Below are 67735 nucleotides of genomic sequence, written 5' to 3'. Positions count from 1 at the left end.
CGAGAGCATGAAACCTTTTTCAAACAAGCAACGACATGTTTAGAATTTTAGAGCAAGCATTCAAAGGCACAGGGAAAAATCCTGAACAGTATAAAATGTCTTATGCAAAAATCATTGTGCTAATGAGTATGTTGTGTACAAAAGAACTACCTTGCTCAGTGGTTGTTTTCCTCTTACGAGTTGCAAAAATAGAGAAGAACCAATTTGTGTTGGCTGTTGATGTCTTCTGAGGATCTCGAACATTTTCATTCTCAGTGGATGATACCCGAAACAATTTAAAACCATTCCCTGTATAATTTAACAAAAGAGTTCATCTTTCAGAGCAGATATGGCCCTTGATAGTATGAATAAGTCAAGAATGGATCCTTATTCATTGATGAGAACATTTTAGAATGATAGCCTCAGTCTGAAAAATTGAAAATCCATCATGAAATGAAGACTACTCAAAATTGGTGGGCATCTCACGCACCAATAAAATGGAAAAAGAAGGGAAAGAACAAACGAAGATAACTACCCTCAAACACTCATCATCATCAGCCAAATGGCAGAGCATGTGACACACTCATCATCAACTTTCCCTTTGATCAGCAAAGAGATATATTCATTAAACAAAACTTAATACCATCGTATTAAAAAGCAATAATAGCATAAGTTTTTTTTTCATGTGGAAACAACAAAGCATTTTCAAAAAATGTTGAATCACTAGCAAAGCAAAGACTGCCTCAACTTGGAATCGAAAAATCTTAGGATCCGAACATGTTTGTGACCTGTTTCATTTTGAAAAAAGTGAAACATAAGTTGCAAGCATTGAACAATAAAGAACAAAAAAAAAAATTGTGTTCATATGATATGTAGTTTAGAATAACAAACTCACCTTTGACAAGATAAAAAAACCATACCTTGAAGAATAAATTAACAGACCAAGCCTTGGTGATGTGTGCACACATCAACTCACTTAATAAGGACTCTTCTATTTCTTATCATGACCATCTAGTGTTTGATAGGTTGCTAATTGATGTTCATTCGAAGCAATAATATCCATATATAGGTATATTAAGACATTTGAAGCAGCACCTCCCAAAAAATCATGAAGCAGGAAGCACACATAGATCAATCATCGTTCTTACAAGCTACCATGCCAAAGATAATAAAAGGATTAACATAATGACATATTCTTCACTGAGTAGGGATCACTACTATACCTGCAGGAATAAAGAAGCTGAAGCATGATAAGCATCTGAATACATCTGGTTCTCTATCGCAATTATGATCTTCGACTGCAGGTGTTGGGCTATCGTTTGAACAAATGTTAGCTATATCATGACCCGGACCACTGGCTGAATCAGCAGAATTGGCATCTGAATAGGTAGAATTGCCATTCGATTCAGAGGGAACAATTGTGTCACCTTTGGCGTGTTTTGGTTTACGACGTGCATTTCGATTCTTCCATCTTCTTCTACGAAGGATAACCCTTCTTGTAATACAGGAATTACAGTTCGGGCAATACAAATCATGTGTATTCTGCTTCTCTAACACCTTCTCAACATCGAATTCTGTCATTTCCTGGTCTATTTCTTCTATCAAGTCCAAATCTCCATCTACTCTAGTTTCACTGTCAGAAGGTTTTGATTCAAAATTGTGTTCTTCGACTGTGTCTTCTAAAGGTGGAAGACCTGAACCAGAAAACCCTTCATTATCCATATTTTCCCCAAATTGAAGGCTGTCATCCTTGACTAGACTTTTCTGAATCTCAGAATTCTTTACAAGGACTTCAGCATATCTGGGACTTGTGTCCAAAACAGAACATGTAACACCACCACAGTTCACGCCAGAAGCTCCATTAATGGAATCAGCACCTGCATTCATGCAGAAGGCGAGCATTTCATTAGCAGAACATGGATCAATAAAATATATGCACAATTACACAAGAAGATATCTGAAGAATAGTGTAGGATCATGCAAAAGTAGCAAATTCACGATAATGAGTGGCAAGTGGAAATATCAGTTATCAGTTCATAATTGTTGGGTCTCAATTTCTTATGACTTCTTGCAATAATCTTGAATTTGATATCCACATATAGGCAGATTTTGGTAACACGAAGCACGAGTAGTCGCTCCATTCATTCCGAATCAACCATTCAATATCTCACAAAAGTAGGCATCCTGCGAGAACATTACTGAATTGGGACCAGGGTGCAAATAGGATGCTGATTGACTAAATCTTATTCTACATTTTCTTGGCATGGAATAGAAAAGGCAGCATGCTGGAATGAATCATAGGAGTGAAGGGCACCGTAAATATTTGCAGTTTCACTAAAAGTAAGTGAAAGTAGCACTCCACTGCGGAGAAATGTTTGGCTTCTACTAACCTTTAGTTCCAAAAACCAAACATGGTTGCTGTTGATTAAAAGTTTTGAGATTTATGAGGCTGTGCGTGTGAGTGTGCGTGTGCGAGCACTCTTTATGATCAAAACAGGGAGTTTCAACGCAGTAGGTCCAATTGCAGTGGTGACATTTCCATATTCCTTCACCGAAACAAAAGGAAATGTAATATACATACACCAGGCACCAAAATAAAACTCCACAAAGAAAAGAAAGGAAAAAAAGAAGAGAGATTTTGAAGATTGCAATTAATCCAACAATTGAAATCAACAGAATAATCTACTTTCGGAGATTAAGAGGAGAAGAAGAGAGTTTAAGCAATAATATCTTAAGTAAAATTAAGTGGAAGGTGGTGGAATGGACAGAGAAGAAGAGAAGAGAAATGTTGATAAGATTGAGGAGTAGCATACCATGGTGTTGGTCAAAGTAAACGCTGTTTAGGTGATGGGCTCTCTCTTCGCTCTCATCCTTGTCCTTATCATCATCCCCACTGTGTTTATGCGGAGATACAGTACAGGGTGATGATACTCCTACTTTCGGAGTCTCTGAGTCCTCGTTAAGACTGTTATTGCTGCTGCTGCTGATAAGGCTACTAATTCTAGTTCCATTTCCATTTTCATTACCATTGGTAGAAAAAATATCAACGAGCAGAGCAGTGTTTGCAGAAGTTTTGTTGTTGTTGCCGCCGCCGCCGCCGTCGCTGCTACTGCAATGCCTTTGAAGAGACAGCACTTCCTCCTCCTCATCGGGCACCAATTCTTGTTTCTGATTTTCCAATGGTATTTGGCTAGGGGGGGAGGGAGTAGGAGATGCCATTCCACTTCGAGAGAGATGGAGGTTGGATTAGTTGAGGCCAAGCTAAACTCTCTGGCTTTCGAGTCAAACGAGTACTTGATAGCCACTCGCTCCTTCTGTAATAAATATATATTAAATACTACTGAGTCCAGGTTTTTCACAGCACAATTAAGAAAATAATTCACAAACTAGCACATGTTAAAACGTGCAGATATCATATGCCGCAGCTTAAATTTTCTTTATCCGGCAAATTAAGTAAACATTCATATTTTATAAAGGATCAATAGCTATAAAATAAATTAAAAAATAATTCAATTAATATAAAAAAAATAACAATGCACAAAAAACAAGGAAAAAAAACAGGACTTATCATATTTCTTCTTTTTTTTCCTCTCATCTTTTTTCTCTTTTTGTGTAATGTTTTTTTTTTATGATCATTGGATTATTTTTGTTTATCTCATAACCATTAATTTTTTTTTAATAAAATACGAATGTAAACTCTTGAGGGGATGAATTAATTTGCATGAGAACAAGAATTTGAAATGCATGTGTTATGTGCGTGTATTAATTACCGATTGGGAATTATTATTTGAACAGTGTTAGTTTGGAAACATATCATTACCACACTGTGCTAAGAACTCTCAAGTACACCCGTGAAGTGTGCTTTTGCTACATTTATCTCTATCTCTGCAGGGGGGGGGGGGGAGCTCTTGTTTTGTCTTGGCTACGATTGCATTGAATCCGATTAACTGGGAAAAGTCAGAAAAAAGGAATCCAGACAGTGGAAAAGTAGGCCAACCATGACCGCACCGAATGTCACATGAGCTGCACGTTGCACTGGCGCTGAGGTGTGAAGATGTGGGAATGGGCCTCCCTTTCTTCCCATTCCCCGCACTGTCAACGTTTACTTTCATTTATGGTTTTTTTATAGCAAAAATCAACTCCGTGGATGCCATTAAATTAAATGATCACTCATTAAAGTACTAATTTATTTACACATAATTAATTTGGGATTGACACGCTGGATCCCCAATCGTTGACCGCACCGTTCTAATACTAGTATTTATTTATTTATTTTTATTATTCCACCTTGATGGTGAGGTGAGCTTGACTGGTGCTCGGCTTGACTTCTACATTTATTGCTACCAAATAAGATATTCATTTCCGGTCCCACCTCTATCAACCTTGCCCACGTGCAACATCGTGGCATTTAACAAATACTGATCGATATCTCTATCCAGACACGGGGAAAAAACGACAGCCACCTATTTGTTTAAGCACATAAATATGCACTGATATCTATAAATGCTATTATTTAATGAATCAATTAACCTGGGGTGACCCCAACGAAGCAACGCACCGATTCTCATATTCAAAAGACAAATGGAATTGTTTATGATATTACCAGAGGCTTCAAGGGCCCAGTGTTAAGAGCTCACTGCTACGAAGAAATGGTCCAAATTGATCCAAGAGGCTGAAAAGAGCGTTAAACCCCCTTGTTTCTCCTCCAACAAGCCCAAAACACACAAACCTTAGAACCTCAGAACCGGAGTCTTAACTGAAATACAAAACGAAAGGCACTCCTACCACAACAACAACCGTTTTGAATGTGTTTGAGAATACAATAATTATTATTTTAAAATATTTTTTATTTTAAAATATATTAAAATAATATTTTTTATATTTTAAAAATTATTTTTATATCAGCACATCAAACTAATATAAAATAAAATAAAAATTAATTTAAAATAAAATAAAAATTATAAAAATATTTTTTTAAAAAAAAAAATACATGTCATTGTGTTTATATCCTACCTGCTTAGCAAGTCCACCTGCCTAGATAGCAGTCCGAGCACAGCAACAATTCCAAAATACAAAATAAAATTGATACATCAATTATTTTTTATATATATTTTCAACCGTCATATCAATTTAAATATTGTAGTTTAGGGTTTAGTAATATATAAAAATATGCAATTACGCTGTTTTTTTTTTTTTTTTTTTTGCTAATGTGTTACTTCATTAATAAACCATGCGTCAGTCTTTTCTTCTCTGCTTTATATATGCCTTTGATCTTATGTCTTTCTTTCCGATCTTTGAATTTTTGTATTATTCATTTATATTGCTTACCAAATATATAGGATAAATTGGATAATTAGCACCTAAAATATAATTAAATGTTGAAATAACACAAAATAAAAAATATTTTGATGAAATAATACAGTTTAAAGATATCGCAGTTTAGAAACACGATATCTCAATAATATCACAGTTCATAAACACAACATTAGATATATGTCGTGTTTCATAACTACAACAACAAATGTTGTGGTTCATAACCACAACATTAATAAAATATAATCTTTTTAAACGGTATTCTCAAGAAAATCGTTTTGAAAAACAATTGTATTTGATAAATAGTTGGATTGTAACCAAAACGGTCAAACCATTTTGGCTACTATGAGGTTTTGGGTTATTTTCGTGTTTTGAGCCTAAAAATAATTTATAAAATCATAGTTTTTTAGTGGTCCTATCCCCTGCCATGACATCATCAAGAATTAGCTTTTTTTCAAAGATTTTAAATCCAATGTGACAAATATTTAATCATCTGAATGTTATGGTGTGAACTTTACTTTCTTCGTCAATATTACGAAGATGAGATGTGGTCTCCCAACCCTCTCGTAGCATGAAGTCAACATAATATTAATAAGAAATTAATCTTAAATTAAAATATAAATACATAAAACTCAACGATTAACATATATTAATCATTAAAAAAAAAACCTTTATTAGCTACGTGATGTTCACTATGTTGGGCATGTTGCTCGTACTGCATATATCTAGGTGGAGGAACTTTCTTGGGATCCAAAGTAATAATCTGTCGTGATATATTTATGTACCCAACCATATACTCGTCGTCAATAATTATATAATGCATTTATGTAAATATCTCATTTTTTTATGCATCCCACTATGATATATAAGTGCTATGATGACTTAACCAATCATAATCATCGTTTTTACCCCTACAAGTAATAGAGTGCAAAGCATCACTTGTATTAATATTAATTAGAATGTGTTGTTTGTAGCTGAACTATCACATTACTCAATCCAAGTGATGTAGCTCAACCATCTCAAAACATACTAGCAGGAACATTGTTATTCATATATCCATCCCGCAGGTGTAGACAATTGAAGCAATGATCAATCTTTCTTTAAAGTAAGATGTCTAATAATCTATTAATTATAAGTTAAATAAATATCAAAACAATAATAATTCAATGCAATTAATTATTTTATTTAATAAATACCTCTTGCTCCAAGAAAATGCAGCAAGGAAAGTTGTGCCAATCCATAGTGCCAATGGTAGTGAATTTCCTTGGGCTCTTTTTTTTCCCGTAATTTGACATAGTGAGGAACAAAAAAAAAACCATAATAAAAGTAAGGATTTGTTTGTTTGTTTAAAAATATGTTTTTTTTTAAGTGATTTTTATGAAAAGTTTATTATTTTATGTTAGGGAATGTCATGAAAAATAAATTGAAAAATATTTTTCAATATTTGACTATGCTATGAAAATTAAACTGAAAAATCACTTTTAATTTTTTTTTAAATTTATCTAACATATATATATATATATATATATGTAACTATTTGATCATTTACTATAAAAGAATGAGATATAAAAAAATGTAACGATGAGGGAAAAAAAAGAATTTGTTATATCATATATTTACATATAGTTTATTTTATAAAATATTATTATACATATAGTATGAATATTTTAAATATAATATTATAGGCATATAACATTGTTAAATATTTTTTTAGTAAAATATATTAATATGTTTAGTGATATAATGAAAAATAAGCTAGAAATTTGTCTCTTGATATATTAAAAAAATTAGTTAGAAAATAATACATTTTGATTTATTATTTTTTATTAAAATATTAAAAAAAATTATTAAATATTTTTTGGTGTATGGAGAATATTACAAATAAATTTATTTTCTATATACATTTGGGAATATTGTATTTAGATGCCACATGGGAGGAATCAGTGTCAGTGCTGTCTACCGTATATTCACAATTTTAGTTAGCAGGAGCCTATTCCGTATACATGCGAAATTCGAATCTGGATTCATAATGCATGGATATTAACTTTATTTTCAGCTATATACCCATAAAAAAACATTTTTTAATTAAATTCGTATCCCTGGGCCCTTGACATGTTTTATGCAGAACATGAACAAGACCTCAGAGATGCCACCCAAGCAGTACGAACTTGTTGAACTTGCTCCCGAGCCCACAGCCAACAATAAAACCATTGCATCAATTTGCCGTGAAGAACAAATTCTCAAGAAAGCCAAGAGAAAATCCAATGAGGAGGAGCATCTATTGAGTGTGGGTTCATTCAGGTCGTCTCCCCTTGTTCATGGAATATTGCTCATGCCGCTGCTCTGCCCACACATTTAGTTGATAAACATCAAGCCACCTTCGAAGATGGCCTAAGATCATACCAGATTTTCTCCCTCGCAGTACCTCCAATCACAGAATTATAGACACTCATCCCCGTTGTCATCTCTCCCATTGGTGTACTGACTCCTGCATTCAAAACCCTTGAAAGAGAGACCGAAATTGAACTAGATGTTCCAAAGAGCCCAGATCTTGAAAAGATCATGGGGATAATTGAATTTCAGAACATCCAATTCAACTACCCACTACGACCAGAAGTGAAAGTTATCCGCAACTTCAGCTTACAAATTGAAGCTGGATTAAAGGCGGCACTTGCAGGGCCAAGTGGATCAGGAAAGTCCTCAGTTTTGGCCCTTTTGTTAAGAATCGATGACCCTGGGGAATGAAAGGTTATAATTGTAAAGAAGGATATAAGAGAATACAGTCTGACAAAGTTGGGGAGACAACGTGGGTGGGAAGGTATCAAGGGAGGCGAAAACTGAGGACTTAATCAGAGACAATATCATCTATGGGAATGAAGGGGCTTCTGAAACCGAAATAGCGAAGGTATCGAGGGAGGCGAATATACACCAGTTTGTTTGTAATTTGCCTGATGGATATGATAGAAGGGCTGCCTGCTTTCGGGTCGACAAAAACAAAGGATAGCCATTACTAGAACCTGTTAAGGTTTCTTAACAAGTAAAGAAGAAATGAGGTGAAGAACAAAAAAATTGTTAGAGAGAATTCGAGATAGAAGAGATGAGACTGAATTGACTGTATTCTCTATTTTTCATACCCATATGATTCTCTTGATCTGTGTTTTATAGTAGTTGCGTGCTGCAGATGTTGTCAACTCTGCACATCTTCTACTCTTCTTCTTTTCATATAACGCACCAATTCTTAGCGACTAGGTACGTAACAGAACCCTCCTAAAAAGGCCTGCAATTTGCTCCTAAATGAAGCAACGAATGCCCTTAAAACTGAGCCTGAACGATCCATATTGAGTGCTTTGGGATCTCTAAACCTGAATGACAACAGGGGCTCGTACACAACCACAAAAATTACAGTTGCACTCAGGCTTTCTACTGTTAAAAACTCATACACTAGCCGTAAAGAATAAAGGTGAGATTGTTGAGATGGGTAGCCACTCAGCTCTAATAGTGGCATCTGACGGAGTACATTCGAGATTATACCAGTTCCAGAACTCGACAGAAAATTGATATTCCTCTTCCATCACACAAGTCACTTCACTGCGTGAACAATATATACTAAATACATTTAAGTCACTTTGCTGCGTGAACAGTATATACTAAATACAAGTCAAAGCATGATGTTGATGCACATGTTTTCATTTTCATCATCAAAGAGAGAAGGATGAGATATAATTACCAATGGACAAGGATAAAAGAGGGGCACAAAACTTCAAAATATTCTTCTAAAATTCAATGAAGACACTGTCTATTTTCTTGAGCTGCTCCATCTCCTCTCCAATTGCTATCCCAGGATCAATGTAGCACAACTGGAAAGAAAAAGGAAGGATAAAAAATCCTAGTTGAAGCTTCCACGAGAAATAACAAGAGAAAAGATAGGTTGACTAGAGGAGTAGAACCTGGTATTGGGGCTTCTTCAATGTGTGAGCTCCTCTTTTTATTAGCTTCTTCCATCCAGCATTTTCTCTAAGTGATCTTTCTAGAGCTACAGTTCTCTATTTTTGCAATACAGAATAAAACCAGATAAATATAGTAGAAATCACAAGAAAATATATGCACCGTTTTGACAATCTCAATTTTCCTGTCTATACAAAACAAAGATTTCCAAACTGAACTTTTTTCATTTGGATCAAACATTTAAAAAACCACAAATTATAGGATTCATGTCCTTCCCACAACAATTAACTTTTTTCCAAAAAACAATGTCCCTCCCACAATTTATGTGACAAGCAGTTTCTTAGCAGAAATGTATCAAGATAGAAATGCTAGAATTTTAGCTTAGCTCAAACCTCAGGATATTTGAGGGATGGTAGAAAGAACATTATTTTTCCTGGGTTCGATGGTAATATTAAGGCCAAAGAGGAAAAAAAGATGGAACCAAAAAATTATTCTAGTAAATGGATGAGATGCAAGGTTCAATGCACATAACAGCCCAAATTCCCATACGAATAATTACAGAAAGACATCAATAGGGAAGCATGTTGAAGCTTTTGAATATTTTAATGTCCTTTATTATATGTTCAATAATCAAGCCAAAAAACGCAGGAGGTTTATTACTAACATGAGCAGGGTCCAAAATTAAGAGGTTGTGCTGTGGCACTCCATTCTGTTGACGTCTGAATTGAATCCCAACAATAGTTCTTGAGTGACCATCATGTTGGAAGTACAAGGGTCTGCTCGTTGATGTTGTAAACAACTTGAATCAATTCCAGAATCACAACTTTCCTATTTGATAAAACCATAAGGCAAAAAATAAGATGCATGGAAAGAATAGCTTACACTCTGTTGGTGATGACAACATGTCGATTTTGGACAGATGTGGTTAAGCTTTCCTCTGAAAAATAATTCCAAACCCAGTCGAGGAGAACCTGATGACCCTCTTTCTTTCTCGGAAATCTATTTGCCATAGACTGATCACTTCCACCAGCCACGTAATTGGTAGAGGACTGAGACTGATCATTCACAATGGAGTCTAGCTGTGAAACATCACTATTTCGTCCCACCAAATATCTATCCATGGGTCCATAAACCTGAAAGGCTTTTCTCTTGTCACTGGCATTGGCTGTCACAACAGGTGGGGTAAGACTGGTACCAGGAACGGAAAGAAAAAAGCTTTGCAATTCCTTAGGGCCAAAATCTACAATCCTAGCACGAAGGCCAAAAGAGCGAAAAATGGCAGCACATTCAGTAGTTCCAATCCAATGTTTAGAACCATAGACAGAATTGTTGAAATGATGAGAGCCAAGGGCATCAAAACCTTTTTCCCAGGCAATCTCAAGCCATCTCTGAAGAAACGGAATGTCAGGGACAAAACCAGAGCCACCGAACAAAAGCTCACTAGCATCATGCCTATGGGAAAGCAAATGGGAGCTAAGCATTTGGATATTACGCCAACCACAACCCCAGCCAGCATCTTCAGAAGCCAAGCTCTGAAAATGGTCAACATATCCAGACAACAAGACAGTGGTGTTGGTATCAGCATCTAATTCGAAACAGTTGGACAACAAGGAGATCAAACCACCAGGGGATTTGACATGGTAAAAGGAGCTCCTATACTGCAAAGCAATCAAACAAGAAATCTTTTCATCCATGGTGTTGTTCTCTTGGAGTGTGAATGTAGAAGAAGGGGGCTGAATAGAAAGTTGTTGGGCCAATTCCAGGTCCCTTGCAAGTTGCTCATCCTTTTCAGCAAGACCATCATCCTCGTCAAAGTGGCTGTTGGCATGCCTGCTATTTGTGCATAATCAAATCAAATGCATTTTAAACAATCTATCAACCAAAAAAAAAAAGGAAAGAAAAGGAAAAGGGAATATTTACCTTTGAAGCTGTGACGAAGGAAGGGTTAGATGACAAAAGGGACAATTTACAGAAGAATCCATCTTTTTTTTCTTCTTTAATTATATTCTCTCCATTCAGCATTGCATGATATGATTATGGTGTACCAGGCAGCAATTACTGTGAAACTTTGAAGCAACCAAATAAGAATAGGATATATCAGCAGCACAGCAGTGCAGAAAGAGAAGACTAACAAGCAAAGCGGTAGAAGAAAACTTCAGTAGAAGACGAGAAAACCCTAGTTAATCCCAGTCCCAATCGGACCATTGCCTGTCTACTGCCCACTGCTCGCCTCCCACTTCACTCCGTGTTGGTGTTTACTAATTTAGTTTCTGTCTTGATTAATAATCCTAATAATGTTTAAAACGATAATGAATAGTGCTTTAATTTATTTATGTATTCTGTTCCCAAAAAATCAAAAAGCGCAAAATATGAAGTAATAAAATTAATTTTTGCGTAGATAAGTGATGAAGTTAATTTATAATTTCATTTATATTGATATCTCTCACTTGTGAGTTATCATAAAAAATTATTTGTAGAGTTCTTAAATATATATTTTTTAACAAAGTATTTAATTGAATTCAATTTAAATTTTTTAATAAAATCTTATATTTAAAACTAATTTAAATGTAAAAAAAATTAATTTAATATTTAAAAATGGTATAAAAATAAATAAGTAGCAGCTCCTCTGATTTATTAATATTAAAACTATTTTTAAAAAAATATTTCATAAAGGTGAGGAACTGAGGATAATATAAAAAATAAAATAAAATTTATCTTTTCAAAATATATAAATTCAATCAATATTAATTCAATTATAATAAAGTTTGTACAGCTACAAAACTTAGATTTAAAATATATATATATATATATATATATATATATATATATATTTAAAGTTTAATCGCAAATTAACTCAACAAATCAATTTATTAATTTTTTTTTAATGAAATATTGTTTTGAAAAAGAAAAATTAAAAGGAATTATAAATCATTGGGGTTTTATAAAGTCCAACTCCTAGACGATTTAAAAGCAAACCTGGTCTAGACTAGCCGATATCATCCCACTAATCCAAACTGGTTATGATGATAACTATAGTTTAACCATTCCCTTTGAACTTGTCTTCTTAGGGTTTCCAAAGCTCTCCCAATTTTTTGACAGTTCACAATGAAGACCTTCCCCGCATTCCCTAAACAATTTATTATGTATGCAGGCGCAAGGTGGTGAAAGGGAGAGTGTACGAGGCAGCATCCACTTAGAGCATGTTTGGTAGTGTGGTAGTGGTTGCTTTTCAAATAGCTTTTTGTGTCGAAATATATGCCAATGATGTTTTTTCATTTTTTAAAAATTATTTTTGATATTAGCACATCAAAACGATCCAAAAAGTACAAACCGAACTCAATTTTAATTAAAAAAAAAAATTCAAAATTTGACTAAACGCACTACCAAACGGTCCCTAAATCCGGTAATTGACTTGATCAACATTACAAATTTCTATCATGAATTGATATGTACATAATATGTCAATCTCTCTCCAGAAAATGATCTGTTATGTTATAAACGTAAGATTAACTGCGTTATGTTGGAGCTTCTGCTGTTTATTATTTTACCTTTCCCTTAACAAATCAAAGTCTCTCTAAGACAATGAACCTCCCAGAACCAGCTGCAATTATGCTTCTTCTTTGCTGACCACCCGAGTTCCACTCTTGGAGAGCAAGAGGTCTTTCATTTCTCTGTAACTCCGGAGCTCTTCCAGCGCATCTGCCGTCTTTCTCGGCAAAAAAAACCCAGAAGCTGTGCTCATCCCTTCCTCTACATTAGTCCTCAAGGAGTGGGATGAGTAACAGCTTGGATCTTGACGCAGCGGAGGTGCTGTCCTCAGCATGTGAACAAGGATACCAACGGCTGCATCTTGAGATTTTTTCCCTATTGATGCAGCGTGGGAACTGGACTCCAAGTTTTTCTTCCCATAAAGGTTCTGACTGTATACTCAAAAGAAAATACAAAAATAAGATTATGGTGGTGATGAAAAAAACATGAGCAGTCTAGAAGCAAAAACATTAAGCCTCGGCCTCAGGATTGAAAAGAGAAGCGTCATAAACAGATGAACTTGAGCAAATGCACAAACAAAATGATGAATCCCCCGTTGAGTTTTATCTCAAACTTCATCAAGAGAAGAAATCATGGAGCTAAGTTGTGCCAAACTGCCAACAAGTTATGCTAGCTTTCTTTGATCCACATATCTGAGGTGGTGGGGCCATCAAGGAAAAGGATCACAAAGCAACCAAGATGATAAAGGAAAGGTAACTACACTACCAAGATCCTCAAACTATTTTTTGATTAAAAATAGGTCTTTCCATTAATTTTACCTACTGATAATAGTTTAGAAACACAACACATGTCAGGGGCCAATTTTTTACCAAAAAATAGCTCATAGCACTCAAATCAAAAAAATTAAATTCATGGGCTCAGTTCAGGGTAATTTCGGGTAATTTAGCCTTTTCTATGAAACTTGCAATCTAGATTCATTGAAAACTATTTTTTTAATGAAATCCACACCTCAGGGACCATTTGCTTGAATTTAAACAATATGTGCTCAAGAAACCTGTAAGCCCTCTTGCGTCACATACAATTGTGATCTAAAACCATGAGAACTTATTGAGCAAGAAAGGGATGATAGATATTTTTCAAGCTTCTTATAATCAATTCAGCCTTAAATAAGAAGAAGAATTGACATTTAAGCAGATGAGAAATTCCATATACTGAGCTAATGGGTGTTTCTCCGGTAGGACAGCAAGTAAAACCGAGGAATCACAATAGTTACACACTTGAAAACTTAAGGCAAGCTTCTCCAACAAGAGGAAAATGACGCAGCACTAAATTTTTCATGTTGGAAAAGCACATAGCGCTAGATGTCAAGGATAAACTGATATCAGATTTAGTTTAATTAATTAGTTATCAAGAATTATTCAGTAACAGAGTGAACCTTGACAAAGGTAGATGCAATTTCAAATTGAGCATTCCGCATCATCATCAAATTAAACAAGGAAACAACAATATAGATGGACTTTATAACAAAACTACTCTGAGAAAACTGCAACAAACTGCAACCATGGAACTATCTTCCAGAAGAAGAATTCCATGCAATCTAGAGACCACTCGCAAGGCTTTGCAGTAGATTACAAACTAAACACGCAGCCAACATAGAAGAGATGATCATACTGAAAATATGCACATGTGAATAAAATATGGAATACAAACCAACCCTATGGATTCGTATAGTTAAGCACTCCATATACAGTTAGGTAAACACTACTTATGCCTGCAATTTCAAAGTACCTGGCATGAGAATCTGATGTATCAACATCATCAACATCAAAAGGACACGAGAAATCATCATCATCATCTAAGTCATCTTGGAAAGATAATCTACTTGAACTTCTGGAAAAACCAACGCGTGGAGAGCCACTAGAAGATAACAATCCTGAGAACCGCCCTGAATCATCTTTGCTATCTTTTAACTAAAAAGAATTGAAATTAGAGACACCAGTCAAAACATAATTTGATGGCTGAAGTTTTCAAGCAGGAAAAAAACCACTTAAAAACAGATTGATGAGAGCAGAGACTACCTTCTGACCAGAATAATGATTTACATTGCCAGAGTTTAACTCTGCAATCCTTATAGCTTCTAATTTCTTGATTGATCGAATTCCAGAAGGAGACTCCTGTGATGATGAATCATGCCTTGTGCTTCTGGGAGATAAAGGTGGAAGAGAATGCCTACTCGAATCAGAAAAGTTAGGAGAAAGGTATCTCGAACTTCTGCCGCCTGATATAGGAAGTGGAATAGTAACGGGTGCAGTTTCTGAAGTATCACGAGCTAGGACAGGACTACCGGTGTAGAAGTGCGTTGGCGTAGAAGGGGACATAGATGATGAGAATGGAGGAGAAAGCTGGTACTCATCGTGATAATTGGCCTTTTGAGGAGTTGATGGTCTATAGTTTTGGACTCTATTACCGTACATATCATTAGAGGGGGATGGAAAATCACATGGCATGCGAGATGTGCGATAAGCTGGCGGAGATCCACCAACAGGTTGGTTCACCATATGAGCTGCTCTATGGAAGCCGCTTGTCCAGCTATGCGGGCGTGGAAAAGGAGAAGAAACATGTGGTTGCATTCCTCTCAATAGAAAGGACGTAGCACCCACGCCCTTCTCTGAAGAGGGTAAAGACCTAAGAGGGTCTGTGGTAGGGCTACCGACATAGTCCATTATAATCTTTGGTGTCATCGTTGTCACGGGCTCAAGCTTGAAATCAGATAGTGTCGAACGATAGGTCACAGATACACAAAGGCGGCCAGGAAGGGCCTCAACGGGGACAAAACTGAGCTCCTTCATTGCTTCCTCATCAGCCCTGGAGAACGGTTCGCAAAATGAAGAAACTTTGTAAATGATATGGAAATTGTAAGTTTGAGAAGATGAGCTTAGCTGGCGAAAGACCCTGTATGCGGGGAGAAGCCTCATATGAGAGTAAAGAGAGCGTAAAAGTATGATGGACTTCTTATATGTCTTCTTGTAAGAGGCAGAATTTTCACCGGTCTGGGGAGGCATAACCCGCAGTGACTCATACTGAACAACCCACCTCTCTATAACTGTCTCCACAGATGTCCCAGCATACAAATTGTCCATGGATGTAGACGGAGTAGACGGTTGGCGAACAAGTAGTACATCAATTATCATGGGATCCGTGAGATTTCTGTGCCAAAAATTCAAGTTATCGAGAGCAGCAGGGCGGTCTCCGAGAACTAAATTGAACCATTTGTCGCTCTTTTTGACACGAGAAGTGGAAGAAAGTTCCCTGCTGCGATCATGGGGATGAAGAGAAGGGATTCTTGAGTCCAAGATGATGTGCAAGCTCTTCAATAGAAACTGGGAAATAATTTGTTCTAGTTTTCCAGAATCAGGGTGAGAATTACCATGCATATCCATGGTGCTAATCCAACTTTGAGATCCCGGTGGTGGTGTATATGACCCTAAATCAAGACGATAAAACCGCAATTCCCTTCCCTTCCCTTCTCTTTTTTTGGGGTTAGAGGTAAACAAGAGGATTAATTTGGATAAAAGAAGGAAAAAAACAAAGAAAAGAAATGTGGGTGTGGAGGAGGAGCAAGAACAAATGATGGTAGGAATAGATTTGTAGCTCTGCTCGTCAAATTAACATACAAAAGAAGCGTGTGAGAATTGAAAAAAAAAATTAAAAAAAAAAAGAGGAGAGAAAAAAATATAAGAAAATGGGGAAGAAAGGATTAATGAGTCATCAGAAGCATGGTAAAGCTAACAGATCACAGCAAGCCGATGGCGATAGATCGATGGATAAATGAAATGTTGATCGAACGTGCCGTGTTAGTATGAAGGACAGATTCAGAACTGGGGAGGGGGATCTTGATGCGATAAGGCAAGCAGAGCAAAAGAGAGCAATCTCCTGTATAATGATTGCCGTATATAAATAAAGAAATAAATAAATGTTTAAAAAGAAGGAAGGAATTGAAAACTTACCCGCAACGTTAAAATAAGACGTGAAAGAGAAGAGTTTAATTTAATTTCCTTTGCCGGAAGAGAGACGTAAAACAATCCAAGTAATAATAATAATAATAATAATAATAATAAAAGGAGAATCCCAGAATTCCTTCCGGCAGTAGTACTGTTGTTAAAGAAAGAAATGGGTATGGAAAATTAGTTCACAATTATTATCAAAACAAATCAAGTAATGATGGAACGCCTCTTCCTCATCACATCTCTTTTCATTTCAAAATCCCCTCCCTCTCTCTCTCTCTCTCTCTCTCTCACGAATTATTGTGTCAGGCTGTCAGCGTTTATTTTCAAAGTTTCTTTACTTTATAAATATAATAAAATAATATTTTTTTTATTTTTAATATTAGTATATTAAAATAATTCAAAAATACCAAATAATTAATTTAAAACAAAAAAAAATTAAGAATCACGATCAGCCGCACAGTATCCCTCGGCGCACTACCCCTTCGACACCATCATTATCCTTTAATTTTTATTAAAATATTATAATATATTCCTCCCCCCTTCCAGTCATCAATTATTAAGATTATCAAGGTGAGGGCAAATCATGTTGTTGTGTCAAGTTTCTATAAATCTTAAATTAATTAAAATAAATCAATCAATAAAGAGTGGTGACGACGCTACTCTATCCAAACAACAAATGAATTCAAAAATGGGCCACGGCCCACGGGAGGGCTAAAAAGTCCAAGTTCCTTACTGGTGCTCTTCGCATTTGGGTTTAGCTTTCTAAGGAATGGGTTGTTCGTAACTGAAACGGGCCTCAGCGACTTCGATGCTCGCTGAAACCGCACTGTAGGTGGACTTGGGATATCTTCCGCCCAGCAAAGCTACTGAACATTTGCCTCATTCTAAGTTGAGGTTTCTGTTAAGGAAATTCAAAATCAAAATTTCTCATCTATTATAGATCTTCACGCACAATTTGGTGCTCCATCTTCTGCTGGATCTTTATAGTAATCTTGTAGAACTATAAATTAAGTTAGCTCCTCATTTGCCTCCTTCTTTTATTACATTATGATATACTGTAACATATAAATACAAATCAATATACAATGTTTTTGGTAAGCAGACCAAAAACATATTACAAACAATCTTCTTATTGTTTTTCTAACTTGGTATTAGAAGCTTCTAACTCCTGTTATCCTTCTTTCCTGAATTCGCTTATGCATATTGTCTTCCTTTTCATCTTCAAATGTTTTCAACATTAACAACTCTCTACACCTCACCATCATCATCTTTCAAACTCGATAGGTTAAATTATCTAAGTTGGCAGTCTTAATTCCTACCATTTCTTAATAGCAATGATCTTCTAGGGTCTGTGGAAGGCTCTGATCTCATCCTTTAAAAAATTAATGCTGATAATTCCCATAATCTTTCTTATATAACCCCGTATGAGAAAGATCAAGCTCTACTTGGTATTATATTATCCTTAATCCATCCAAACATCATTGTATCAGTGAATGATTTAAACACATCCAAACAAGTTTGGATTACTCTTAAAACTAGATTTTTCAACCAGTCATAAACTCGTATTTCACATCTAAAACGTTAATAACAAACTATCACCCAAGGTTCAAGATCATGTTTCATATATTTAAAAGGTTTTTTAAGTATATGAAAAATCAACTTTCTGCAGCTGAAAAATCCATTGATGATCAAGATTTAATTTCATTCATCACTTAAGGTCTTAACTAAGAGTTCAACTATTTTATAACTTCTTTTAATTTTGCTTATAAGGATAAGGACTTTACATTTGAAGATTTTAATGTTGAATCATTTAGAAGTAAAGCACTTCTGGATACTAATGTTAGGTAGTAATGTATAATATACTTTTGATTTTGATGCTAATAAGAACTCATTGCCAACATATAAGAAATCATTAGTTTTTGCTCCTTGTCCAAGCAATTCTTAGCAACAGGGGTGATCATTTTTTGTTTGATTCGGTTTTTACTTAAAAATAACCAAACTAAATTAAAAAAAAAAAAATGAAACCGATTCAAATCGACTGGTTTTGGTTCAGTTCATTTCGGTTATTTTATGACAAAAACTAAAACTTAACCGACTTATTTTTGGTTTGGTTCGATTATTTTAAATAAATAAAAAAAACTATAATGTTTTTTGGGTTTTTTTTTTGTAATTTCTAATGGGTTTGGTTTTTGGCTTGGCTTGATTTTTTCGTTTTGACTCGGTTTTTTTTGTTTGGCTCGGTTTTGTTTGGTTTTTTAACTGAACCGATCAATTTTTTAAATATTCTAATTGGTTTTTTTCATGGTTTTATTTTTTTTTGTTTTCTTGGTTTAATTGATTTTTTAGTTTTTTTACTCACCCCTACTTAGAAAATCCATTCCTTATGCTAATCCATTATACGCCAAAATTCAATCGCTACATGCTCCATATACCAAATCTATGATATAATAGATTATACTGTTATCATAAATTTCATTTTGCATATCAAGGATGTCATCCTCCCTTTAAACTTGCAACAATGGTGATCAAGTCAAATGCTCAACATGAACATCAAATATGATATACAGATAATGAAGCTAATGCTAATATAGCATTTGATGATCAAAATCTCTCTTAAAAACTGTCTTTCAATGGAGAAGAAACTATTAACATAGAAAATGGTACCTGCTTGTTAATTAAAAGCATTGAATCCATATCATTACAAATAAACAACATTAAGTTTTGTTTATCAAAATCCTTTAATGTCCATATACATCCATTGATCTTTTGTCAATAATAAGTTTTGTTTAGAAAATATCTGTTAGTTTATACTTATTGGATCTAACTTTACTATGAAGAAGAATCATACAGGTAAAACTCTATTCCATAGATATAATGAAAATGGATTTTATCCTATTATTGGCAACGCAAGTCTCCCTCATAAAATTCACAGACTAGCAACAATCATTGAAAAGAAAAATTTTATTGAGTAGTAACATTATTGACTTACAGGTCCCTCACATGCAGTTCTTCAATCCATTTTGTATTCCAATAACATTTCTCCATCACTAATTATAAATAAATCATCCTTTTGTTTTGTGTTATAACCCATTTTGGCCCCATTTGCTTTTAGTTTAAGTTTAAAGGGATTAAAATTTGAAATTAAAAGATCATGGATTGATTTTGGTTAAAGGTGTGATTTGTTAATTTGTGAAAAACACTAGGGACTATAATGTATTTTTGTCATTCTCTCCTAATCTTTGATTTAAATAGATCATCAAGATAATGATAGTTATCCATTTTTAAATTTCATTTTAAATTCTAATCAAATTTAAATTTTAAAAAAAGAACGAGTTTGATTGAGACTTTATTTCTCATATGCTATTGGACTCTTGTATTATGAATACAGATCCTAGTGCATACATAAAAATGTGGGTCATTACAAAAAAAAAAAAAAAAAAAAAAAACCTAAATGAACCAACTATGTTGTCATCCCCCTTATCTTCAGAGTCTGGATATATATATTTTTTGCTCTTTAATGCCAAAAAGAACACCCTTTCTTCTCATTCTTCTAACAAACCATACCTGTTATCCAACAAGAATGCCACTAAGGTTGCCCAGTCACTCACTACAGGTGCAACCATCACCAACAGTCGCAGTTTTTTAACCACTGTGAGCATACACCAATCATAACAACAATGTCATCTTCAACTTCAGTAACTATGAGCAAGTTTCAACCATAAGCAACAGAAGGGTTCCTCCATTTCGGCCATAGGTCACACCTCTTTTCCTTTTTACTGAAAGCACTAACTGCCTGCACCAACTACACCCCTGCATTTCTAGCATCAACCTTCTCTTCTCAACAGTAGTTGCAGTCAACCCCCCTTAGTACTACTAGCAACAATGGTGAGTCCCTCTTAGACCTTGACCAAAACCTTCATTCCCTTTCCATGACAATGATGAGCAACAGAAACTAGTAAAGAGAGAGAGGGAGAGGGAGAGGACAAAAATACATAGAGAGCTAGAGATGAAAAGGGAGAGAATAGAAAGAAAAAAAAGACCAGAGAAAAAAAAGAAACACAGAAGAATGCAAGAAAGGTTGAGACGGTTGCCCAATCACCAGTCTCCAGCATCACCCGACCGTCTACCTCAACTTCTCTTCTAGCAACAGCCATGTTAGGTAAGTCTTTCTTTTTTCCTCATTTGCTAATTTAATTACTTTATTACTATTGCATAGCCAACTTGATCACCAGTTTGGGTTAGTGACCTAGTCGAGCCGATTAGATCAAGTTCAACCTATAAAGCTGAGCTAGATTCAGCCCATAAAAAAAGGGAAAACATGAACTGTTGAGCCAAACTGGACCTGTGCCTCGGGCTTAGCCGACCTAATTTTCTTTTGGCTAAAGGTGTGTTTGGTAAAACACACCCTTATGCCCTTTCCCTTTAATCTCACTTTATATATATAGTCAAATAAGCCTTTTTAGATATTAGAAAATTCTAAAAAAAATTAGGTATTTTTATTTATTTATTTATGGGTTTAAGGTTTTTCTGGGTTTATCCCTTACATAATAAATCAAGAGCATTTGCCACTTTTCTTAAATTTAAATCCTATGTTGAAAATTTATTCTTTTGCTCAGTTAAAAAATTTTTGTATTGATAATGGAGAAGAATACTTATCTAAATAATTTACTAAGTTTTTTTTTTTTTTATCAAAGTCAAGAATATATCATAGGTTAACATATTTGCATACCTCTAAGAAAAATAGAATAGCTGAGAGGAAACATCATCACATTTAAAAACTTGGTTTAACATTGTTAGCACAGTCACATCTTAAGTGAAAAATTTGGGTTGATTCTTTTTACACATCAATATACTTAATTAATAGGTTACCTACTAAAATCCTACAACATTGCATCTCTTTTGAAGTTTTAAATGGTAAAGCTCCTAGTTACTCTAAACTAGAGATCTTTGGTGGCTCATGGTATTCTTTATTGAGGTATTATTAACTTCATAAACTTGCATATCACAGTAGATGTTGTGTTTATTTGGGTTATTTTAATAATTTAAAAGGTTATCACTGTATAGATTTGAAGTCTAATAGAGTTTACATATCTAAAAGTATGTTATTTGATGAAACAACATTTCAACTAAAAGATTAAGATTAAGATTCCTTCCATTCAAGCATAACTCTATCACCTGGCAATTTTAGAAATTTGGTAGATGCAATATTATCTAGTAATTTGTTGATTAATGTTTTTAATCTAGACACCAACACAACCTCTACTTCTTTCCAACTTCAAACCCTACAAGTAATGTTTTAGATTTTTTTTATCCAATAAACTTCATGCATCTTCCATGCATATACCATTGACCTCAATAGACCAATCTGCTATTGCCTCTCTCACACATGAAGTTTCTTCCTCAGACATCCAACAAGACATTCAAATATACTAACCACCAAATAATCCAAATCCTCCATCTACATCTCATATAATCATAAGGTCAAGAACTGGTTATTCCAAACCAAAATAGTTCCAAAACTATAAGGTTTTATAATCCACTCTTCATCCATTAAAATTATTCTCTAGTGTTTTTAATGAGTAGGAACTTACTCTTCACAATAAAGCAATTTCAAATCCAAATTAGAGAGCGATAATAAGCAAAGCATTTGATGCATTGATAGCTAATGGACTTAGTCTTTTTGTTCTTGCTAATCTCAATATCATATTGTAAAAAATGAATGGGTTTATAAGATCAAAAGAAAACTTGGTGGCAGAATTGATAGGTACAAGACAAGATTAGTGGCTAAAATCTTTGATTAGTGAAATGGCCTAAGGTTATTGATTTAGAGCCCTTGCTGCAACTGAGTTATATTGGCTCATGATGCAATTTTGTGATCTTGGTATTTCTCTACAATCACCTCCAGTATTATGGTGTGGTAACATTGGAATAATTGCTCTTGTTTCCAACCCAGTGTTTAATGCACGCGCCAACGATCTTTGTGGTGATTTTATACATCTATAAATTAAGTTAACTTGTCACATATCTCATTCTTTTGTTCGATTCTATTGTACTGTACTGTGATCTATAAACACAATCAATACATGTGTGGTGATTTTGATAAGGTGACCAAAAACACATTAAAAACAATCTCCTTGTTGTTTTTCTAGCTTCCTGCTACGTCCTGTGTGAAATTAAAAGGCACGAAAGAATCAACGCATTACGTCACAGTCCAAGGCAGCGGCGGAACCAAGAGGAGGCCAGCAGGGGCCCGGGCCCCTGCAAAACTTTTTTTTTTTAATTTAATAAATAATAGACTTTTTAATATTAAATTATTATTTTATTAGTTATATTTGATTTTAATGTTGTATCTCCGTATGATACGGTGAAAGGCCAACTACGCTTTTTGAATTTTATTCCTTTCCTTTACCGTGTCTCCTTTTTCTTCTCTGCAAGACTGCATCCCTAACCTAATAATATAAAGCACAAAAGTTAAAGCAAAGCTGCCGCCAATTAATTCTTCATCAAGGTAATTAGTAATTTTTTTTTTTTATGTTTGTTAAGAATATATATATATAATTCAGTTATTTTTTTTTTTAAATCTACTAGTTTTACCATTTTTTATTTCTTGTTATAGTGAATATTGTTTTTTCTAATTAATTGGATATATTTTATGGGTTTATTTGTTTCGATTATGCTTGGATTTTTTTATGTTTTGTTTTTAGCAAAGCCACCAAAATTATCAATTTTTTCTCGCATGTGCCTTATTATCATCAGGTCCAATATACAATTAGACACGATCTTTAGCCAAATTGAGTTCTTTGAAGAGCGTCTACCCAACTTTGATTTAGTGTATGTTTTCTTATTTAGGAACCAGTAATCCCATTTTTTTAATGTTAGATATGCTTTTATATATCAATTTCTTTTTTTAATATGTTAATTTTACTTTTATATGTCAATGTTGTTTACATGTAAAAATTTATTTTTGGTTCTGATTATTGCTACAACACATCGTTATTTGTATTTATTTTTTAAATAGGAAACAATAAAAATTTATGATGTTTTGATTGTAGGTTGAACCATGAACAAAATAAGAAGAATTGATTCTTTTTTTGAGAAAAAGAGAAAAAAATATTGATAACTCACAGCCTAGTGAATCAACTCCAATGTATAATGTTGAAGTTATGGTTGAACAACCCCAATGTGCTTCAGTTTATGAAGAACCTGCATTGATTAATGAGCAGCCTCCAACTAGAATTGACACTGCTCATCTGATTAGAGATTCAAGCAATCGTCCTCAAATTTGGAAATACCCGGTTAATCAACAAGATGAAATTAGAATGGCATATATTAATTTGGGGCCATATCAACCTTTGATGTCTGAATATCCGCTAACTGGTAAAAAACATCCTCGTCGATTTCAATCTCATTGGTTCAAAAGTTATCCATAGCTTGAATATTCAGAGAAAAATACTGCATTTTGTTTCCCTTGCTATCTATTTTCAAGTAAGTCATCTGGAAAGCCAGGATCAGACACATTTACTGTTAAAGGATTCAATTATTGGAAGAAAGTTAATGATGGGGAACGATGTGCTTTTTTAACTCATATGGGAAAAAATCCAAATTCAGCTCATAGATTTGCTACCAGGTGCTTGGAAAATTTGAAAAATCAGTCATGTCATATTGAGAAGGTAGTTAAGAGGCAAACTACTCAAGAAATTCTAAATAATCAATTGTGTATTAAAGCTTCAATAGATATTGTTTGTTGGCTCACATTTCAAGCATGTGCTTTTAAAGGACATGATGAACGTCCAGAATAAAAAAACTGAGGTAATTTTCTTGAAATGTTGGAACTTTTAGCATCATACAATGAACAAGTAGGTGCTCTTGTTTTGGATAATGCTCCACAAAATGCTAAATATACCTCGCATCAAATTCAAAAAGAAATTTTGCATGTCTTTGCTAGAAATGTTCAGTCTTCAATTCATCATGAGATTGGTGATGCAAGATTTTATTTAATTATTGATGAAGCTCGAGATGAATCCAAAAGAGAGCAAATGGCCCTTGTTTTAAGGTTTGTTGATAGAAGTAGATTTATACGAGAACGATTTTTGGATATAGTTCATGTTAAAGATACAACTGCTTTAACTCTTAAGAAAGAGATTTCCTTTGTTTTATCTCATCACAATCTTGATGTTCAAAATATTAGGGGCCAAGGGTATGATGGTGCTACTAATATGCGTGGAGAGTGGAATGGATTGCAAGCTTTATTCATTAATGATTGCCCTTATACATATTATGTACATTGCTTAGCTCATCAATTACAATTGGCTCTTATTGCTGCAGCTAGAGAAATATCTGATGTTCACACTTTCTTTCAGAACTTGATTTTTATTATTAACATTGTTAGTGCTTCTTGCAAGCATAATGATGAATTACGGGCTTTTCAAGCAGCTACAATTGAACATTTAGTTGATATTGGTGAGATTGAAACGAGTAAAGGAGTTAATCAAGTAGGTGGTTTGCAACGACCTGGAGACAGCAGATGGAGTTCGCACTTCAAATCAATTTGCAGTTTGATAAAAATGTATGGGGCAGTTTGCTTGGTTCTTGAAAACATCTCTTTAGATGGATCTACTTATTCTCAACTTGGTGATGCGACGCCTTTTCATTTAAGTTGCTAATGTCATTTGATTTTGCATTCATCTTACATATAATGAAAAATGTTATGGGAATTACTGATGTGCTTTGCCAAGCTTTGCAACAGAAATCTCAAGACATTTTAAATGTTATGCATTTGGTGACTACCACAAAGACTTTAATTCAGAAGTTAAGAGATGATGGCTGGGAAACTCTTTTAGAAGAAGTGACATCATTTTGTAAGTATCAAGACATTGAAGTTCCTGATATGGATGCTTGTTTTTCTAGTGTGGGACGATCTCGACGTAAAACAGAATCAATAACAGTTGAGCATCACTATCGAGTTGATATATTTACAGCTATCGTTGATCAACAGTTGCAAGAGCTAAATAATAGATTCAATGAGCAGGCGACCGAGCTTCTTAAGTTGAGCACAACTTTAGATCCTAAAAATAACTATAAATTATTCAGTGTTGAAGATATATGCTTACTTGTTGACAAGTTCTATCCTTAAGACTTTTCTGACCAAGAAAAAACTCATTTGAGATTTCAGTTGCAGCATTATGAGCTTGATGTACCCAATCATCCAAAGTTAAAGAATATGTTATCGATTGCTGAATTATGTCAAGGATTGGTTGAAACAGAAAAATCAACAATTTATCCACTCGTTGACATGTTAATTCAACTTATTTTGACTCTTCCTGTTTCGACAGCAACTACTGAACGAGCTTTTTCAGTGATGAAGATTGTTAAAACAAGATTTCGCAATCGGATGGAGGATGATTTTCTTGCAAATTATTTGATTGTTTATATAGAAAAAGAAATTGCTGAAAGATTCACAAGTGATATGATAATTGATGATTTCTACTTTATGAAAGAACGACGAGCACAATTAAAATAAATATGTAAGAATCATTCTTTATTATTTTTTACTTTATTTTAAAGTTTTATCAAACATATATAATGCATTGCTTTAGCTAATGTTTCTTATATATTTTGTTTGTTTACATTTGATAGGTACAAAGACCAACAAAATTAAAGTGATGAATACATTATGAAGATGAAATTAACTTCATAGCTTTGACTCAATTTGGTATTGTTTTAAACCTCTTATCTTATACAAAGATTGTTATATATTTGTAGTTACTTCTTTGAATCAAACTAAATCATGCAATTTTTTTTTTTTACAATTCATGTACAATAAATTAAAAAAAAAATAGATTTTTATATTATTTTGGCCCCCCTATCAAATAATCCTAGCTCCGCCCCTGATCCAAGGTAACATTAAAATGAATCAAACTCAAAATAATTATTACAATTTCTTTTATCAACCACTTGAGTGGATTATATCAGATGAAGCTCGACCGGTTTGGGCTCAGCACTAATTAGACCAGCTTCAAAAACCTTCCCTGACGAACCAAATAAAGGTTGGATTAGCACTGTATTGACCTGAGCTTGAAGTTAGCTCACCTTTGGTTTGGCGTTAGCTCATCAATAATGATGTTACGTCAACATTGGTGTGAATATAATTAGATTTTTCTGCGTTAGGACGGTGGGAGGTTGCCATCAAATTGATGTGGATACGTCCTGGTTTGGATAGAAAGAAAACTTGGACAAACTGTCGCAATAACATGTATACATGAATTCGGTACCCATCGTCTCCGATTACTTTCTTAAAAGTTTTAAAATCGAGATCAAGTCGCCATCAGGGAAAGGGTCTTTGGTTCTTTCTGCGTCGCTAATAACGTGGATCTCACATTAAAAGTGTTCTTTCTCTTTTCTGTTTTCAAATTTTTTTTTATTATTATTCTCTAGTCTCCATTTCCTATATATATATATATATATATATTATATATAATATATATAAAGACAAATCTTGTCACAGAAAAAAATAAAAAATATATCAAGATCATAATTATTTCTCATAAAAATCAAAACCATAATTTACAATAATCATTTTGATTATATTTTAATCAAAACCATAGAAGTTGCAAAGTGGATACAAGATACCTCGAAGATCCGCATACGGCCCAACAATAACATGACCAAAGATACTAAGATAGCACGGCCACGGGGCTATTTCTCGGATAAAAAATTAATATGGGATGAAAACTTCTTTTTGTTCTTAAAAATAAAATAAAGTGGATCCGGACTCCGGAGCCCGCAGAAGAGAGGAAACGGCCATTGGTTTTTTGAAACGACAGGACAAGCAATTTTATATTTTTTTTCCTCGCAAAAAACCAAACTCGATCCCTATAAAAGAATAAACCATCGTTTAGTCCTTGTATCTTTAGAAAATAATTAGTTAGTCTCTTTGAGTTAAATTAATTCGCATTACATCCCTATATAATTTCATTTATTTTGATGAGTTTTTTTTAGTAATAAATAGTTTTTTGCTCCACTAATTTATTTATTACAATTTCGAGTCAAAATCTTGTCTGAAGTTAAAAAATGTTAAATTTTAATTTATAAATTCTAACGTGTATCATATTCCTTCCTAACAAAAATTGTTTGAAACATGCATTTAAATTAAATTATTTTATTTCAAACATATTTTAAGTTAACTCTTCTTTGTTATAAGTTTTTAAATCGTAATTTAAAATTTAAAATTATTTTTTTATAAGCCATGACAAATGAACTCTCGCTCTATTAAGTGTAAGCTAATAAGATGATGAATTGTCATTCACTTAATCATTTTTTATTTTCAAAATATTTTGTGCATGTTAATTGAAAGAAACCTAGGATATCCTAACCATTTCTCGGGCTACTTAATGAGTGAACAATCATATCCGACAAAGGGACTGAGTTTTTTTATATTTAAATTCTAGGGACTAAATCATTGCATTCATGAAGAGATAAAGTAAAATCGAAGCAAATAGGCAAGCAAGCACACCTTATTAATTAACAAAAACTAAAAGATGCGCTCCTTTAACATTAATTTATTAGATATCAGGTTTATAATTCAATGGGATTTGTTTTTTATATGATTGTTTTAATTTTATTACATGTGTTATGAGTTTAATGAATTAATTTACTTGATTTGATTTTTTAGATAATCAACCCTCAACATGGAGTTAATTAGATATAAAGTTTTATACTTATTTTAGTTTGTTTTTTAAGAGGTTATCTTGGTATCATTATTTGAATATCAAGTTTTGTAAGTTAATTTAAGTTGACTTGTGTTGTTTTACTGTATTTTTTTTATTGAAATGTTTTTTCAATGTCATTATTCAATAATAAACTGACTGAGAATTGAATTTTATAATTTGTTTCGATTTACTTTTTACTAGGTTATGTTAATTTTGTGATTTAGATTACAAGTTTTATAAGTTAAGCCAGGTTGGCTCGAGTTGTTTTTTTATTTGCTTTTCAGAGGGTTATTCTAATTTCATATCTTAGGTCATAAGTTTGGCAAGTTAATCTTTGTTAACTATTTTTTTTTCTCAATCTTATCCTTTAATATTAGGTTGATTAAAAACTAGACTACATATATTTTTTTGATTTATTTTTTATGAGGTTATTTGGTCGCATGACTTGAGTTGTGGGTTTAACAAGTTAATCCGGGTTGACTTAAATTATTATTATTATTATTTTTTAATTATTTTTTTAATTTCATCATTCAACACTGGTTTGATTAAAAATTAGATATTATAACTTATTTTGATGAACTTTATATAAAGTTGTCATGATCTCATTATTTAAGTTGTGGATTTGATAAATTAACTCAAATCAATTTAATATATTGTCATCTTAATATTTATTAAGAAATAATATTATCTTGAAATTTTTTTAATTAAATTATATTTTGACTAATCATTTAAGTTATTTTTAAATCCTTTAAATTAATCTAATCACTTCACATCAACTTCAACAAAATTTATTTATTTTTATTTTAAAAAACATTATCAATGACAGAATATATTTTTTTACCTAAAAAAATCATTTCATACCACGGGCTAATTATACAGTGGAAATGAAATGGTAAACTACGAGGACTAATCTTTTGAAGATGGGAAATAAGATACAGTGAACCTGGACACAACCGATTCAGCCTATAAAAACAGAAAGAGGAGAATGCTACCCATAAAAAAAGGGTGCTAAAATTTGAGTAGCTGTTCTTGTAGCCAGGAAAAAGGAATTCTTGCAGCTACGAAGAGAGAGAATAATCAATAGTAAATAGTGGTAATGGCCCTAATGGGGACGGTCAAGGATGGAGAGGAGATGAAGCTAAAGAAGAGAAATGAGGAGCTGGAGAAAGCCCTCAAAGAAAGCAAGCAGAGGGAGGATAGGATGAAATCAGAGCTACAAAGGGCATGGGAGAGGCTCCGAGTGGCAGAGGAGGCCGAGGAGAGGCTATGCTCCCAGCTGGGTGAGCTGGAGGCTGAGGCTGTCAATCATGCTCGTGACTGCCATGCCCGCATTCTCTCTCTCATGAACGAACTCTCCCAAGCCCACAACCTTCTCCATCTTCATCCAGTCACCAATTAATAACATCTTCATCAACCCTTTTAATTTCCTGTCTTTTTTGGCTCTCTCTGCCAGCATATGTATTTGGGAGCTGGTAGAGATGCTGCTTGCACCTTCGTGGGTGATTGATCTGTTGGTAATTAGGTCTCTCTCTCTTCAGTTATGATGATTCTCTCCCTCTCCCTTTTTTTCTCTAGGAGAGTCAAGAATTCTGTACAATATTTCTATTTTCTTCTTCATTTCATTTCTTTGTTCTACTGGATGTGGATTTTCTCTGCCCCTATTATTATGAATTTTTTTTGGGTGGTTACTCAATGGATCATACATATGCTTTTCTTTGGCATAGTCAATCAATGTAATCTGAGATGTTACCTTTTTAGGAAATATGTAAAAGGATTAACTAACCTGTCTAATGTTTGCGACAAAAACTGACAGATTTCACAAAGACAGAGGACGCTGAACAAGTTAGTTTACTGTCTTCACCTAGGAAGCCAGAGTTTTAACTGTCTGCGTACATTTTACAAGAGGATGTTTATCAGTAAGATCGAGAGGGTAGAACTTCAGCTGCTTCTGACATTTTATTTATTTTTGTTATTTGTTGAGAACGAGGTTTAACAAGAGCATGGTCGTCAGGTGATGAAGATTGAAATTAAATTAGTTGGCCGTTGTTTAACACTCCCGAGGAGATGATATAAAAGGATTAAAAAACCCCATCCGATTTTTTGTTTTTCAAACGAAAAATTGAAAAGAGCCGACGTGCATTTCCAAGAGTTTGAATACGACCTTGGTCATGACAGCTTCCCAAGACTCAAAAAGCAAACCATGGTGCCCTTGCTACCAGACAATTGCTCCAACCATGTATCACACCAGATTAGACACCACTACCGCATTCACTATACAAGCTGTGCGCGATATCATTCAATTCAAGGCTCCGCAGCAATCCAAACCAATCTACCAAAATTTAAAAAGCTTTAGCATGATATCGAAGTTCCTTACAGAATAGAATAGCAATTGACATTGAAGAATAGTTCACAACAGAGACCTTATCTTATTAAAGACTCAAAAACTACTCCTCCTAACCTCTGCTGTATCAAAAACAGGTGATCTCTCATGGCTAAATCTTTTTTTTTAAAAAAAAAAAAAAAACATTATTGATCATGGCTTGCATGTCTTCTCTCTCAGCTCCGGGTCCCTAGACACAACATATTCAGAAATCAGATAAAATTCAATGACCAAAAGTAATAGTGTGTCATGCTTAAAGTACGAACCAGACCTTCGAAGGTGATCAAGAATGAGAAGTCTTGGTCCAGGAGGGATTCTTACATCTCTAAGAGCGCTGGAAAACCAAACACATAATGATCACCAAAGATCCTCTTTAAAGAAATAACGATATATACATTGATAAATATTGATAAAACACAAACGCTAACTAATCATACATAAGGTGAAGGTAAACTAGATCATCTAAAAACTTGCCTGTCGGTCAGCAAAGGCAAAGTGTTATCCGTCAACAACCCTTTCTTGAAATTCTTTTCATAATTCTGGAGACCAAGATTATTTAGCATGGATCTTGTTCTGGCATAGCACAAATCTTCAACCGGTGGTTTAGATAACTTCTCCCCCAACTAAATAACCACATGAAAGTTTATCTCAGCATTGCAAGAATAAGACCAAAGGAACAATATGAGAATGATCTCTTACTAGAAACGAGACCGCAAAACTGGTTGCCTCTGTACATGTATGCAAGGAATGTTTTTGGTAGGTCTAATATGAAATTGCCTCCAAATAGAAAAGCTTTATTGATCCACACTCACCGCTTGCATGGGCAAAAATATAAACCTACTGTAGCATGTGATTCTGTAGGAAAAAAAAAGATATATCTTGCCTTGAAACTTTACCTTGAAAAGACCACCCTGAACTAATGCAAAGAAAAGTCCAGAAGTGATTGCATTAGTGGCAAGATTTGGGCCACCCATGCCACTCACCAATGAAAACATGGCACCGGAACCAAAAGCTGCAACCATGCTGCAATGATAAATTAATAAGATTTAATATGTGCATGGAAACTAAGGCTAAAGTACTCAAAATTAACCTGAACTTTGGGTCAAGCTACACTCCGCTCCTGAACCTTTTTTTTTTTAAGAGCAGTTAATTATTATTTGATAAAATCTCCAGCCATACACGGCATCCTTCCACAAAATTATCCCATTTCTTATGACTGATTTTGAAATTCTACGAATTTGTTTACCATTTAAACCTAATTTTCCTCAGTAAGATCTATACTGACTGTGGAATGGGAGGACGAGTTTAGTATATAACAGATAATGATAGAGCATCAATGGAAAGGTTAAACCAGGCCTTTCTAATTCATCTATACTACTCCTACATCTTTTCTTTTGATACAATGATAGGACTCAAGCCCCAAACTCTTCCCTTTTAAAATAGATTTCATTACAAGCATATGATAAATAGATGAAAATCATTGGCAACTAATATCTGTGACCACTTAGTTCATACATTTGTAGCACTTGGGATTCAATTATCTAAAGAAAGACACCATAATATGCTAAATGAAATTCCAGTAAAACAACATTTTATGAAGTCAATCATCCCATTAAGGGGAACACAAAGGAGTGAACAAAGATTATTGCTTGCAAAGGAAGAACATATGCACAGGAAAAGGGATGTAGCAAAAGTTACCTAGATTGGACATCCTCCTTGCCGCGCAATCTCTTCATGATACAAGCTATGCCAGCATTGGTTCCAGTCATTACAGCAAAATTGCGTGCTTGTATTAAGGGTCCGCCAGCTAAAGCCTGTACATGAAGCATATCGTTTGTTAAACATTAGCAAAATCTCTTAACGGATCCAGCAGCCACAATTAATTCAGGCCGTAGGGTACAGAATCAATCTAGTTCTGTACATTGACTACAAACACAAATCCAATGATAAACCAATTCTGAAGGATTTTTTTTCCTCTCCACTACATTCTCCCTTGGAATACTTAAACGCGTTTCAAGAAAAAGCATGTGAGACATAGAACTCATCTGAATCAAGCAAAGAATCACCCTTTTTCGATATTAGGAGCAAAAACTACTTGGTGGATTAATAAAACATTATAACAAATAGAGGGGGGGGGGGATCCTCTGCCAAAATATAAGAATCATGAAGCAAATATTATAAGCCGCTCTGCAATCACGTTGAGGAGAGCGTTCGGACAATTTAAGTCTGATACAGCTAGGAGTGAAACTCTAATCTATATAACTCATAAACTTTCATAGTAATCTCCTTGTAACTAGATGATGAAACTAGCTAGTTCTATGTTATCTGAGGAAAAAAGATTATCAGTTAGGCAAATCAAAATCTCTTTACGTTATTCATTTCGGGTAATTGATCTTCTCCAATTTCAAAGCAGAGCAATTCAAATGAAAAAAAAAAAAAGTTGAACCCTTTTGCCGTAATACTAACAGAAAGAGATTACTTGGGCTTGCTTGAGAGAGGCCATGGCTTGAGGGTTGAGAGAGGCCTGAGGAGGGGGAGTTGGCATAGAGGAAGAGATGTCAGGGGTGAGTGTACCCATGACGGCTCCGATGGCAGCGCCCTGAGCACCGCCGGTGGCAGTGACAACGGCGGCCTCGACAGGCAAAGATTGCTTGGACAACCAAGACTTGAAGCCATCCTCCAATTCCTTGAACTTGAACTGAACGAACTTAATTGGGTCTTGATTGGGAAACAGTTTGGCCACCATCACTCCTTGTTTACCCTGCTGCTGCTCCATTTCTTTTCTTTTCCGTTACGCTTTCCCCTGTTTGCTGCCGCCTCGCCGTTGCTGCTGCTGCTGCTGCTTCGAGCTACTATGAGGATAGAGATATATAGGAGAGGAGAGATCCTTCCTTTTTCTTCCTTTTGTTTTTATTCCCTTCATTTGAATTCTATTTTGAGGGTTTTATTTTTATTTTTTTCTTTTTTGGTACTACCGCTTAGATATTATCGATTTCCTCTCCTTTTTCTTTTGATAGTAACTTAATAAAATAAATAAGAGAATTAATTGCTTGTTATTTTTTTTTCATTCTAACGTATTTTTATGTTTTAGATATTTCTATGAAAATAAACAAATTTTTTCTAAAAATTTATTTGGCAGTGTGATTATAATTACTTTTTAAATAATTTTTCGTGTCAATAAATTTTTTTGTTTTTAAAAAATTATTTTTGACATCAGCACATCAAAATGATTTGAAAACACTAAAAACATATTAATTTGAAGTAAATAAAAAAATTTTAAATTTTTTTTTGAAAATGCTTTTAGAACACAAAAACAAACAGACTCATAAAAAAATCACAAATTATATTTTAATGAGTCAAACCTTAAACTATTTTTTTTTCAATATCAAAACACCCTAAAATGTCAAATAGTCTACTTAAATTTAAATATCCCAAATCACTCTTCAAAGGCAAGTTTGTGACAGGATTGGAAGTAGAAATGAGGTGTTTTCTTTGTTTAACACCATGGATATACAACCAAGTCTCGTTTGTTAAAGTGTTTTAAAAAAAATTATTGTAAAACTATTTTTTTTCATATCAAAACACCCTAAAATGTCAAATAGTCTGCTTAAATTTAAATATCCCAAATCACTCTTCAAAGGCAAGTTTGTTTGGAGAGACAGGATTGGAAGGAGAAATGAGGTGTTTTTTTTGTTTAGCACCATGGATGTACAACTAAGTCTCGTTTGTAAAGGTGTTTAAAAAAAATTAATTTTTTTACTTCAAATTAATTTTTTTAGGTGTTTTCATATCATCTTAATATACTAATATCAAAAATAATTTTTTAAAATCAAATTAAAATATTATTTTAATAAATTTCTGAGTAATTTTTTTTTTGAAAATCAACGATTACAACACTTTTAAATACTATGTAAAAAGGGAAGTGAAATATCTCTAAGTGTCTTTTCTTGTTTTTTATTCATGATCTTTCCTTATTTATCTCCTTTTCATTGTTTCTTAACTAAATAATTTGATTGTTGGATTAAATCCTCCGATCATGGATGCATAATTTCAATTGAGTTGATGAATAAATGTTGTAGCAATCTCCTCTACTCTTACCATTTAAAATATCTTTTAATTAACTTGTTTTTAATTAAACATTTGATTAAGGATGTAAGCTCCTTGATAAACTAGCATCATAGTTTATTTCGACTTATAAATAGGTGTTTATTGTGGTTACTTCCTATGGTTCCTCATGCTACCATGGTCGAATAATAAGAAAGCTTGATGATCTAGGTATCTCGTTGAAGATTGTTCAAAGCACTTTTCATTAAAGGGACAAATGCCTTGAAGTTGTATTTTAAAGCGAGAAATTGTCTCATTTGTTTTCATTCCTTTTAATCCCATGTGACATTTGCAAATATGACTAGGTGACAAATTTGCCACGGTATATGAAAAATAACACAAAGGTTAGTAGTAATGATGTACAAGAATATATCTTTGAAGTCACTTGCAGAATAAGAATATCTTATACTCAGTTTTCTGATAAGTTCCTTGTTGAACGAGGATGTTTTATCCTTGATCAAGAGGGTAAAAATAACTATAAGAAGAGAGTTATCTTGGTGTTGGAATCCCTTCTTAGCGAGCTTTAAAAGGCTATTTATATGCTCCAGATAATGTGAAATGTGTTCTTAAGCCTGTATCATATGATTTTAGAAGGAGCTTTTCGATGACCAGTGGTAATATAAGAGAGGTAGATGGGCTATCTCATGCCTGCAAATCTTTGAATTTGTAACGATTCTTTTGTTATGGTTGTAATATGTAAGTTTGTTTTTTTTTTTTTTAAATAATGGTATAACCTAACACTAAATGAATGATTAAAATTGGATATGGTTCATACTTTAAGTAAGGTGATTTAGTCTATCAAGGTATCATGGACCCTGAATGAACTCTTCTTTTTAAGAGATGGATAACCTTTGTTATTTTAAAGGCGAATGGCTTCTGGGATGACTGATGGATGATGGCCTTTGAATTGATTGATTGATAGATGGTCTTTTAGGCTAACTGAAAGTTTGGTCATGATCTAACTTGGGTGTTCTCCACTCTCAAGTATAGAAGAAAGGCCAAACCTCTTTGTAATTGCTCTTTGTTTGTGTCTAGCTTATAGGTTTGATTAAATATAGATGATATCTAAGATCAATAATTAATAGCAAGCCAAATATTTTTTTTCAGAAAAAAAAATTAAACATATAGGCTTTTTTGACATGTTTTTTTTACAAAAAAAATATTAAGTGTAAATCAAAAAACTTATACATGCATATATATATATATATATATATATATATATATATATATATTGAAATAAAAAAGAGAAACTAAAACCTAAAATGGGATATGCCCATCATATCAGTCTGGAGCAAATTCTCTATCTCAGAAAGTGGACTCTTTCAAATATGAAAACGCTTATCTCCCTTAGTAGCCAGTTTAGCTAAGTAATTTGTATATGAGTTATCTTCCTTTAAAGTATGTTGGATACTTGTCTCTTAAAATCTTGATAAAAAGCCTTTGATCTCTGTAATGATATCACCAAATTTATGGAAGCCTATGGAATCCTCCTATATGAGTCTAAGAGAGTCCATAGAATCCAAATCACAAATGACTTTAGTTAGACCCCTATTCCAAGCAAGCTACAATCCAAAGTTAGACCCTTATTCCAAGGATTAGATCTCACACCAACATAACCAAATAAACCAACTAGCCGAGAACCATTATTATTTCTAATCAGGGCACTAGGTTGCTAGAAGTGCTCTTATTAACATTAAGTTTGATGAAGCCCTCATTAGGTTGCTACCGAGATACCATTCTTAGAGCTCTAGGACCCTTGTCAATATATAAAAAAAAAAAAACTTATTACAATCCACTTAAGATCACATATCTTTCTTATAAGTCAAACTTCTCCCAAGTAATGATCATTATAAGTTACACTGTTATAATGACCCCATAGCCACCGGATAATAGCTAAAAATAACAAGGATCTCCTAGTTGTGGCAAAGAAAATGTAATAGCCCGGCCCAACACGCCATATATTATCCGCTTTGGGCCTTACCGCCCTCATGGTTTTTAACTTGGTGATGCGAGTCCACTTCTGAGCCTGACGCTCCAAAATACGTACGACATATCAGCAACCAACACTACTAATAAGACCATGGCTCTGGACACTCGCTTTTGATGTGGGATATCATAAAAAGTCAACCAATGTTTTGCATCACTAACCCAAAAACCATTTGCAAGATTAAAACTAAGTTTAATCCAGACCCCCTAGTAACTAAATAATCATAAGGGCAATGTAGTATGTCCTTCACATCATGATTGCAGCAGTATCATTCTGTAGTATTAAAAACTTTACCATGAAATATAAAAATATTAATAGGGAGAGAATAATCAAGAATGAGCCAAATATAAAATTTTACTTTCTCAGGAAAGGTAGCTTCTACACCCATTGTCAACCCTGACCATTTACGAACCCCTTGAGATGTTGAAGCAACCATAAATAGGCTAATTTAAAACTATAACATCTTGTGGGACTAGTATCCCATGTTACATAGTCATCAAAAGAAGAAATAATATAGAAGGAACAATTATAATCATAGATTTTAAAACATCAGAAATCATAATAGCCATTCTAGAAAAATTCTAGTCACCATTTATCCACAAGTCTGTAACCTGTAAGTCCACATTAATAATATTAATAACATCCATAAGAGAGTATAAAAGCCCCTTCACCAGCTAAAGGTCAAACTATAAAGACAAGTCTCATTTCCCAAGTCTAAATATGAACCCTTTATTCAATTGAAGAAAAAGTTTTAATGATGGCACACCAAATTGGTGAAGCTGACATTAGAGCCCTAGTCACACTAAACAGATCTTTATTAAAAGATATTTGTGCTTTAAGAGACCAACCTAAAACTTATTTAGACTGTTAAACATGTCATATCTATTTACCCAAAAGAGCTACGTTAGAGGATCTCATCTCTCAAACCCCAAACCTCTTAGGGAAAGTAATAAAGTCTCATTTTACCGGGTGAAAGCCATGATTAAGACTTTTATTCTGCTAGATTAGGCTTTTTAACAATCTGCCAACATTTGATCAAATAGATTTTGGAAGCCAGAAACATTGTATGAGATAAATAAGTATAACAAACATCATTAAGTTGGCTAGAGTTAATCTCCCCACCTTGTTCAAGAGCCTGCCCTTCTAAGAAGAAAAACTCTTGCTAATTTTCTCCCAAACAAAATTAAAATGGTCATTTTTAACTCTTTTTTTAATTAAAAGAAAACCCGTGTACTGACTCAAATCACTCATAAAACAAATAATAGATAATTGACTAAATATGTTCTTCCTTGTTCTGTATATAGATTTAGAATATATAATTTTAGACTTCTCAAAGTTCACCTTAAGTCCAGATGCTTTGCAAAAATTAGATAAGATATTAGATATGAGTCTAATATGAGAATTCTTTGCCTTTATGAAAAACAAATTATTGTTAGCATAGAAAATATACAAGATACCTGGGCTACTATAAAATAGTTGCACTAGTTTATATGTTTTATCTGCAACTTTATGAAAAGTTAAACTGGAAAGCTTCTTCATGTACAAAACAAAAAGATAAAGAGAGAGAAGGCCTTTTTGTCATAGGTCCCTGTTAGGTATAAAAAGGAGGAATATATATAAAACAATATGAGTTAGATAGTTTTGTCAGGGAAGCTAAAATTTTTCAAAATAACCTATAAGAAATCTTAACTGACTGTATCATAAGCCTTCTCAAGGTCTATTTTAGTTACTAAAAACCCCTATTTACTCTTAGACTTGTGCATATGTTACATAGCTTCCTGGGCCACTATAACATTGTTTGTGTCACATCTATTTGGGACAAATTGCTTTGAAGAGGACTGATTAACTCATCCAGAAAAGGGCACAATCTATTAATCAAAGTCTTTGTAATGAATTGTACACTAAATTGTAGAGACTTGTAGGGCATAATTGTTTTTAAATATAAAGGTCTATCTTCCTTCATAATCAAAATTAGAAGAGTCTCTGCTTATCTTTGGTTAAAATAGCAGTTTGTGTAGGCATTGCTAAAAAGGTTGCAAACATCATCTCTAATAATAGCTCAATTCTTTTGAAGAAGAAATGTTAGAAGCCATCCACACCTGGCGATTTAAAAGAATTCATGGCAATTAATGCTATAAACACCTTATCCTTTGTGACACGTTTTAATAAGCCAGTCACACCTGTTTGAGACACCCTATAAATGTTTTGAAGAATAAGTGATTTAGGTTCTATTTATTCAATCGAGTAAAATAGAGACTTATAAAAAATAAGGGCCTTTTCCTAAAGCACCTTATCATCAATACACCAATTATCACTAGATATAAATAATTCATTAATGGAGTTGTGCCTCCTTCTGATCATAGTTTGAGTGTGGAAGAAACTGATATTGTGGTTTCTGACTTTTACCCATCTCTGGAACTAGAAAAGCTTTTTTAGACAAAGAATGTCATTTTATTCCCTTTTTAGAATAACTAGGGAGTGTGAAACACCCAATTCAAGTCTTTGCTAAACACCATCTAACCTAACTTCAATACATCTTTTCTTTCTAAATTATTTATAAAACGTATTCTTGTCAAACCTAAGAGCATCCTTCTAAATATATTGTAAGCCCTCTCCACATTGTGATCACCATCTTTTCATACCTAGATACAACTGTGTGGAAATCTGGATGCTTAACCCATATAGCTTAGAAAGACCCCCACGCCACAAAAGGATATAATTATAGTTTGAGTACAGCCTACGCAAATTCTCAACAAATACTTTCTTGAAAACTAAATGCTAGGTAGGAGTTACTAGTGCTCTGTCTAGTCTTTTGTCTAAGCATTCAATTTTATTTATTTAGAACCCTAAAATTACCACTTAGAGATAAAACCCATATCCCCCCTGAATGTCTGTAAGTTTTAAATATAGCTACAAGCGAATAACCAAGACGTGTCCAGGACTTGACCGGTTTAGAAAATTAGAAATGGGTTTTTAGGAGTACAAACAAGATTGGTCAAAATTTTTGGACAAATTCTTTGCAATAGCATCTACCCATAATATTGGTAGCACCCTCACATTCTAGAATAAAATTGGCATATCTTAAATAAAAAATCATTAAAATAATTAATGATTTGAAAGGTTATTAGGGTCTCATGACTTAGGTTGAAGATTTGACATATTAACTTGAGTTGATTTGAATAAATCTAAGTAGATCCAATATGTTATCATCTTAACATTTTAAAAAATATCATTTTGAATTTTTTAGTCATATTATATTTTTATTGGTCATTCGAGTTTTCTTTAAATCTAAAAAGTTAACCATGTCATATCAAATTAACCTCCACATAATTTAATTTTTTTTGGCTAGAAAACATGCTAATGGATAATTTTTTACATTCAATAAAAATTCTATCTGACTCCTAGATAATATAATACATATTTTTTTAATATGGAGCTGGGCCTTAGTAGCGGTTGGATGGGCTGGTTAAGTAGTGTCTCAGGGCTTTTAGGCCTTCTCTTGTCATTGCATTGCAAAGTGCAAACAAACCTTGGCTCACCCGCCCACGAAGACATGCTTGTGATTTCTGAGTAGCCCACGTCTTGACTCTTGAATACTGTAGCGTGCACATTCGCAGAGAGAGCGAGGGGAGAAAGAGGGAGAGCTCCGCTTTTGGTGCTTGAACCTGGACGCCATTGAATATTTTGCTTTTTACAGCTCTGGTAAGTATTCTCTCGCCATGTCTATATGCACTGGCCAGGCATTTTCTTTTAAGATTCACGCACCAATTTCCACTTTCCGATTTTAGGGCTTGTTCTTCTTTTATCAAATGATTTATAAATTCGAAGGAGAGAGAATTCATCCCTTAACTGCATAATAGAAGTTTCCATTTCTGCATTTCTATCAAATCTAACTAATACTAAGCAAAGAGGAATGGATTTTGTTTTACAGATTATTAATAATATTGCATGTATGTTGAAATTTGATTGCTGTTAATTCAACCAAAATGAGCAATAGCTCTCGGGAGGATTCTCCAGACTGGCTCCGTTCTTTCCAGGTCTGTTATTTCCCTTATTTCTTTTATTTTAATGTTTCGTATCCTGGGTACTGGCTAATTAAAGCATTGCTTGGCAGGCCCCAGCTCTGACATTGTCCTCTGACTCAGCCTCATCGCTCAAGGCTAGTCCTTATAGGGATGATACGGTTCATTCTCAATCGTCAAAGGAAGGCAACGATCTTGTTGGTCCAACTACTGCTGATGCTCCATCCAATAAGAGTTCCAAACCAAAAGGGGGAGCTAAGAAGAAGAAAAGAAAAGGTGAAACAAGATTTTTTTTCTTTGCTATTTGTACTGGTCAAATGGTATTGGCTTGTGCTTGTATCGTAGCTACATTACAACTATTTGCAAGCCTCGTCTATGGTGGTTTTTTACCTTTTTTTTTTTGAAAAAAATAAGATTCATTTAGTCTTGGTTTTCAATACTTTGTTTTTCTGAAAATGATTCAGGGGATGGGGATGATGGAGAAGATGTTAAGGATGGCACATTTGTGAATCACACAAAAGAACCTCATGTAAGAGCATTTATACCAACACTTCTTTTGTGTTCAGATGAGTTTAGTGCCAATAGTTCATGATTGATTGGTACAGTAAGGTATGAAGTATAAACCATAGTCTGTTTTGGGAGTTGATGGAGTCTGTGGGAGAATTTTGTCCAAGGCTGAATATCAAAATAGACATGTTGCTTCTGCTGGTTATACATGGCTCCTATAGTGAAGGAATACTATTGTTTAATAGGTTATATGCTAATGAAGACTTTTGTGTATTGTCAAAAGTTGATGTTTGATAATGCTGTGGCTGATTTCAAAGAGCAAACCGAGGGAAGTTTATCTTTAATCCTCTGCTAAAATCTTTAAGTGTTTCTAAGAGTGACATCCTTCTTGGTATCATAGGTGAAGGAATCTGATTGTTGGCATGCCACCTCCCCTGCACTTAATTGTCCCCTTCTGTGCACATTCTGGTGTAGCGAACTTAGATGTTAATATCTAATTTCTAACCATTCATTGCTCTAACAAGATATTGTATACTGTCAACTAGTTTTAGATTTTCTTTCTTCAACTATTGGCGTGGAATGTTTCTTTACCAGGAAGGTCTAGCATGGTTACTGGTTTTGAATGTTTAGTTCTGAGATGTATAGCTTGCTATTTATATGGTTGACGTTGATGACAATTACAATGATGCTAACAGGCATCAAACCATTCAGTTTGGGCATTATCATCAGACTCTGAGTCTTGTCCTGATAATAGCCCTGCAAGGGATCCCAGAAAAAATAAAATTGAAGAGAGCAGAAACAATGAGGATCTAATTCTTATGCACAGCAGAGAAGTGTCTCCTGTAAAGAAGGCCTCAAAAAGTAAATCTCCGAAGAAACTTTCAAAAGGAGAGGGTCACGCTCCAAAGAATGGGAAGAATGGAAATGATAACTTGCAAAGTAAAGGTACAAGGAGAAGATGGAAATTGTGGTGAATATTATATCTTTCCAAATTTCACACAAAGAACTCTCTCATATTCTTAAAATGCTCTTAATTGAAGTCACAGGAAACCATGGGGATGCAGAAATTACTGAGGAAGACACATCTGAGAAGCATATAAATGCTCATGTAAGAATTATGTGCAGCAACTATTCTTTTTTCCACTTTCCCATGCTTCAACCAATTCACGTAGCAAGATAAGCATGCAGGTGTCTACATCAAGGTTACCATTGGTACTCTCTGAGAAAGTCCAGCGCTCCAAGGTAGGAATCCTATTGGTCTTAAAAAAACCTCTTGTTTCCTCTGCTTTAACTATAAATATCATTTAACTTTCCAACTCCATGGTGCTGTCTTGGATGCTATTAATAGACATAGTTCTCTTATATTGTTAGGTTTTTTTTCTCAATATTTTATAGAAGTTCAAATAATAATTGTGCGGGGAAGAGAGAAGGCCAGTTCTGGGAAGAAGCAAACTGACCATTGCTGGCTGCTTATGTTTGTATTGCTTAGTTGTTTGGTCCCTTGATGATTTCTTTAGAGATTGTTTTCTGCACTATGTACCCCCCTGCTTGATAATGGGTTTGCTTCTGATTTGATGGTTCTTTGGTTCTTGCCACATAATATATAAATCCATGTTTATAAAGAAATGATGGATAACTTTATGCATGCATCCACATGCACATCAGTTATTAACTAAAAGCTTTATGATGCAGGCGCTTGTTGAGTGTGAAGGTGAATCCATAGATCTAAGCGGTGATATGGGGGCTGTTGGGCGGGTAGTGATTCCGGATACCCCATCTGGAAATTCTGAAATGTACCTAGACTTAAAAGGTATCTTTTGTTTTGTTATGATAATTTATGTGGTTACTACGTTCTTCATTTGGTATAATTTCAAATACTCCCCATCTAATATAGCCAGAAGAAAGCTCAACCATTTCTTGTAGCAGATAAAAATTTATGCATTAATTTTTCAGTAATGAAAGGTCCTTTTTCCTTCAGAATCATCATGGATGATTTTACAGATTTTGTGCATACACACAATTCACAGCAATCATGTTAATGTTACTATAGCTAAACTTTATTAGAAATTAGCTCGAGCAATCTGTGGAAAGTGTCCCAACAAAAAGTTTGCTTTTTTACTTCCCCAACATTTTACTTTACCATGCTCTAGTGCCTTATGTGTTTTTCTCTTCAATGGTGGCTCACTTTTGATATCCACCCCGAAAACCTTGCCCTTATCTGTTTTGTTATGCATGCCTCTGTAGAGTGCTTGCTTCTGATTTACTTGACCTTGTTGTTTCAGGCACAATATACAGAACAACAATAGTTCCTTCCAGAACCTTTTGCGTTGTATGTCATGGATCTCTGCTTGAAATTTTTTATTCACATTTAACACCCCCTGTAGTTTCCCTTTCTCACCCCAACTGTCAGTCTCATGATTTCCATGGGTTCTGCTGTACATTTTTACTTTTGAGAGAGGCATGATAATGTTTCTCTTTTGGTTCAGGTTAGCTTTGGCCAATCAGAGGCAAAGGTGTGCCCAATTCCCTCTTCCTATTACTCATTCTATGCAGCTCAGATAATGTTTTACTATTTTTGATCTTGTGCTTGATCAGATAGAGGCTATTATGAATGACTTCATTCAGCTAAAAACTCAGTCTAATGTTTACGAAGCTGAAACTATGGTTGAAGGTTAGGGTTTTTTTTTCAATGGTTTCTTTATTGTAAATACTTTATCGAGAAATATCCCTTTGAATAAAAGAACTCGCCTTTGTAGTTCGCTAAAAATGACCTGTATGAGTAGGAACGCTTGAGGGTTTTTCTTTCAATTCTGAAGATGAGACTGACAAGATAACAAAGGCTACTGCACATCAAACTGATCAGAATGAGGGTGTTGAAGAACCAGCCAATGGAAAAACTAAGAGAAAACCTGTGAAATCATCTGTATGTTTTAAATCTTCAAGTACTTCAAAGTCTTTACTCCTTCGTGAACTGCTAGAAACCATGCTTTTGCTAGCTTTACAATATATTCCATTTATGCTTATTTATGCAAGTTTGGATGCAGGGAGTGGCTCGAAAGAAAGGTAAAACTGCAGTAGGAAAGCCGCAGCCAGTAAAGAAAGTAAGAAAGAAGACCCAAGTATCGAAGAAAGCCAAGACTAAAAAATAATAGACTTGCGTGCAATATTTTTATCATATATATTGCATAAACCATGAACAATGACCATATATAACCTAGCTGATTAAGGCTGGTATAGAAATCACGATTAGATTAGGGTTTTTTTACTTGCTGGAATTTAATCAATGTAGCTTGTGAATCTTATTTTAGAAGAAGGTTATTTTACATTTGTTTATGTTTTTCATACCAAGACATGGTCAATAAACTAATTCAACTTCATTCTGGCAAAAGGATTCATTTCCAGGAGAATTGAAATAGCACTTGGTGCTCTTCTACAATAGTCCAACTCTTCGTGCAGGATTTGTGAGGTTCTTCACCATTCCCAACGATGCAGGGTGTTCTGTGGAATTGCTTTATTCTAGCAAGGCAGATAAGATTCCATCTATGTTCATTAGGTTAAATAGAGGATGAAGAGAAGGAAGAGCAATGGAAGAGGTCGGAGAACGTTTGAGGAGGAAACCAGCTTCATTGTCTCCCCATTACCAGGCTTGGGAATCACAGAAGCTGTGTCTGCCCCATCAGGCGTCTCGATCCTGTGCCAGAGATTCGTTCTTTATTTTAATACTACTAACTCTTATCTGAAGCGAAATAGAAAAAAACAGGCCTTTTTTTTTTTTTTTTAATCCAAGCAGAATAAATCAATAACGAGGGAAAGGAAGCATACCGGTTGGCAGTGGGGCAGAAGATGATGGCGTAATCAGAAGCCTTGCATGTGAAAGTGCTGGTGCCATCATCAAAAGCGTAGCTATAAGCCCTTGGACATGCTCGTTTGAAAATGGTTGAATAAAAGGATGGTCGGCATGTGGTTGGGTTGGCAAACTCCCCGCCGCAACAGTACTGGTCCAGTCCAAAGGCCTCACAAGCACTTTTACAAGCAACCACACCTCCTCCTCCACCACCATCGCCTACCACCTGAAGTTCCTTTGGGCAACCTATTTGAAACGAAAAGTTGAAGCGATTAGGTCATTGCCTCACCGAAGAGCCCAAAATGTAAAACGAAAATTAGTTGGAAGGTGGAAAACCTTACCCATGTTGACATCTGAAACGCAGCCAGTGACATTACATGCACCGTGGATCCCAACGGGTGCGGCAACAAGAGGCAAATTGTAGCCGTCTACGAGGCTGACGTCATAGTAATCTTTGACATTGCCTGTGCCAAGGGTGATCTCAAAGAGCGACGCTGGTGGAGTAGCACCATTGCCTACGCATTCCAGCCTTCCCCCGCAATCGCCAGTTTGACAGGAGCCATTTCCAGAGCCGTCAAATGTGCATCCTGTCCTTGCCCATATCCGACCCGACCACCCTGGGACACTTGAAATGCTCACACTTTGACCAGAATCCAAGCGGAATCCAGTACTTGCAAGTTGTGGGTTGCCTGCACCTGCTAGGGTACCGGGCCATATGGTATAGGGGCAGTCGTTTGTTATTGTAAAAGTGCACGAGTAGGAGAGAGGGATTAGGAAAGAGGTGAGAATTAGACGTAAAAGTGGTAACGTAAAGGGCATCATGAGAAGTCTGGTGGATGCTTCTTGTAGCTTTGTAAAATGTAGCCTCAGGAGAGACGGATAGCAGTGGGTAGGGCAGCATTTTGCTTGCTAGGGCCATCTCCTAGATAATGTAAGGGAAGAATCTAGGTTGGAGATGATTGCGCGCTATGGAAAATCCAAACCTGAAAGGTTACGTTGCTTTGCTGAACACTGAGCCGCAATATCACTTTTCTGGGTTTAGTATTGCTTTCATCCTAATGGCCACATGTTGAAGCGATTCCTTCCTTTTGCATTTGCACAGCATTTATATATTACAGACAGACGATGCAAAGTCATGCTCCTGTCCCCCCTCTTTCTCCCCTCAAAGAAAGAAAAGGTTCCGAGCTGCTTCTCTCCAAATGAAAGAAACATTAAAAAAATTAACAGGTTGAAATGACATCAATATCATAAAAGTGAGGGATTTGCCTTCAAATCATCGCCACCACAGTCTACGCCCACAGGTTTTGAGGGCATGTGATTTCGTTAAGCGCATTTCATTGTGCAATCAATGCGGATTACCCTTGTCCTTTTCTCCTATTTTCCCTGTTTTATTGGATCAATCCTTTTGAAGTTTAATACTAAAACCATCTTGTTCATCACTGAAAAAGATTTTCATCCTGTGAAACATAGCATACCAGATGGTGATAAGAAAACGCAGCACCATCATCTTGTTTATACTTGATCAAAGGACGAATGTACACCACAAATTACAGCCAAGAAGCCGAGAAACGTTTAAACTGTAAACGACGAGGGAGAAGCATTATTTCTTATTTTTTCTTAGAATATTACGAGGATACAAGTGCTAATGCATATATCCAAAATAAACCCCAACAAACTAAATCTACTCCCACATTAAATCCACAGGGATCAAATTTTCGCTGGTTGGAGAAATGTTGGAGAACAGGGAAGTTTTAGACCAGAAAGGGGAGGCTATCAACCAGAATTTATATCAGCGTACTTACTCAGGAGCTTCAGAGCAGGTCAGATACAAAACTTATCTCCCTCTTACACCAATAGCAACCAAGATAGGCGTAATGCTGTGTGGACTCTATTGATTCCAAAGCTGAAGACGAGCTTTGCTTGGCCTTAACAGATTCCAGAGGTTGAAGCCAGCAATTCTAACAGCTTAGATGCAGCTGCTCTGCTCTTCAGGGGGTCAAGCTCGCCATAAAAATAAGGAACTTCCTTTTGCCTCTGCAATTCACGATCCAATAGTAACTCCAACAAATCAGGTTCCATCTGCCACATTCATACACAAAGCAGGTATGTAAGGTAAGGCAATCAACTGAAACAGACAATAAGGTAGGCTCTAAAAAAAACATCAATACGACAGCCCAACATCATTTGATAAGCAGGAAATTAGATCTTGAAATACGTGTATCATAAAGCAGAGACAATGATAAGTTAAAAAATAAACCAGCAGTCAAGATTAGTCTGGGATTCAGACCTTCAACGACAAGAAGTGAACTGCAGGTAAATGCACTATCTTCTCAATCCATCAGCAGCAGTTCCATGCCACATCGATCACCACACCTGTACAAGATAAAATAAACTCTTTGAGCTTTACATTATCAACAAAATTCTCAAAAACAATAATTCATTACTGATAACAGAGAAGTATATTTAAGGTCTCCTGAATTGTATACACTCCAATCCCTGCAAAATTAAAAGTTACTTCAGGAAACCATACAACAAATCTAATTATGAAAGCAAGATTGAGTAAACAACAACAAATAAAAGCAAGGAATCAACGCAATATTGGTCTTCAACCTGCAATAAACCAGACAAAATAAAGCATAGCAGCAGGTAAGTTTGAGCACAGAACACTGCAGAAAAGCCCTGATAAAAACTATGCTGCATAACCAGCAGCACCCAAATACAACCACCACCCAAAATCATGAAGTGCAAAAAATAGCAGATAAATCTGTTTCATAAACTTACGCAAACACAGATTTATGAAGGTTAGTACACTCAACACAAACGTAATGAAGTCAGCTAGTATTAAACGTATCTCAACGAATTTGTGTTTCCAAAACTTAAAATGCACACAATAAGCACATCCACAAAAAGCAGATCAAAACACGGTAGACACAAAATAATTGCATAAAGAAGTAAATCAAAACGCTAAAAGTTGATACTACCCTATAGATATAAAGTCTTGCAAAAGACCTGAAAGCACCAGAAGTTAGTTTGAATTCAAAAGGAATAGGAGAGCTTGAATGAAAATGAATTAAACTCTAGCTTCATACGTGAGTGAATGGAGCAAGTTCAAGATCTCCTATCGAAAGTCAAGCTATGCTATTGGAACCGCTACATTGCATTACATATGAAAAATAAATATTAAGTTCCTCCATAGAGGAGGACACTGATGGTCCACCATTGTAGTACCCACATTAAGTTCAAAGACATCCGTATCCGTTCCGTGAAACATGAAAAGGAGAAACTTCAAATAAACATCACGAATTAAAAGAGAAAGGGTTATTTCAGCTATACGATAGATTATATCTAGCTCATATCCATGCCATCTCCGACTTGGCTGCAGATTGGACTGGCAGCAGAGAAAGATCTCTCGAAAGGAGAAGGATGAAACTGTGCATTGCGCCTGCGCTTGAAAGAACAGCTATCCGTGGGAGCATTACTATTGTCATCATCGAGCTTCCTGCGAACTCCTCTGACAGCCTGGTCCTCGGCTGGGGAAAGGGGGAAAATCCGGCCGCTTGCGCGACAAAGGGAGGAATGGTTGTCATACAAAATTCTCTGGTTACAGTTCTTGTCACAGATGTGAGTGAGACCAGTGAGGCTGCAGCGGTACATGTTGGCAAGGACATGTTCATTCTGACACTTGCAGTCACATTTGTGGACAGGAATTGGGCCATCGAGGCCAAGAATAGTGGAGAGATAAACAACATTGGCAGGAGCAGACAGGATGGATTTACCAAAGACATCCATTGGCAGCTTCAAAGAAATCTGCAAAGCCACCAGAAGAATGGGGTCAAGCTCATCCGAGACGGAACTCAAGTATTGCTCGAAAGAAGAGGTTCTCCCTTTTGTTTTCTTGTCCAAATTCCCACCTTTTTATTCAGTAATGTACTGTAAAGGAAAGAAAATCTACTGTGTCTTTGATGAAACGAAAAGAAGGGAAAAGGAAAGACGATTCCGACAAGAATTCAAATTCCAACAATCATATCCATAGTTATAACAGACACTGAATATGGTGTCTGTCATGAGTCCAAGGCTATTATAATATTATATAATGAGTGATTCATGCTCCAAAGATTCTAAAAAGAAATTCTTCTAAGAAGAGAGAAAAAGAACAGATCTGAGCTCCAAAACTAAGATTAAAAGAAAGAAAGAAAAATGACGTAATTAAAAGGGGCAGTGATTGAGAATCAATATTCAGTAGAAAGAAAGGAAAGGGCAAATGACCTGACCTGATCTGAACTGATCTGGTGATGTGAAGAAGAGGAGGAGGAGGAGGAGGAGGAGCCACAGGTAATGAGAAATGATAATGATCGACCGACCGACCGACGATGCCACTACCCCTCACCTGCCAAACAAACCTAACCTGTACCCAACACACACACACACTCTCTCTCACCACACAGACAGACTTAAGGAATTCTTCTCGTCTCTCCCCGTTAATAAGAAAATATAGTAAGGGTGAAGAGCACAGAAGTGGGAGACGAGGATTATTTATAGAATTTTATGCATAACAAGAGATGCTCCCCCCCTCTCCATAATTCCATTCCTGTTGAGTGTTGACTTGACCCTCCATCTCCTCTCCACATACATGCATGCATACAAATATAAATTTATCATTACTTTACATAACATCCAACGGAGACTTATTAGTTCATTAATTTAAACTTGACTTTGAAGATCCGGAGTTGGATTTCCTAATCCTACGCTTACAATTAATAATATACCATAAAAGCGCCGTACCAATAATTATAAATAGTTTTAAATTCTTTCTATGTTATTTTTTTTTATTTTTTTATTGCTTTAAATTAATATATTTTTAATGTTTTTATTATTTTAATGTGGATTTCGTCATAACATAATGGCTTTTAATAATTGGATATATATCCTCATTTAATATATTAAGAAATCTCAGATATGGTAATTAAAATAATAATAGAGTGTGTAACTAAGTCAGTATAATTTTGTCTCTTAGTTAATTAACTTGTCACGTGTCTATCTGCTTTACCTGTCTCTATTCCCTCACTTTATGTCTCCCCCCTGCTTCTCTTTCAAGTCTCAACATAACATAGCATCTCAATCTTCCCACCTCATGTGATGTGTATTGAAAAAAGAAAAAAGAAAAAAGAAAAAGAAGGGTATAATATTGGCTTTCATTTAATTTATCCGCCCTGAACACGTATTTTTATCTCCGTATATACTGGTGTCCATGTACAATAAGGAGGCCCAAGCCCAGCCCATTTATCTCATCTTTTTTATCAGTAACCAGTTGGACTCGGCCCTCTTGTTTTATTTTTCACGTGTTTTTATTTAGTTTTATTTTCTACTCATTTGAGCACAAGCTTAACTTTATTCGGTGATGTATGTCAGCTCAGCTGTGTGATTAGATGCAGGTGATTAATGCTTGTCATATGCAGATCAAATGAACCGACCTGCCCTTATATTACCTTTATTTTGATGAGATTTATAGCTTTGTTAACTAATTGATAATGTATCATTACATGATCTATTGACAAGTCTATGGAGGTTTATTCCCATGCATTTCTGGCTATTGATTTAGTGGTTTCAGATGTCTCAAAAAATCCAAGTTATATATTATTCAATCTTTTATTTTAGTAATTTAATTTATTTTTCCTGCCAACATAATTAATAGGTGTTGATTGATATTTGTAAAAAGATTTTTTTTTTTTTTTATGATTTTCAGGGACTCTTCAATATTTAAATAAATATTTTTCTAAAAAAATACAATAATATTTTTAAAAAACTCTAAAAATAAATATGACATGGAGAATGAATATTGAAAACTCTTTTTTTTTTTTTAGAATTTTATAGGTCTTTATAGCCATCCTCTTTGCCCTTTAATTTCCATGTGAGGACAGAAAGATCTCTTTTTTTATTTATATGATAGAATTCAAATATCTTATATGTAAAAAAAAAAAAAAAACCATCTCTAACTCATTAGAGGAGAAATATATATTACTTATTAAAAAAAATTATTTTTATATGCATGTGAGTTTAGAACTTGTTTAAACTTAAAGATGTTGGATTGACAGTTCATCAACACATATATTTAGACTTAATACTTAACTAATCCTAAAAATACTAGTTCTGATAATTTACCAAATCCATATTACTTGAGCTCAGTATTTAATCTATTACCTATCCCGTTGTTTTAAATAAGAATCTAAACAAAAAAAAAAGATGTTAATGCACTACGGGTTTATAAGTCTTGACATTGCATATATGATAGCAATTGTTATGTTAAAAGTGTTCAGACTTTAAAGTGGCAATTGATTTTTAGATTGGCTTTTGTACATGATTTATTTAGAAAATCAAATATCTGATTGATTGAATATCTTAGATTTCATTCTTTTTAAAATGGCCCAAGATTACAAGATTCTTTCTTTTTATATTAAAAATGAGCTTGCCTTATAGTGATTTTATATACTTAGATTTTTTTTTTTTTATATATATATATAGTTCTTTTCTTGTAATGTATTTTTATCCCGATCCTTCTGTTATAGATGAGCAACATTGTATTTTTCATTTGATTTTTGAAATAATTACAAAAAAAAACCTCTTTTCACTTTCCTGCTATAATTTAAAAAATTACATTTTATTTCTTGAACTTCATATAAACATTAACACTTACCATTCTAAGAAACAATTCAATAAAAATATATAATTATTTATAAATTTATTATTATATTCATTTTAATAACTAAAAAGCTCTTAAAATCTTAAAATAACAAAATTATCATTATAATTTAAGATAAAAGCTATTCACAAGCGCAAAACAAAAAACAAATTAAGATCATGATCCTCAATCACTAATAACAACCCTCAATATCACTGATACAAATCATGATCCCTAGGATTAGTGAAAACAAATTTAAATATAGTTTAATTAAACTTTAATATATTTTTAAATTTGTTTTATATATAATTATAAATTAATCTAAATAAAGATCGATTCAATACATTATTATTTTAATATTTAAAAAAATAGATATCACCTTAATTTTTATGAATTTAGTTGTTTTTAATGTTTTTTAAAAATTAGCCAGCAAATGCTTCCCACATTATCATACTTCAAAGAAGCATATTCTCTGTTTCTGGCAAACTCCATGCCTTAGCGTTTCTAGCAGAAGCCCAGATGCATCGAATTTTGTAAAAACAAGAAAAACCGCATATCATAAGAGAGCATACAAAGTGTTAAAATTTGTATTGCCATTAGTAATATTCACATGGTTTGTCATTTAACTTAACTGTTACCGACCAAACAGAGAAACGATACAACATCAACTCTCCCATGTTTCAGTATCTTCAACTATTATTAATGGATTGAGTTTTCCTCAGCATGCAGGTGGGCCGTTCCAAGAATATTGATTACAGTCAGTGACGTCAAGGGCTCTTCATTTCTTGAAATTTTGAATCTCTGTTTCCAGTTAATCCCCGTCCCTTTTATACTCTACCAGTATCCCCCCCCTGACTGTGCCTGAAGATGATGTTGGTATCTTGCTCGATAAAATCCCTCCTTCCAAAGGGCAGAACAAGCATGTTTTCCATGATAGGAACATGAACTGCTGGTCATTTATATGATGCCTCTGTACCTCTGGATATAAAGATAAAATGCATTAATTCATAGTATTTGACAAGGTAGAAATATTGAATTGCATATGCACATGCATACAAACTGTGATGCGCGCGCGCGAGGGTGCATAACTGCGTGTCTGCATATGCATGTAACCAATGGCATATAATAAGATAATCCACTGTTTCTGAAAAATGACGTAATGGTAATTTTGACTACAAAGAGGGAACAATTGGTGAATTGCGCAGAAATGTTTTCTCACCCATTTTGCACATGCAAGTGTGCCTTTTTCTTACTATTTAACTCTTATTTCAGCGAGTTTCAACTTCAGCTTCATGTTGCCAGCTTGAACCAGTATTTCCTCCTTAGATCGATCCACTCTCAAAACTGTTGCTTTCCTTCCTAGCGAAGAAACTTGCACCATATCACCAACCTCAGGAAGCTCAGTCATTGCTGCTGTGAACATACTAAATTTTAGACTTTTTGCTTAACATAAACCAAGTAAGAACAAGCTAGCACCAACAAGTAACAACTTCTGCATAAAGAAACTGTCTTCCAAACAAGTTTCAATAGAAACTTGTACTTCCATTCAAAAAATACCTGATGGTTGTTTATTGATTTCAACTACTGAAGTACTCATACTCTCTGTAGGCCGTCCATTCTTAGCCTCTGCAGTAAACCGGCTATCACTTGTCGACATTTGTTTTTGATCTGCTGTAGGCTGAAAAGTTTGTGTTGCATGTGCACGAAGCTGCCGCACTTTCTTGTGAAGGATAGAACGAGCCATTGATGCAGCCTCAGATATTTGCTGCATCTTACGGTATCTCTGTTCAGTACCATGCTCCTTTATCTTCCTTCTGGCAAGCTTTAGTTTTTCATGAAGATTTTTTGAGAGCCTAAAAATGAAAAAAGATAGTAGATAGAGCACCCACAAGTTTACAATCGCTGCTGTTTATTGACAGTGAGAACCGAACCAAGTGTTGAGCAACATAAGAAAAGGTAAACAAAATCCATCTTTCTATTGAAGAAATAAAAGTGATGTAAGAGAGTAAATGGTCAGGACATAATGATCTTTACTGTAAAACTGTATTCCTTTTAGCTAAAAGATATGCAAGGAAAAAAGATAAATAAAAGGAATAAAACAGGTCAAAAGCACCTTGAAAAGAACACTATGCCTGTCGAAAAATAACCCCTGAGCCTTTCTGAATTGGAAGGCATGCATGGTTCTTGCGTGCATCCAATAACAAGGATAGGGCATTGAGTCATTGCTCTAACTGCAAAATATATTTAGCAGGTGCAGATATGGACTAGGGATAACTTTTTTCATTTATTGTCCAAAAGATACCGATAACATGTGAGGATAAATAATTATTAGTGAATCACACACACAAATGGGGCAACAACTTCCTCCATTTATGATAGAAGAATTTATCTGACATAAATTGGTTATAGAGATACCCCAGTTTAAAACAAACAAACTGTATTAGCATGTTGATGGCCAGAGTTTCAGATCTTGCCTGTTATTATTTGGATGATTTATATTGCAGATGTTACATAATGCACATCCCGATTGAAATCATGAAGAACAATTTTCTATGTAGTCTTTAAGCTATAGATTCTCACATCAGATGATGCCGTGCCTCATGCAAAAGCTCTTGACTATCTTGCTTGAACCTTTCCATATCAATTATGACCTGCAAGATATTCTAAAGATTACAGTACTTGACAGCTTGAAAATTACAATGAAGAAACAAATTTTAATCTTCCAGTAATTTGCTTGCATGTTGGAGAATGGAGATGACAAAAAGTCTCAATCGAGATATTCAGAAATACATGTTTAAAACAGTAAACTTTCCATTAAATTCGTTACTTTTTTTTTTCAAGTACGAAGCAGATAATGCATAAGTTTTTCTTTGGATTTTATCACAGGCGAGTGAAAAAACAATGGTAATTGTTACCAAGAGCGGTCGAAAATCTTACAGATGACAAGATGTTCATGATTTCAAAGTATAACCAAGAATAAACCTTGCATGGGATAAGTCCATGCTACCTCATTAATCTCTGCACTAGCAGCACCATGAAGTTCTCGGGCATTAGATACAACTACACTGGGGAGTCCCAATTTTTCAGATATATTAATTGCATTTGAACGACCTATAGGAAAAAACGCAGCTGTTATGTTATGAAGTATAGTTACTGATACAAAGAACAATCATGACAGGCAGAAAAGAGCATCCTAACCCACTTTTAAGCACAAGGGAAGTGCATGTTTAAACCAAAAAGCTTTGGAAACCAAGCAAATTTTTAAAAGCCCCTACTTCTCAAATGTATAAATTTCTTATTAGGTCTAAAATTCACAACCACAACTCATATCAAATGAAAGCTCCATAGTCTAGCACTGAATAAGAGAGATGTTTTTGAAATGGAGAAAGGGTGTTACCCTGTGCCATTCTCCTAGTTTGAGATGAAAAGTCACTTCCCTATTTGTTAAAAACCTTTGCTTAGGAAAGTGGCAAAAAAGTTACAAAATTTTGATTTCCCTATCTGATACTTTTTTTTAAATACCATGTCCTTGATATCCAAAAGCGACAGAATAAATAACAAAGGGAGAGATAAGGTTTTCAAACACTATAAATCAAATTACAAGCAATCCTCACATCCAATACAAATTTAATCAGTTATGCACCCAAGAGGAAAACCTGGTACTCCCCAGAGAATCTTGTAAGTCGGCTTTAAGTTCACTTCATCAAACTCCATACAAGCATTTTCAAAGGCATCATTACTGGCAAAGAAGAAACATTAACACATGAAACTGAGAACATGGAGCTGGCAACAGAGTGCTTGTGACAGTACACCATGCAATGCAAGAGCCAGTTAACAATGCAAGACATGGGTTCAACTAAACATGAACCAGAATGGTTATTGATTAATTATGATGAATTTCTCATTGATAAGGAAATATGATCTGCAGATATGCAGCATTCTTCATGCAATCATCGCATCTTTACTTGATTTGCTAAATACCTGTACTTCAGGGACTTAAGTTCACCATGATGTGTTGTAGCTATTGTCAGTAAGGCACCACTATCAGCAAAAGATTCCAGCAATGACATCCCCAATGCAGCTCCTTCAAGAGGATTTGTACCTGCACCAACCTATATATGCAATAGATATGCATTATATGTTACCTGGTATAGATTTATTTGACAAGTCTCAGTAACTACTAGTTAAATATCAATTAAGTAAAAACAATCATAGACTCACTTCATCTAGTAGCACCAGTGACTGACTCGTGGATTGAGATCGAATGTCCTGCATGGTGAATCTGTTAAATTCCATGGAAATTCTCTTATCTGGAAGATGGAAAATGATTTGAAAAGAAGATATTGGGCATGGTCTAAAAATATATAGCAGAGATCTCATTAACAACTCATAATCCTTGAATTGGAAGAGCTGCTACTCTCATCGGTAAAGAGAAGATATCAAATTGAAGAGTTTCTGTTAGTAGAAACTCCAAGGTTTATCATTCAACGCACAATCTCATTAACAATATGCAACCAATTTGAAAAGCCTCTGGATGACTGATAATATGCAAGATGCTGGAAATTGAATTAAGAAAGAGGTGTCTATTCAAAGTTAGAAACATTGTAAGCAATTTATAGTGCTCTAGCCTGCATATCCATGATTAAAAAAAAAAAAAAAATCAACAGAAACAAACAAAAAAGAAATCTGGAAAGCATATCATCCTTACACTTATCTGTTTCAAGTGGCCAGAGAAGGTAGATAGAGATTGAGACAAGGACTGTTCATCACCAATATCAGCAAAAACAGAATCAAACCAAGGAATTTCTACAGATTCAGATGACAAAACATGAAGACCTGCAGTTTCAAACAAGAAGGTTATGTAAGAGAAATAAATGGTCATGAGTAAAACATCTGATGCAATGTCAAATTCTTCCAAGACCTTTTGTTTTTTTTTGTTTTTTTTTAATTTCAGCATGAGCCATGGTCATAGAATGCATGAAATTTCCACTCTGATTATTAGCATACATCCAGAAACTGGTATGTGGCTAAAATTTTCATCGAGTGACTCTTCTACTTCCCATATATTATGCCCCGAGGGATTACTCATGCTCTTCATCCTTATGCATGATACATTTTGAATTGTATAAAGCGAGATCTTTAAGAAGCTAAATTGAATATTGAAATAAATAAGAAGTTTGGAGTATACAAATCACATTGGAGGAAAGGATTCAATGTCAGATGAACAGTCACATGAAAAAAAAAAAGATGATGTACAGTCAACCTGATTTTGCCATCATAGCAGCCAATCCAACTGTCTTTAGGCAAATGGTTTTGCCCCCTGTATTAGGACCAGTTATAGTCAGGACTCTTGTTTTATGGGAGATAAAAAAATCAACTGGAACTGGGTGAGCTTGTTCCAATGCAGAAACCTGACAATCAATAGTAAATTTACCTTAAAAACAGAAACTGTAACTGTTCATTAAGAAATACATTTAAACACTTTTGAGTTTCATTAGAAAATGAAAGTACAGCCAACTGATGATTTTAACAATCAATCAATGAAATTATGCGGTTACATCCATTCTAAAGATCGAAGATCTAAATATGGCTCTACTTTGCACACCCATCCATTATCTCCTTGCAGTTTTTTCTTGAAACAGAAAAAATGCAAGCCTTTAGAATGGTTCAAATATTAACCCTATATATATATATTCATGTACTTATGTGGCAGATGTCCATTCCAGGAGGAAAAAGAGAGATTGAATATTCTCAACTAAAAGAAAATGAATGTTGCTCATTAGCCCAGTATAACTTACATCAGGAGCATTACTGCCTTCCTTTTTTGCTTTCTGCACATTTTGTCTATGTTGCTGGAGCATCAAAGGATGATAGGCTTTAGGCATGTACAATAACCACTCTCTCTCTTTGGGAAATGATGCCATCAAGGTTTCATTTTCTGATAAATAAGTTTCAGTGGAAAAAGACCCATCCAGTTTTTCTGAAAGATACAAACTGGGAGATGCTCCTCTGAAAAAAAGACTATAAGTTGCCCGGGCATTGATCTACATGTTAAGAACCACATCAGATATAAATGTATAATATAAAGTGTTTCAGTATAATAATTTACCAACAATAAGTGTTTAATTTAACATGTAAAAGGGAATTGAAATTTGAAAACCACAAATAAAATTGCAGTATCAATATATTTAAAGGCCAGGACAGCTTTCAGACTTGCATGCGCAACTATGTTCTTCCAGCACTTGTTCTCCAAAGGTAACAGAAGTTAGAATTCTTGCTTATAATCCTCATTTTATACTATTTGCAACCATAATTGTGACCATAATACAATTCATAGAGAATATTCCTGCTCAATTCCTTAGCACCTCCAAGCTCTAAGTGATATTAAAGCAATCAAATCATAGAAACTATACAACGTTGCAACTACACAAACTCAGCTTTCTGATTATTATCACCAACTCTATCTCTTACTACTAAGGTTCCATAATGAATGCATCATTTGGAAGAGAGGGACAAGTAAATACGCAGAAGTGAATCTACTAAAAAACATTAATGGACTGTGTGTGTGTCTCTGAGAGAGAGAGATAAGATAGAGACATATTGGTTGGGCACCCACCACGTCCAGTTGAATTACACTGTCTGATACTTTTTCAATGTCATCAAGATCCTTTTTCATCTGCATAGGTTGCAAATTAAAACACGATGATTGAAGGAATGATATGGATAATGGATAAAAACATCACCAGATAAAACACCTTTTCTGTTAACATCAAAAGCACATCTGCCTCTGCCTTTGCAACTGATGCTCTTGCTTGTTGCAGCTCATCATTTAAAGGAACTGCTGAGAGTGGCTCTATAATTCTTCCAGTTCCTGAATCACTACAGCAGTAAATTACCCTTCAGGAATAACATATAAAGAGCTAAGCTCTTGTAAATGAAAATCTTATTGATACAAAGGAATATTTTGGGAACAATATTTCAGCAACAGGGTTTTGAAGCTAGCATTTACCAAATTTATTTTGTTATGTATATTTTATTGAGCAGAAGTTGTTCTATAGATTCTCTAGGAACTTAACAGATATATCACTGTAGATTAGTCATCTAAATTTTTTATGCCACCAAATAACTGATCAAGAATCAACATGCAAAGTTTCCACAACCAATGGGCTCAGACTTGCATGATACGATTTTTTCAATGTAAAAAGTGAGAAAAGGAGTTCCTGATGATTGTTTTCTGCATGATTGATGGCTTATATTAGCATTGAGAGCAGAAAGGTTAGCTCTTCATAGTTGTGTTAAGTTTTATTAGACAGGATTTTGATCCACCGTGTTGTGACTAGATAACAATGCAACTTCAATCATGGTACTATCATGGTGATGAATGAGTTAAATTTTCTGTGGGGAGTAAGAATTGTTTTCCTTTGTGTGTGCAGAGTGCATGTGTGTGTGAGAAAGAGAGACAGAGAGAATACATGAATTTGTTCAGCATTAAGCAACATGTACTTTATATGTAAATTGAAAACCAAATGCCAAGAAACTAATCACACTCACCTGGACAGCAAAAGGCCATTAAAACTTGTCAGCTGACCAGTCCCTGAGTTTATACACCATCTGCCATCAATGTTACTCACTTCCTAAACAAAGAACAGTTACCACAACTAGAATAGAAAAAAAAAGAGACAGTCAACACAAAACTATCACTCATCTTACCAGAAAAGATGTCTCTTTCATTTCATTCCTAATCAGGCTGTCCATTAACTGAGACAACTGAAAAAGAAAGCGATAGAAGGGTTCAAAATGAAGCACCAAGGATGAAAATCATTAAAATGAGTTTTGAATAGGAGTGCATACGAGGAAATTATATATAGCTACTACTATGACACTCCAAGATCCATCGAGAGGGGATACTTAACTACCCAAGTTATTTAGTAGTGCACATTTATCAGATTAAATGTAATCAACCGTTATTCAAATAATAATAATAATAAAAAAGCTTCGGTAGCATGCAGAAGAGAGTTTGCACCATCATATAGTAAATGGCATCCAGAAATCAACACCCTAACCAAAGGTCACCCAACCCTGTACTAGATTTGTTTTTCCCAGGAAAAGGTTGATATGCTCAATAAAAGGAGAACATCCCTATCCTCCAGTAAATTTCACAGGCGAAACAAAGGAAGCCCGTTTGAAGGCCTGACTTTTAACTTAAAAGGGAGGGTATTGTTAGTAACTAAACATAGCTTCATCCACTATTTCATGTTACATAACATAACTACACCCCATCTTCGCTTCTTACAAGAAATCCAAAAGAAATGTAACAATAGCAGCAAAAAGTATTTACTAAGCAAGATGGGCTTCGCTAGTTATTCTTAAATCACAGATAGGAGGCGTAACTAGAAATTTCTACTAAATGAATTCAATTATGAGAAAAGAAAAGGCATAGGCATAGTTTTTTTTTCCCCACCTTTTTTTCAAGCAGCTGAACCTGATCACGCGCTCGTTTTAAAGCAGAACTCTGAGACAAAACGGAAAGCCAAAATTAAAATCAGATATAAAACAAGAAGAGAAAGTGAAAGTAAACCATATAAGTAAATGAAGGAATAAACATACAGCAGAGTCTTTGACAGAGCCATCTTCATCTATAACTTGTTTTATCACCCTGACTAATGATACATTGATAACCATTTCCATTATCTACGAGAGAATAAAAAGAAAACAGAATAATATCTCCATGCAATTAGACAAAGAAAATTTAGAGCTTTTTTCGAATGAATTAATGTGTATACTAAGTACCAACCAGTTGTGAAAGAGGCATAAAGCGATTGTACCAATCAGCATCTTCCTTTATTGCAGCTTTGAGATTGAGCTGCAAGAAATATGCAGACTCCAGGATAGCAGCAACAGCCATTGCTTCATTAGCATTGATGGGTAACCCCCCCCGTCTAGCATTTCGAAGACCAGATTTTACCTGTATATTTTCCAGACAAAGAAACAAAAACAATCAAACACTTGGTGAGCAATTCAAGATTCAAAAACACGAAAAGAAGTAGAAGAGGAGAGTAACTAAGAGAGGATTAATGGAGGAGAAGTCTAAGCGGCAAGCGCCATGGTTGTGCATTTGGACAGCGGCGTTGGTTTCTTTCAAGAGGATCAAGCTGTGTTGGTAGGTGTGATTGAGGGACCATAATCGCTCCTTGCAGGCTTCACGGCCTAAGGAAGTAGTGGCGAAGGACGAAACCAAGTCGCAGAGCTTATCCCATTCCAATATTCTTAGACTTGAATATCGAGCGTCATTAACAGATTTCTTCTGATTGCCGTCGTCTGGTTCTGTTAAAATTGACGGGAACGGGGAGGAGGTGGAAGGGAAGGAGCAAGAATTTTTGCGCAATCTATGACGAGGTCTACGAGTGATATTGATAGTTAGTGGGAAATCAGAAGCAGCAGCAGCGCTATGACAAAAATATAATAATCTAGTAGGAGTGGTAAGTAATGTTATCCAATTGCTTCCAAATACCACGCCAGCGGTGGCAGTGGCGGAGGGCATTCTCTTGACGAACGCGCTACTCTGTGAGTGTCACGAGTAAGAATTCAAGATACAATTTCTTCACTCTCTGCATTGCTGCGATATTCTCCAATCTCCACCACTGGTCCTTCTGTGATTGACAACTTAGATGGTAGTAGTGATAGAGCTAGCGAACCAGAAAGAATTAAAAAATAATAATATTTTTATTATAAATATATTAAAATAATTTATTTATTTTTAAAATTGTTTTTTAATATGAATGTATTGCAACAATAAAAAGTAAATAATTTAATTTTTTATAAAATGCACCCAACAGTATCTTATGTTTTTAAAAAAGACCACAATTTATTTTTTATGAATGAGAGCGGAGGGATGGAGCAGCCAATAATTCTTCAAGGACGACATGGGGGCTTATCTAAATCATTTGGCTAAAAAAGCAGCAGACTAATCAAAGATGACGTTGCTAATCGATCAATCCGATTCATACGAGGTCTAGAGTTTTCCATTTAGATGTAATAAAATAATATTTTTTTGATATTATTGTATTAAAATTATTATAAAAAACATAAAAAGATATTAATTTAAAATTTTTAAAGTAAAAAACAACTTAAAAATCAAACCTCAAAAGGTTTTTCAATTATTATATATATTGTTAAAAGGCACTAAACCTTCTATTCTCTCTCTTTTTTCTCAGTCTCAATTTAAGTATCCATTTAAATATAATTATTATATATTTTCACTCACTTTGCTCCCTTAACCTTTATTTTTAAAATTTTTTATGAAAGCATGGTAGGCACAAAGGAATGGTTTTAGCATTTTCGAACATTGATTATATAATAACTCTTTTTTATCCCTAATTTTAAAACATTTCTCAAAAAAAAAAAACAACAATTCTCAAAGATATAAATTTTTTCTGTAAGATTTATCCTTTTTTAAAAAGAATTTAGCAATTTACGAAGCTTATTATATTTTTAAGATCTTTACATATTTTGATCTCGACTTCAGACTAAAACTAACTCAAACAGTTGAGATTTATAAAGATTTAGAGTTTATTTCATGATTACCAAGTTAATTTTAATGAAATACCAACAGAAAAAGAGAGCAGAGAATGACGATGTCATCTGGCGTGAACCTTGCAACTCTTCCTCTTGGCATCAAATGGGATAGCGAATAATTCCGAAGGAGTCGCCGGCCCCGCCGGCTGACTTTTGTAGACTGCGATTTTCACGTCAGAGTAGATGACATCACTCTCGGCTATCTCTTGGTTGCCAGTTGTTCAAACTCAAGCTTGACGAAAGGGCATTCCCCTCGTGTCGCTTTCTACGGCACCATCTTTCTCTCAGGCGTACAGGCTTTTTAATCAAAGCCAAGATATATAGTTTATATTATAAGTTAAGATAGGATATCAGCAATAATAATAATAATTAAAAAAAAGGGCATCGTATATTCATTTGCATATGAGGTAGTTGAATGTGGCTGCAGATTCCAGATACTAAAAAACAAAATTATCCAGTTAGATCTTGTGTCTGGATTCTCTTGGATCCTCGACAACAATTTACAGTGTGTTAGACAGCTGATTCTGGTATCACCTTCCCTCTGTCTCCTGTACTCTCAGCCACCCACCCTACTTCTAGGTAAGAAAGAACATCGAAGCAATTTACCATCTTAAAGTCATATACTATGCTGCCTAACTATGTGGAAGCGGTGCTACAAATCTATTTCCCTTCTATTTTTATTTTTATTTTCTTATTTCAATTATACACATTAAATATAGATATTGAATTCCTGTCAATTTCAAGGTAATTTTAATATGCCTTTTTTTTTTATTTGAATTATATCTTTTCTTAGTGAGGAGTTATACTCAAATAAATTATATGTCCCAATCGATATCACCCCATCCCTGGGATTAATGTAAAGAGAACCGACCTTTCGATTTTCCCATTAGATATTTTTATTAAGTCTATTCCACAAATCTGTGACATTTGTGCTAAAAATGCTAAATTCAAATGATAATATTATAAGAGAAGATTAGAAACGCGTTAAAATTATATTTTAAAAAAGATTTAAATTTTTTTGTTTAAAATTAATTTATTTTCAACTTTTAAATCATTTTAATATGATAATATTAAAAATAATTTTTTTTTAAATAAAAAAATTAATTTGTAATATATTTTTAAATAAAAAATATTTTAATGGACTCTTTAAATATTATTCAGTGACATGAAGTAAGTACTGCACCATAAATCACAATACATAAATAAATTCATTTTTATAAAATAAATATATAAAATGGCCTGCAGGTTCTGTGACGAATCTGATATCGTCATTCTCCTTGTCTCGCTAGCCGAAGAGCTGGAAGGCTATAAGCCCAAGTGTCCATAAATTCAACCCATCTTTCTTCATCCTCATCTCCACTCCATATCAACAACTCCAAAACCCCTCTCTCTTTCCAAAACCAGGAAACAAACAATCAACACAATCCTGACCCGACATGGGTTTCGAAGGAGATGAGGAATCAGCAGCCAACCAAGTGCCAACCAAATCAAGATTCAGATACAACTCACCATTGGTCCAGATCACCCTCATAGGACTCGTCTGCTTCTGTTGTCCTGGTATGTTCAATGCTCTCTCTGGTATGGGAGGTGGTGGCCAGGTGAATCCCACTGCCGCCAACAATGCTAACACCGCCCTTTACACCACCTTCGCCATCTTTGGCGTTCTTGGTGGTGGTATTTACAACATTCTTGGTCCTCGCTTGACCTTAGCTGCTGGCTGCAGCACTTACGTGTTGTATGCGGGCTCTTTTCTTTATTACAACCACAAACAGCATCAATCTTTTGCTATTGTTGCTGGTGCTGTTCTTGGCATCGGTGCTGGTTTCTTATGGGCTGGAGAAGGGGCGATCATGACCTCTTATCCTCCCCCACATCGTAAGGGGACTTATATTTCTCTGTTTTGGAGCATTTTCAACATGGGAGGTGTTATTGGTGGGCTGATTCCTTTCATTCTTAACTACAATCGGAGTGAGGCTGCTTCTGTTAATGATGGGACTTATATTGGATTCATGTGTTTTATGACGGCGGGGACTCTGCTTTCCTTGGTCATCTTGCCGCCGAGCAAAGTGGTTCGCGATGATGGCACACGGTGCACAAACATCAAGTACTCTAAGGTTTCTACTGAGGCTGTGGAGATTGGTAAGTTGTTCTTCAACTGGAAGATGCTTTTAATTGCTCCTGCTGCTTGGGCCAGCAACTTTTTTTACAGTTACCAGTTCAATAATGTGAACGGGGCACTCTTTAATTTGAGGACAAGGGGATTGAACAATGTGTTCTATTGGGGGGCCCAGATGGTGGGTTCTGTTGGGATTGGATACATATTGGATTTCAGCTTCCAGAGTAGGAGGAAGAGGGGCTTTGTTGGGATTGGAATTGTTGCTGCGCTCGGGACTGCTATCTGGGCAGGTGGACTTGCGAAGCAGGTAGGATATAAACACAATGATCTACCACCCAAGTTGGATTTCAAGGACTCTGGTTCCGATTTCGCAGGGCCTTTCGTTTTGTATTTCAGTTACGGGCTGCTAGATGCCATGTTCCAAAGCATGGTCTACTGGGTGATTGGGGCCTTGGCTGATGACTCTGAGATTCTTAGCAGGTAATTCGTGTTCTGTGGGAAATAGAAAGTAATTGAAGGGTCTGCGTGTCTTATCGATCATATGCTAAACTAGGTTGTTTGCATGTAATTGCAGATATGTCGGATTTTACAAGGGAGTGCAGAGTGCAGGAGCCGCAGTTGCCTGGCAAGTGGATGCACACAAAGTTCCATTACTTAGCCAGTTGATTGTGAATTGGTCACTCACCACAGTGAGTTACCCATTGCTTGCAACCCTAGTCATGCTTGCCGTCAAGGACGATCACGAGGGTGAAGAGCCATCAATTAACCCTGCATCTATGGATAACAATAGCAAGCCAGTTTGATCCAAAATATTATGTCTTGTGCAGTGTGTCTTAGTTGCCTTTTTCTCCGATTATTAAAGTTAATTTACTTTTATTTTGTTGTACTTAATAAGCGGAACAGAATTGTCTGCTGGAATTGTCTAATCAAGAATGGAAAATAATTTGCTTTCTTTGACAGACATGAAATCTCTCCTCGCATATTTCTGACGAATGAGAATCACGACGTCTTCAAACTTTCGTGACTTTGGCACTCACTTCTTGCTCTCACATTAATGTTTGAACATGAATAAAGTAAAGTTGTTTTCACTACATCATGGCAGAAACCTTCTTATTGATAGGATATTCTCATTTTGTGGCAACCCCACTTCCACTTAGTGGAAGCTTATTTATTGCCTATCTTTTATGTCATGTTTCATGGTCTTTATCCTTTTATAAATACATTATTTGAGAGTAAAAGTTGAAAAGTTGAGAGTTATGAGAGAGAATGAGAACAAGAAAGAATAAGAGAGAAGGGCTACAATGGCAGTAGCAAGTGCAACAATGAAATATGAAAGTTGAGTTTGAGTGGATGTAATCCTCTTCCTTTATATATTTGTTTTGTATTATTTTTTTTATCTTTAATAATATGGAATTCTCTTGTGGATGTAGGTAATTTGCTGAACCACATTAAAAATTGTATCAGTGTGCTAAGCCTCTAATGGGCAATTATTAGAACATCACCGGTCGGATTCCCCAACAATTGGTATCAGAGCATATGGTTTAAAATGGTGTTTGATTTTTGCTCAAATGAAAGTTGTTAAAATTGTGTTTTGACCATACCATTGTGAAGAGGAGGAAGATACGAGCACACTGGTGAAAACGACGCAAAATTCTGATGTGGAACATGGTCGCATGAACCCACATGCGCTAGCGAGGAGACTGCCCATGCGTGCCGACGAGCCCCACACATCTTTTTGATCAAATCTTAGCCGTTTGAAAATGTAATTTGGACGATTTCAAACTTGTTTCCAGTTAATTTGATCGTTCCTGATGCAATGGTACGGTGAATTATTAAGAGAAATTTCCCAATAAGGAGGCATCTAAAGATCATCATGGTAGCTTAGTAGATGGAGATGAAGAAGAAGAATTCACACATGTTTGCCCAATTACATGTGCTGAATTGCTAAGTGGGAAAAGTTTTAGTTGCCTTGAAGGAAGGAAAAATTGGGATACTCTGTACACCCGATCATGTGGACGATTTAAGGTGGAGAGTGAAAATTGATGAAGACCAATCTTAACGAATCTAAGCATTAGTAGTTGATTAGTACTTAAAAGTGCATGTTTATCACGGGTTTATATCATCATTTTGCACTTAAAGTATCAATAACTCCTTAACTAAAGCATGTTTTATAATAACAAGTCTAATACTATAAAATGCCCTAATATATGGTAAATGTTCATCTTAAATGCATGTATATCACATAAATCAAAGGATTGATTGATGAATTAAACTACTGAAATTTTGAAGATAAAGAAGGGTGAAGCTTAGAAAAGAGACGTTGGTGAAATCCAAACTGGAACACTGTTCGGTAATTGGATCATATCTCGAGTTCTAGATATCCAAATGATCTGAAATTTTTACAGAGATTTTATAAGACATAGGCCTACAACTTTCATTTGGACATCAAGATCTAAGAAGGCCGTTTTCAAGTCCAAATTATAGCAACAACGGAGAAGTCCGAATCTGTCATGCAGCCCAATACTGTTCAGTGTTCAGCCCATATCTTGAGTTCTAGAAGTCCAAATGACCTCATTTTTTTTTTCCTGGAAAGCTAAGAGAGTTTCCTAGAACTTTAATTTGGACATCTGGACCCAGTTCTGATGCTAGCATTTTCGTTTTATTTAGACAAGATGATAAGGATTTTCACTAAGTCAAAAGTTGGCCACCCACTCAACAATGAGTCATCAAAGCAATAATTCCGAATTTTGGCCTATAAAAGGAGGCATTTGCCATTTATTTAGGGGCTTGGTTGTTCAGATCAAGTTCATGCTCTTTATTTCTCTCTTTATATTTTTTGTAATTCTTAAGTTTTGCTTTCATTAATTTCTTGTTTATGCTTTTCATTTCCTTTTCTTTCCTTAGTTAACTTGTATTTTATTTATGTTCTTATTTTGTTTATTTATGTTTCTCTTCTTCATTATGTTTGGCTAAGTTTATTATGTCAAGGTGAAAAGGTTACACTAATGGTGTAAGAACAAGTATGGTATAAACTCAATATGAACCTTAATGTTTAATATTAACATGTCTTATCTTTTTATCTT

General features: G+C 34.7%; 11 protein-coding genes across 30 annotated transcripts in view; 4 read left to right on the top strand and 7 right to left on the bottom strand.

Moving 5' to 3' along the window:
• Positions 1-3302, bottom strand: part of LOC118056184 (membrane protein of ER body-like protein) — a 7042-nt gene extending 3740 nt beyond the window's left edge. For 2 of the 4 annotated variants that reach the window (XM_035068324.2, XM_035068325.2), the window contains exons 1-4: positions 2793-3301; positions 2370-2525; positions 1203-1856; positions 151-288 (exon numbers count right to left, since the gene is read on the bottom strand). In XM_035068324.2, the coding sequence (XP_034924215.1) occupies positions 151-288; positions 1203-1856; positions 2370-2525; positions 2793-3198 (1354 nt within the window). In that variant the 5' untranslated portion in view covers positions 3199-3301. Of the gene's footprint in view, positions 1-150; positions 289-1202; positions 1857-2369; positions 2526-2792 lie in introns of all 4 variants that reach the window. The other 2 variants (XM_035068328.2, XM_035068326.2) reach the window with 2 other exon arrangements.
• A 5524-nt stretch (positions 3303-8826) lies between these two features.
• LOC118056186 (uncharacterized) lies at positions 8827-11536 on the bottom strand. Of its 2 annotated transcripts, none has more exons than XM_035068330.2 (5): positions 11158-11536; positions 10120-11070; positions 9902-10013; positions 9240-9335; positions 8827-9149 (listed from the first exon to the last, which is right to left on the bottom strand). In XM_035068330.2, the coding sequence occupies exons 1-5, from the start codon at positions 11217-11219 to the stop codon at positions 9066-9068; spliced, it is 1305 nt and encodes a 434-aa protein (XP_034924221.1). In that variant the 5' UTR covers positions 11220-11536; the 3' UTR covers positions 8827-9065. The 2 variants fall into 2 exon arrangements, with proteins under 2 accessions (XP_034924221.1, XP_034924222.1); XM_035068331.2 differs by having other exon boundaries at positions 10120-11067; positions 11158-11535.
• Positions 11537-12644: 1108 nt separating this feature from the next.
• Positions 12645-16802, bottom strand: LOC118056179 (autophagy-related protein 13a). Its single transcript, XM_035068313.2, has 3 exons — positions 14805-16802; positions 14515-14696; positions 12645-13157 (listed from the first exon to the last, which is right to left on the bottom strand). The coding sequence occupies exons 1-3, from the start codon at positions 16164-16166 to the stop codon at positions 12845-12847; spliced, it is 1857 nt and encodes a 618-aa protein (XP_034924204.1). The 5' UTR covers positions 16167-16802; the 3' UTR covers positions 12645-12844.
• A 7754-nt stretch (positions 16803-24556) lies between these two features.
• Positions 24557-25866, top strand: LOC118056187 (uncharacterized). Its single transcript, XM_035068333.1, has 2 exons — positions 24557-25225; positions 25480-25866. The coding sequence occupies exons 1-2, from the start codon at positions 24557-24559 to the stop codon at positions 25864-25866; spliced, it is 1056 nt and encodes a 351-aa protein (XP_034924224.1).
• Positions 25867-29426: 3560 nt separating this feature from the next.
• LOC118056183 (protein RESPONSE TO LOW SULFUR 2-like) lies at positions 29427-30942 on the top strand. Its single transcript, XM_035068323.2, has one exon. The coding sequence runs from the start codon at positions 29538-29540 to the stop codon at positions 29838-29840; it is 303 nt and encodes a 100-aa protein (XP_034924214.1). The 5' UTR covers positions 29427-29537; the 3' UTR covers positions 29841-30942.
• Positions 30772-33752, bottom strand: LOC118056182 (chloroplastic import inner membrane translocase subunit HP30-2). Of its 2 annotated transcripts, none has more exons than XM_035068322.2 (6): positions 33301-33752; positions 32520-32635; positions 31718-31844; positions 31296-31444; positions 31088-31155; positions 30772-31011 (listed from the first exon to the last, which is right to left on the bottom strand). In XM_035068322.2, exons 1-6 carry the CDS (start codon positions 33595-33597, stop codon positions 30998-31000), a joined length of 771 nt encoding a protein of 256 aa, XP_034924213.1. In that variant the 5' UTR covers positions 33598-33752; the 3' UTR covers positions 30772-30997. The 2 variants fall into 2 exon arrangements, with proteins under 2 accessions (XP_034924213.1, XP_034924212.1); XM_035068321.2 differs by having other exon boundaries at positions 31093-31155.
• A 6701-nt stretch (positions 33753-40453) lies between these two features.
• On the top strand, positions 40454-44783 carry LOC118056175 (DNA-binding protein BIN4). Of its 3 annotated transcripts, none has more exons than XM_035068303.2 (13): positions 40457-40614; positions 40844-40949; positions 41027-41210; positions 41399-41463; positions 42137-42386; positions 42488-42549; positions 42630-42683; positions 43134-43251; positions 43724-43770; positions 43928-43954; positions 44037-44112; positions 44225-44364; positions 44486-44783. In XM_035068303.2, exons 2-13 carry the CDS (start codon positions 40899-40901, stop codon positions 44588-44590), a joined length of 1179 nt encoding a protein of 392 aa, XP_034924194.1. In that variant the 5' UTR covers positions 40457-40614; positions 40844-40898; the 3' UTR covers positions 44591-44783. The 3 variants fall into 3 exon arrangements, with proteins under 3 accessions (XP_034924195.1, XP_034924194.1, XP_034924193.1); XM_035068302.2 differs by having other exon boundaries at positions 42482-42549; XM_035068304.2 differs by lacking the exon at positions 44486-44783 and having other exon boundaries at positions 40454-40614; positions 42482-42549; positions 44198-44335.
• Positions 44717-46612, bottom strand: LOC118056176 (pathogenesis-related thaumatin-like protein 3.5). Of its 2 annotated transcripts, none has more exons than XM_035068306.2 (3): positions 45627-46612; positions 45264-45531; positions 44717-45132 (listed from the first exon to the last, which is right to left on the bottom strand). In XM_035068306.2, the coding sequence occupies exons 1-3, from the start codon at positions 46105-46107 to the stop codon at positions 44991-44993; spliced, it is 891 nt and encodes a 296-aa protein (XP_034924197.1). In that variant the 5' UTR covers positions 46108-46612; the 3' UTR covers positions 44717-44990. The 2 variants fall into 2 exon arrangements, with proteins under 2 accessions (XP_034924197.1, XP_073263192.1); XM_073407091.1 differs by having other exon boundaries at positions 44717-44957.
• A 244-nt stretch (positions 46613-46856) lies between these two features.
• On the bottom strand, positions 46857-49703 carry LOC118056177 (uncharacterized). Of its 4 annotated transcripts, none has more exons than XR_012168956.1 (4): positions 49557-49703; positions 48619-49092; positions 47573-47781; positions 46857-47364 (listed from the first exon to the last, which is right to left on the bottom strand). XR_012168956.1 is itself a non-coding variant. In XM_035068312.2 (2 exons), exon 2 carries the CDS (start codon positions 49072-49074, stop codon positions 48631-48633), a length of 444 nt encoding a protein of 147 aa, XP_034924203.1. In that variant the 5' UTR covers positions 49075-49092; positions 49552-49696; the 3' UTR covers positions 48346-48630. The 4 variants fall into 4 exon arrangements, 1 of the variants encoding a protein (XP_034924203.1); XR_012168957.1 differs by having other exon boundaries at positions 47501-47658; XR_012168958.1 differs by having other exon boundaries at positions 47573-47658.
• A 2817-nt stretch (positions 49704-52520) lies between these two features.
• On the bottom strand, positions 52521-61636 carry LOC118056180 (uncharacterized). Of its 9 annotated transcripts, none has more exons than XR_004688772.2 (20): positions 61023-61631; positions 60756-60926; positions 60569-60652; positions 60423-60473; positions 59672-59728; positions 59513-59595; positions 58717-58840; positions 58578-58637; positions 57760-58005; positions 57225-57372; positions 56670-56797; positions 56183-56230; positions 55943-56073; positions 55618-55700; positions 54969-55072; positions 54542-54612; positions 53519-53814; positions 53181-53374; positions 53014-53057; positions 52521-52939 (listed from the first exon to the last, which is right to left on the bottom strand). XR_004688772.2 is itself a non-coding variant. In XM_035068318.2 (20 exons), coding segments are annotated over exons 1-19 (2526 nt in total). In that variant the 5' UTR covers positions 61503-61632; the 3' UTR covers positions 52521-52939; positions 53014-53056. The 9 variants fall into 9 exon arrangements, 5 of the variants coding, with proteins under 5 accessions (XP_034924209.1, XP_034924208.1, XP_034924207.1 ...); XR_004688771.2 differs by having other exon boundaries at positions 53018-53057; XM_035068318.2 differs by having other exon boundaries at positions 53215-53374; positions 61023-61632.
• Positions 61637-63797: 2161 nt separating this feature from the next.
• On the top strand, positions 63798-65613 carry LOC118056181 (UNC93-like protein 1). Its single transcript, XM_035068320.2, has 2 exons — positions 63798-65132; positions 65227-65613. Exons 1-2 carry the CDS (start codon positions 63973-63975, stop codon positions 65453-65455), a joined length of 1389 nt encoding a protein of 462 aa, XP_034924211.1. The 5' UTR covers positions 63798-63972; the 3' UTR covers positions 65456-65613.
• The last annotated feature ends 2122 nt before the right edge of the window (positions 65614-67735 follow it).

This window comes from Populus alba, unplaced genomic scaffold, assembly GCF_005239225.2.
Source record: "Populus alba unplaced genomic scaffold, ASM523922v2 scaf18, whole genome shotgun sequence".
In the NCBI taxonomy this organism is placed as follows: Eukaryota; Viridiplantae; Streptophyta; class Magnoliopsida; order Malpighiales; family Salicaceae; genus Populus; species Populus alba.
The sequence above is the reverse complement of the archived record's forward strand: the minus strand, read 5'-3'. Positions and strand labels throughout refer to the sequence as shown.

Bases quoted from the DNA above. Each gene is read 5' to 3' on its own strand.
- LOC118056186 (XM_035068330.2), bottom strand. From the start codon at position 11,219: ATGGATTCTTCTGTAAATTGTCCCTTTTGTCATCTAACCCTTCCTTCG. The intron at 10,014-10,119 runs GTAAGCTATTCT...ATCAACGAGCAG, and splicing joins GTTGTCATCACCAACAGAGT to ACCCTTGTACTTCCAACATG. The intron at 9,150-9,239 runs GTTCTACTCCTC...TTTTCTTTCCAG, and splicing joins TGAAGAAGCCCCAATACCAG to TTGTGCTACATTGATCCTGG.
- LOC118056179 (XM_035068313.2), bottom strand. From the start codon at position 16,166: ATGGATATGCATGGTAATTCTCACCCTGATTCTGGAAAACTAGAACAA. The intron at 14,697-14,804 runs GTAGTCTCTGCT...AATTCTTTTTAG, and splicing joins ATCATTATTCTGGTCAGAAG to TTAAAAGATAGCAAAGATGA. The intron at 13,158-14,514 runs GTACTTTGAAAT...TTGAGTATACAG, and splicing joins ACATCAGATTCTCATGCCAG to TCAGAACCTTTATGGGAAGA.
- LOC118056187 (XM_035068333.1), top strand. From the start codon at position 24,557: ATGTTGGAACTTTTAGCATCATACAATGAACAAGTAGGTGCTCTTGTT. The intron at 25,226-25,479 runs GTAGGTGGTTTG...GCTTTGCAACAG, and splicing joins CGAGTAAAGGAGTTAATCAA to AAATCTCAAGACATTTTAAA.
- LOC118056183 (XM_035068323.2), top strand. From the start codon at position 29,538: ATGGCCCTAATGGGGACGGTCAAGGATGGAGAGGAGATGAAGCTAAAG.
- LOC118056182 (XM_035068321.2), bottom strand. From the start codon at position 33,597: ATGGAGCAGCAGCAGGGTAAACAAGGAGTGATGGTGGCCAAACTGTTT. The intron at 31,845-32,519 runs GTAACTTTTGCT...TTATCATTGCAG, and splicing joins AAGGAGGATGTCCAATCTAG to CATGGTTGCAGCTTTTGGTT. The intron at 31,012-31,092 runs GTCTGGTTCGTA...TGTTGTGTCTAG, and splicing joins ATTCTTGATCACCTTCGAAG to GGACCCGGAGCTGAGAGAGA.
- LOC118056175 (XM_035068302.2), top strand. From the start codon at position 40,899: ATGAGCAATAGCTCTCGGGAGGATTCTCCAGACTGGCTCCGTTCTTTC. The intron at 41,464-42,136 runs GTAAGAGCATTT...TGATGCTAACAG, and splicing joins ATCACACAAAAGAACCTCAT to GCATCAAACCATTCAGTTTG. The intron at 42,550-42,629 runs GTAAGAATTATG...ATAAGCATGCAG, and splicing joins AGAAGCATATAAATGCTCAT to GTGTCTACATCAAGGTTACC.
- LOC118056176 (XM_035068306.2), bottom strand. From the start codon at position 46,107: ATGATGCCCTTTACGTTACCACTTTTACGTCTAATTCTCACCTCTTTC. The intron at 45,532-45,626 runs GTAAGGTTTTCC...CGTTTCAAATAG, and splicing joins CGTTTCAGATGTCAACATGG to GTTGCCCAAAGGAACTTCAG. The intron at 45,133-45,263 runs GTATGCTTCCTT...TCTCTGGCACAG, and splicing joins TTCTGCCCCACTGCCAACCG to GATCGAGACGCCTGATGGGG.
- LOC118056177 (XM_035068312.2), bottom strand. From the start codon at position 49,074: ATGGATGTCTTTGGTAAATCCATCCTGTCTGCTCCTGCCAATGTTGTT.
- LOC118056180 (XM_035068318.2), bottom strand. From the start codon at position 61,502: ATGCCCTCCGCCACTGCCACCGCTGGCGTGGTATTTGGAAGCAATTGG. The intron at 60,474-60,568 runs GTATGTTTATTC...GTTTTGTCTCAG, and splicing joins GCTCTGTCAAAGACTCTGCT to AGTTCTGCTTTAAAACGAGC. The intron at 58,006-58,577 runs GTGGGTGCCCAA...CTTAACATGTAG, and splicing joins GTGTAATTCAACTGGACGTG to ATCAATGCCCGGGCAACTTA.
- LOC118056181 (XM_035068320.2), top strand. From the start codon at position 63,973: ATGGGTTTCGAAGGAGATGAGGAATCAGCAGCCAACCAAGTGCCAACC. The intron at 65,133-65,226 runs GTAATTCGTGTT...ATGTAATTGCAG, and splicing joins GACTCTGAGATTCTTAGCAG to ATATGTCGGATTTTACAAGG.